General features: G+C 49.7%; 4 protein-coding genes, 1 long non-coding RNA gene and 1 pseudogene across 11 annotated transcripts in view; 4 read left to right on the top strand and 2 right to left on the bottom strand.

The window, feature by feature from the left end:
• Positions 1-14,441: 14,441 nt before the first annotated feature.
• On the bottom strand, positions 14,442-21,770 carry LOC112270784. 6 transcript variants are annotated; one of them, XR_002963130.1, is made up of 6 exons: positions 21,629-21,770; positions 21,391-21,521; positions 20,373-20,541; positions 20,239-20,293; positions 15,472-17,166; positions 14,442-15,269 (listed from the first exon to the last, which is right to left on the bottom strand). It is a non-coding gene; the product is annotated as an uncharacterized LOC112270784 (long non-coding RNA). The 6 variants fall into 6 exon arrangements; XR_002963132.1 differs by lacking the exon at positions 14,442-15,269 and having other exon boundaries at positions 16,719-16,878; positions 16,973-17,166; XR_002963131.1 differs by lacking the exon at positions 14,442-15,269 and having other exon boundaries at positions 16,719-16,897; positions 16,973-17,166.
• LOC100821108 (polygalacturonase At1g48100) lies at positions 17,646-22,066 on the top strand. 2 transcript variants are annotated; one of them, XM_003569374.3, is made up of 7 exons: positions 17,646-18,228; positions 19,362-19,493; positions 19,997-20,173; positions 20,254-20,298; positions 20,383-20,590; positions 21,086-21,276; positions 21,421-22,066. In XM_003569374.3, exons 1-7 carry the CDS (start codon positions 17,743-17,745, stop codon positions 21,814-21,816), a joined length of 1,635 nt encoding a protein of 544 aa, XP_003569422.1. In that variant the 5' UTR covers positions 17,646-17,742; the 3' UTR covers positions 21,817-22,066. The 2 variants fall into 2 exon arrangements, with proteins under 2 accessions (XP_003569422.1, XP_010232068.1); XM_010233766.2 differs by having other exon boundaries at positions 20,257-20,298; positions 21,421-21,998.
• Positions 22,067-24,097: 2,031 nt separating this feature from the next.
• On the bottom strand, positions 24,098-30,047 carry LOC100821406 (peptide deformylase 1B, chloroplastic). Its single transcript, XM_024458974.1, has 7 exons — positions 29,772-30,047; positions 29,535-29,673; positions 26,627-26,819; positions 25,281-25,391; positions 24,920-24,982; positions 24,449-24,556; positions 24,098-24,355 (listed from the first exon to the last, which is right to left on the bottom strand). The coding sequence occupies exons 1-6, from the start codon at positions 29,974-29,976 to the stop codon at positions 24,458-24,460; spliced, it is 810 nt and encodes a 269-aa protein (XP_024314742.1). The 5' UTR covers positions 29,977-30,047; the 3' UTR covers positions 24,098-24,355; positions 24,449-24,457.
• A 1,011-nt stretch (positions 30,048-31,058) lies between these two features.
• On the top strand, positions 31,059-32,358 carry LOC100832441 (myb-related protein 340). Its single transcript, XM_003566878.3, has 2 exons — positions 31,059-31,348; positions 31,457-32,358. The coding sequence occupies exons 1-2, from the start codon at positions 31,210-31,212 to the stop codon at positions 31,969-31,971; spliced, it is 654 nt and encodes a 217-aa protein (XP_003566926.2). The 5' UTR covers positions 31,059-31,209; the 3' UTR covers positions 31,972-32,358.
• Positions 32,359-41,966: 9,608 nt separating this feature from the next.
• On the top strand, positions 41,967-43,664 carry LOC100832758 (annotated as a pseudogene).
• Positions 43,665-68,984: 25,320 nt separating this feature from the next.
• The window catches only part of LOC100821712 (cinnamoyl-CoA reductase-like SNL6), a 4,875-nt gene continuing 3,577 nt past the window's right edge, over positions 68,985-70,282 (top strand). Inside the window, exon 1 of the mRNA XM_003569376.4 lies at positions 68,985-69,381. Within this exon, the coding sequence (XP_003569424.1) occupies positions 69,138-69,381 (244 nt within the window). The 5' untranslated portion in view covers positions 68,985-69,137. The remainder of the gene's footprint in view (positions 69,382-70,282) is intronic.

Consider the following 70,282-nt stretch of genomic DNA (forward strand, 5'->3'; position numbering starts at 1 on the left):
ATTTTAATTTTTCACCGAACCAGTACGCACCAATCAGGAGCAGCCACGTGTCACTTCGTAAATAAAATGATAATGTAATTTTTAATTCCCCGGATAAATTAAATGGCACTTTGCAGATAGGCCCCTGTAACTTCAAATGATCATAACTTTAAATCTGTTTGGCCAAATTTAATGATCCCCACTTTTTTGGAATCCTTAGGAAGTGTACAATCTTTTGGCACTGTCCAAATTCAAATTTGAATATTTGAATCACATTCAAATTACAGATTAGGGTTTATGCCATTTAAATCATAACTAATTATTTAGAAGTCCTTTTTGAATGAAACCAGTGCGCAAAATTTTGTTTTAATGTCCTCTGTCCAATGGGACAGAGAAATAAATATTTTGAATTAAGTTGCTTTGCAGATGCAAATAAAACCTCATTTTAGGGTTTAGACCCTAACTTTTGCTTTTATTTAAAAACCCTAATTGCATGTGCTTAATTCTCAAGGCCTTGGATCAGTAGATCACCCAAATAAAATAAACCAAACTCATGTCACATGTTTTGCATTGCATCATGGCATACATATTTTTTTGCTTGTATGGTGTGTTTATGTATGTCTATGTTTGCTTGATTGTATAGTTTTCTCGGAGAGCGAACTGTGTGACTGTGAAGAGTGTCTGGATACCAACTACTATCAAGGCAAGTTCACTTTGACCATCATCACATTATTTTATTATGCACTAGATTTTATTAGCTGCATTGTTAGGATTATTATTGTATCTATGCTAGCTATGATCTGTCCTAGTAGTATAGAATACCTTTGCCATGACTTCACCACCATTGCCATCGTAGTAGTAAAATGCTATGCTATGATAATATACGAGGGTGGTATTCTTACAATGTGATACTATTGAATTACAATATGATTTTCCTAGTGTATGACAAAGCAAGTAATTCAATGAACCGTCCTGGGTGGGCTGCTTTGAGTTTTCGGATGTCATGACGTTAGGTCCATTTCTTTGGGGCCCGTTGAGTCGTCTCTCCATGTGATTCGGGAGCGTCCATGGTCGTCTCCCCGTGCGATTCGTGGAGCGCCTGCGTCACAATGTGGGATGCCACCCGGGATAACCAGAGACTGAACTAGTTTCCTGTTTAGTAGCTTCCAGTACAACCACATGGTATTATGAGCTCTGCCAAGATGGATGTAAGAAATATGAACCTGGATCCGAGGTGATATCGGTATGTAGCAGTGTAGGTTGGAACGCGTCCCTCAGGTGGTTAGGGGGAATATGTTCTGAAAATTCCTGTAATCGATACCGTTGCTACTCTACCCTGAGGACAGCAAGGGATTAACACGTCGATTTCTTGTGGGTAAAGTGTACCACCTCTCGAGAGTGTCAAACTAACTACTTAGGCGTGTCCCGGGTTACGGACAATTATGAGCAACTAGATATTCGGGCTGTAAGGAAAGTCTCACTCATTCCAATTTCCTAATAAAATGAATGGTTTGAACTGGGCTTGCTGAAAAATTATTTGAGTATGCTCTCTGTCCATTGGGACCAGAGGGAAAATTATTTTGCAAATGATAATGCCACACAAATTTAACCTTGCTCTATGCTTGAAAAAAATCAAATAAGCTTTTAATTAAAGCCCATCCTTGTTTCATGCATAGTAATTACCTCCTTATTATTGTATTAATCTGTCCAAATCTTTTGAGAAGCCTTCCAAAACAGAAACTAAACAAGTTACATTTAGAAGTAACCTAAGTGTGCATCGTCATGGCATATGCATCATAGCATGATTTTGTATTGAATGGCATGTTTATTGTGTGTGTGTTTTCTTTTATTTTAGATTGTGTGGATTGTGAACCTTGTTCTTGCGAAGAGTGCGAGAACTACCACAACCTTGGACAAGGAAAGTTCACTTTGATCATCTCCTAAATATTGTTACTATGCACTAGTTGTTTTATTAGATGCATTAGGAATATTACTCGTACCTCTATGCTAGCTATAAATCTCAGGTAGTATAGTTTACCCTTGCCATTACCTTGCTACCGAATTGCCATCGATTGTAGTTGAATGCTAGGCTATGGTAGTATCGTGGGGAAATTACTACATTATGATATTGTTATGCCTTTGGAGAAATGAAATGTTTTATTAGAGTAAGGCAAAATAATTAATTCAATGAACCATCCTGGGTGGACTGCTTTGGGGATTTTGAGGATTAGCGGCGCCAGGTCCATTTCTATGGGTCCATTTCTATGAGTCGTCTCTCCATGTCTATGGGAGCGCCTGCGTTGCAAATGTGGAATGCCACCTAGGGTAACCGAGAATGGACTAGTTTCCTATTTAGTAGCTTCCAGTACAACCACAATGCTATATGGGCTCTGGCGAGACAAGACTAAGTTGTATGAACCTAGACCCGAGAAATTGTACAGAGGTAGAATGTGTAGGGGGAGCGTGATTCTCTCGTGGTTTAGGGAATTACCTTTGAAAATCTCGTAATCGATGCCGTTGCTACTCTACCCTGAGGACAGCATGGGATTAACCTGTCGTTTTCTTGTGGGGAATGTGTGCAAACTCTCGAGAGCGTCAAAACTGAGTACTTAGCCGTGTCCCCCGGAATGGACAACTATGAGCAACTGAATGTGAAGCTGTAAGGAAAGTCTCACTCACTCTAATTTCTTAATAAAATGAATGGTTTGAACTTGGGTTTAGGAGCATTGATGTGTCTACTCAATGTCCTTAGTTTAATAGGAGCATGGGTGTGTCTACCCCATGTCCAATAGTGATAAAATTCTATTTGATTAAAAGATAGGACTAAAACAACTAAGCTTTTATGCAAATAGCCTTGAACCCCACTTTGCCACATTATGCATATACTTGGTAGGTTCTGATATAACTTCTAGTGATCTTGCCAATACATTCAATATATTGACCCTAGTGGCTGCATCGTTTAATGATGGAGGAAACTCCGACAAAGAGTAAGAATACGTTCTGCTTCTTTGGGTTACGGGCCTATATTCCAACACGCTCTCACCGTGGTGTTGATGTAGCCCTTGTATTTTCCGTTTTCCGCTGCTAAATAGTTGTTTTATTTCCAGCTAACCCATGGGGTTATGCGAATTTGTAAGTACTTTTAAATTCTAGATGATGCGTTGTAATATTGAGACCTTTGTTCTATGATATTACATCTCGAAACTGTGTGTGCTAGTGAGTCGATCCAGATACTAGCACTAAAGCACAGAGATCGAACCCGTGTATGGGGGCGGTCGCTTCAGCACGTACAGCGACAAGAGCCAACACACGCAGAGGATTGATGACCTTACCTTCATCGAGGAGATTCGATGTCGGGCTGCCGTACGAGCTACAAGCTACTAGCAGGGACTCCGTCGTTATCACGACAGGCGAGTCCGTCCCCGGGGACTCGAGGTTGGAGACCTTGTCCTGCGCCGAATACAAGGAACAAAGGCCGGGAACAAGTTGACTCCAATCTGGGAAGGCCCGTTCCAGGTAGTGCAGGTGACTAGACCGAGGGTTGTGGTTGGAAACCGAAGAAGGCTTGTCGGTGCCCAATAGTTGGAACATTGAGCACCTACGCAAGTTCTACCCATGAAACGGTGGTGCCTTACCCACGGGTGACGCTGCGGCAGCGTGCCTCTTTAAGCTAGTGTAGCCGGGCAAGGCCCGATTGTAATCCGCTAGCCCAAAGTTAAATAAAGATAAGTGTTGCATTGGTAAATATTGTGCTTTGCTGATTCTGGATGCTTCTGTCTCCTGCTCTAGGTGCACAGAATTGTCTCCTCGTCCTTGGCTGTGAGCAGGGGGCTGCCGGAACCCCGAAAACCAAGCTCATTGTCGAGACGCTCCGGAACGAGGCCTAGCAGTTGCCGGACCCGTCCGCAACGTGCTACGTGCTAGCTAGGCACCATGGAAATGTAAAGATACTCACACCCAGGTCTGAGGTCGAATCTTCTGTGCCCGGGAGCTGGGAGGCAGGAGGTTACCTAGTTTATACCGTTTTTCATGCATTTCGAATTTTTTTCCTATGTACCTTGGGCACTGCAGGAATTTGACATATAGGATAGAGATAAGGCGAAGGCACACTGTGATGCTCGTGGGGTTGTCACGGGTGTCGTCGTCTTGCAAGTAAGTTGTACATATACAACAATTACTTCGAGGATTGATGCAGGAAACTGAGACAAGGCCAGTGCCTCCACGCGGCGACTGGTGGTCCCGGGCGTGTGGAGACAAGAGCAGCGCTTTGGCTATTTAAGGAAACCAGAGCAAGTGCAACACTGGCAACGGGCAAGAAGGCAAGGGATGTCGCAGAGAGGCGATGGTGGTGCATCCCTCTGCGCTTGTCTCTGAGAGTGTTCCCACTATCGCGGCCATACCACATCTCTTACGAAACGACACCAGAAATGGTGATGCGGCAGGCGAGGGGCGTCGCGAAGACGCTGAGGTGGTGCATGCCTCCGTGCATGCCGCTGGAGGGTGCACTGCCACAGCATCCTTGCCACAGCTCTCAACAAGGTGCTTCAAGACCAAAAAGAACGGGAAGCTAAGTATCTCATTTTGGGTCCCTTGTTTTTCTGTTGGTAACACTGGCTTGCTGAGGTAAGCTCGGTCCTCATGTTGCCGGAGCGTGGGAAGGACGCTTGCAGGGTGAGTACGGCCCCCACATGTGGCTCGTGGGTCCGTCCCGGAGGCGTGCGCACTGGGGTAGTTAACCCGCAAGCGGGGTGACCAGCCGCTGCTGTTTGGTCCTACATCGGCACCGCAGGTCCGTCCCGGGTCCCTAGTCTGGCCAAGCATGTAGTTGGTGAGTCCCCGGATATGCAATGCTAAAGCACGAGAAGGACCGAGCCCCTCCCCGGCAAGCTAGTCTTAGGCAAAGAAGCAAGTAAAAATAGCATCGGATATATATATTGAAGCCTGAGCCAAACGAGTTGCCGTGTAACACTGATAATGACAAGGGAAAGTTAACATAAAAAAAACTCTAAGGCGCCACGCGCCGCTTGTAGGAAAATAAAAAGGAAGGAAGGAAGCTATGTGGGAGGTGCTCCCGGGGCGGCTGCGTCGGTATCAGGGGCATCCTCGGCATCGGGGGCTTCCCCGGCAGCCTCCTCAGCAGCGGCTTTGTCTTCATCGACCTTGCCCTGCATCCGCGCCACCATCTCGTCCACGCCGCCCTGCACCGCCTCCCGGTGGGTCCTGGCCTCTTCCTCGTCCGACCAGGCGTCGAACCGACTCGAACGGGAAGTCGGAGTGGGCGGAGTGGACCCGGGTGAGAATCTGCCCGGCAACCTGCTCCGCCGCAAGGCCGACTTGCCGGTCCCCGAAGGCCATCACACAGCTTTGTAGGCCGCCCAGCCGGCCGACGAAATCTGCGAAGAACGAAGTGAAGCTCCCCATGTCTGCCCCGTCGAAGGAAGCCACAGGGATGTCGAACCCCTGCAGCGCCTCCACCGCCGAGTCGGCCAGTTTCTTCAGCCTGGCCACCTCCCCTGTCCTGTGGGTCCGCAGCTCGGTGCACGCACCCCGAGCCTCCTAGGCCTGCAGCTTGTGCTCGCGGCACTCGGACTGCAGCCTACCGATCTCCGACGCCTTCTTGGTGTTGTCATCGTCGCCAGCCGGAGTTCCTGCCGCACCGTGTCTAGTTCGCCCTGAAGGGACGAGCTGGCATCTTGGGCGGCGTTGAGCGGCCCCGCAAGCTCGCGCTCCCGGGAGTGGGACTGGTCCTGCAGCTGCTCCTTCTCCGGCACGCGTAGGCTTCGGTTGCTGTTGCAGCCGCTATCTCCAGCTCTCCGACCTTGCGGCGGAGACGCTGGATCTCCAAGGAGTAGCCGGACAGTAAGTCCGTCTTCTGCCGGAGACGCCCTTGGAACGAGTCCAGGGTCGCCTGGTGCTCCTCCTTGCTCTTGGCGTGTGTGGCCTTTACCAGCTCGAGCTCCCGCTGGTGCTCTTGCTGGAGATCCCACAGCTGCTGGAGGACCTGCGCCTCTGGCACCCCTTGCACAGCAGGCGCTGCCGTGCCTGCTGGAGCTGCTATCGGAGCCGCTGCAGCTCGGTACGCTGCTCCTCCGCCTCCCGTCGCGCTGCGCCCCATTCCGCCACTACGCGGGCGTGGTGCTGCTGCGCGTCGTTGAAGAAATCGACGAACATCCGCTGCTGTTGCTAGATGTTGTCGATCACTTGGTGTCCCTTCTGGAACATGCTGGGGTCGAAGGTGATCCAACCCCAAGTCCGCCCGGTGGAGGAGGAAGACCCCGCCGCGACCGTCTGCGAACCTGAGGGCGCGTCGGGATTTGATGGCGCGCGCCCAGCCTGGCTGAGCCCGGCCGCTCCTTGCTCGTCTGAAGGGGCGAGCTGGGGGCTCGGGGGCTTCTCCAGGGCACCGCCGCCCACCCCGGCTGGCGGAGGCTGCTCCGTGTCTCCCTCCTTAGACGGTGCCCCCTGCGTGGCGTCACCTGTGGCAGCAGTCACGGCCCTGGCAGGCGCCGTGACCGATTGCTGAAGAGCTCCGACGGAGGCAACCTCTGCTGGAGCTTCGTCGTCGACCTCGCCAGTGAGGTCGATCACCCGCACCTCTGTAGGCGCGGTCGCAGCCGAAACCCCCTCGGCAGCTGCACGAACGGCACCTGCGTCAGGAGTGGGGATTGGCGCGAATAGGTAAAGGAAGTGTTCGAACTTGCACGTACCTGCCGCCGGGCCAGTACCCTGCGAGCTCGAATCGGGGATCCTTGGGTCCCTAGCGGCCGCTGCTGCCATCATAGCCGCTACATCAACAGCGTCTTGGTCACCGCCGCCCAATGTCGGGCGAGGCTTCTTGGTTGGGGCTACTGGCGACGCGCTGGTCTGCCCCCTCTTCCTTGACGAACAGGAAAATGCAAAAATAGATTAGTCAGGCACAAAATAATTTCATGGAATCAAAGTTGTTCTGGACAACATTGGACTTACCCCGCCGGCTTGAGCTTGAGCACCCTGTCCGCCAGGATGCTCCTCCCCGGAGGGCCGCTTCGCGCAGGGGAGCTGTCGGAGTTGCCGGGGTAGTCAGGGCGGCTGTTGCAGCCGTGCCACTGCCGCCGAAGGCCCCAGCCCCCACGACGCCGTGAGGCTCCGGGAGCTGCGGGCTGGCCTCCCGCCTACCCGCCCGCTTTGCCACGGACCGTCTCACCAGGGGGACGTCATCTTCCTTGTCGTCCTCCTCTGGCACGACTTCGCCGGCTGCCGGGGGAACGTCGTCGTTGCTGAGGTCTCCTCCGACGCCCAGTGAGGAGTCGTCAGAGTCTGAGCCCTCTGCCCTGGCGGAGGCTTGGCCTTGGCCCCCTTTCCCTGAGTCCGCAGCCGGCTCCTTGCCCTTCTGGGGCCTGGGCGGGGGGGGGGGGGGTTGCGCCAAGGGGTCCTCCACGATCCCCCACTTGTCGCAGAGTGGGAGATCCCGGGCTTCTGGGTTCGGGATCCCGGTGTGGAGCGGGTGCACTCCAAGTGGGGGCAGCCGGTAAGGTTCGTCCTCGCCGGTGATACCCTTCACCCAGAACTGCACTTCCACGCCGGATGCGAGAGCCGCTGCAAGGGAGCCACGCGCCTCCCGATGAAGTGACGCGCCACATCCGTGCCCGTGAGCCCAGCCTCACGGAGCGCCTTGATCTTCGCACAGATTGGGGCCAGCTCCTCATCCTTCTGGTCGCGGAGCGTCCAGTCGTCAGAACCCTTTGGAGGCCCGAGGGCCTCCTCATGAAACTCCTGAAACTTGTCGGTGTGCACCCAGCACCAGTCGCGGCGCCATTCGTGATCGATCTTTTTCTTCCCCAGCTCGATGAATTCTGATTTGATCCTGTCGCGAAATCGGAACACTACCCCCGAGGACAGGGGAGCCTTCTTCTCCACCCTCGGGTAGTAGTAGTGGCGGAATAGCGCCACCGACGGCATCACCCCCACGAACACTTCACAGAGCTGTTGGCAAACAGCCAATGTGAAGAACGACATGGGGTGAAGCTGTGCCATGATGAGCCCGTAGGTCTCCATGATGGCCGAAAGGAAGTAGGAGTGCGGCGGCACGAACCCAGCAAGGATGAACCTCCTGAAGATCCGGAAATAGTGCCCGTCGCGCTCGGCACCAACGGGAAGGACCCGCGTCGGCCCGTGCTCATTGTGCTTGGTGGCCAGCGCCAAGTCCAGCTTGTCGACCCCCTCGCCGTTCTACCCGAGGGGGAAGAAGGCGAATTTAGCTCGCATTTCCTCCTCCTTCCGGGCCCTGTCCAACAGCTCCTTCTTGCCGGCCTTATCCCCTTTGCTGGTGCTCCCCTTGGGACGTTTTTGGTCCTTGGAAGACATCGGCGGAGGTGGAGAGGTGGTTCGGTTGGAGTTGGGAAGCGGGGAGCTTGGGAGGAGGTGATGGCAGGAGCAACAGACAATGGGGGGTGCCCCGCCGCCGGCCTTGGGTATTTATCCGGGCTGGCGGACTGCAACGGACACCCCCACGATCGGCAATAAAGAGCCCTAAAGAATCGGAGATTAAGAGGGGGGTGTGCGACGTGGCCTTAACTCTCTGGTGATTAAGGGGGATAAGGCACGAAATCATGCGCCCGACCATTTCGCTCGCAGAAGTGGAACTATAAATGCGGCCCGCAAGGCCAGGTGCTAGGGGTTTTTTCCTTTGGGACCCATGCGTCGGGTAGGGCCTAGCCCGGCAACCGACCAAGGATAGCACTTGCAGGGAGCTTCAAGGCTGCCGGCCCACGCCCGGGGGCTACTGTCGTACCAGTGGCACGCGGGGTCCCACTGATACGGGACGCTTGGTTCGCCAGTGACGAAGCCCCGTCAGAAAGGCTACCCGGGAAGCGGTGAATCTGGGAAGCCTGCCTCAAGGAGACGGCGTTTGGCGAAGTTAAAGCCAAGGGCCGAGTACAAGGTGCTCCCGGGAACCCCGGTCCCGGGAAGCCGAAGGAACGCCTCCCAGCAACTAGCAGGTGCGCTAGCCGGGAGGGTGCACCCCGGCAACCCACGCTCGGGCATGCAGGCGGGACCCGCAGAACAGTGGAGACAGGACAAGACGGCGGGCGCAGTGCATTTAATGCACCGACGGGAGTCTTGTCGGCAGGCCTATTCTTGCTGAGCAAGGATAGGGCGACTACCCTACTAACCATTTCTTTTCTACCGTGTAAAGTGGACATGGCGCTGCATGGCGTCCAGCATGGATGAGTAAAAATGTATTCCATGCGGCCGTGACACGCGTCTAGGAAACGTGTCACCCTGCACGCATAGGCACCTGTGGTATCCCCTTGTCTATAAAAGGAGGACCAATGCCACCGGTCAAAGGCTTGAGTTCAGCTCGGTTCCAACCCAAGTGATTAGAACATAGCACAGCGTTCACCTAAGTCGCCAGCCCGAGAACTCCCCGGGTGACCTGTACGCACTCAAACTTGTGAATACAACTCAAAGCAGGACGTAGGGTATTACACCTTGGGGTGGCCCGAACTCTTGTTTCTACACCTCGTGCCTATCACCACGCCGGCGATCGCTGGAGCGATCACCTAGCCCTCCACCGAACCAAAAAGGGGGTGCTCGGCATCCCCGGTGCCGGAGACCGTGCTACGACAACATGCGAGGATGAACAAGACATGTGGAACCAGGACCATCGGGTAAAGCATAACACTTTCCCAACATGTATGTACTTGTCCAAAAGTGCAAAGGAATGGTGCAATGCCTAAATGTTCTCCTCGCAGGGTGGTGGCGGTAGTCAACAAGACACCAAGAAAATCAACCTCCTCAAAAGCTGTCAAGCTCCGAGAACAAATCCACATCCAAAAATCAAGTCCAACCATTTTAGGTCGGCTCCTCGAACTGCAGGTTCGTGATTCATCTCATTAATGCGAATTTTTACGATATTACAACATATAATCTCGAGGTAACCTCATGTAACCCATCACATAAATGTGATAAAATGATATAGTTCTTCATAACAACGTTCCAATATTTAAAACATGCGAGTTCATGTCTTACTTAATTATTTAAAGCAATAAAGCATATTTACAATTAATCAACAACCCTAAAACATGGTAATACAAGCATCTGCATAGAGATGGCAAGTTAAGCGTTTCCTAAACATGAAAATTAGCCCCAAAACACATTCCCGAAGCCATTTTGAGCATAAATGTGCAGTTTCCGCAAAAACTGACACTTCCAAGGACTTGCGCGCAAAAACGCAGCACATCAAACATGTGTGCGTAATTACGGTAAAATCCAGGGGCTAAAACGCAAACCCTTGAGCTCAGGCCGAATCCGGCCTACCCACGCGCCTATTGGACCGGCGCCCCAATTCTCTGCCTTGCCTGGCCCCGCCCAGCCGCGCCAACCCTCATTAGGGTTTCCCCTTTAGGTGGCAGTGGCTCCACACCGGCAGCAGCGTCGCTCACGGCAAGGGCGGCGGCGTCCCGAGCCGGTGACCTAGGCGGCGTCCGCGGCGGCTCGCTCCCGTGGCACGGCGCCAGCGCTCGTGCCTGCGAACGGAGCGACGGCAGCGGCGGCTAGGGCGTGGGGCGGCTGCGGAAAGCGCACCAAGCGGGGGGCGGCATCGCGCGCGCGCTCGGCAGAGGGCGCGCCCCCATGCGGCGTTCACAGCAGCACGTATGACCGGAGGCGCACCACCGGCGCTCACACGAAAGGCGTCGTTGGCGGCAGCGCGCGCGTCCAGGAGGCGGCGACAGCGTGCGCACGGAGGGGCGGCAACAAGAGGGCTAGCGGCGGCGGCCAAGGTGCCCGCGCGACGCACTCGGCAGCGGCGATGTTGATCCACACCCAAGGCCGCGGATGCGGGTGCGCGAGCGGCTGTGGCGACATCCGCGCTGGCGCACACGCCCGAGGCTGCGCACGCCCAAGATGGTGGCGTTTGTGCCCGGACGGTGTGCGCACGTCCGACGTCAACGGCTCTCACGGTCGATGGCCGCGTTCAGCGACGCGTGAGGTCAGTCCGTGGCGGCGCTCTCTAGCGGCTCGAACATGGCGGCGCTCTCCAGCAGCTCGCTCATGGCGGCGGATCGCATGTTGCAGCACCCAAAAGGCAGCTCGCGCGTGGCGGCACCAGGCTGCGTGCTCGTGGCGCTCAACAGTGGCTTGGGACGGGTCGTGGCTTGAAGCCTGCGGTGGCCGGCGGTGAAGCACGGTGGTGTGACACCGTCTCCCCATGGTGATGGTCAACAAGTCTCTCGTGCGGCGAGGATGATCGACATTGGCCGGCGACTTGGTCGTCAATATCTCGTGAGGAAAATCCATACCATGGGTAGAAAAATTTGAAAAATAATGTAATCGCAAAAACGGAATCGTAACACAAAAAGAAATCCATTTTTGCAATAAAATTTCGGATCCAATACTTCCGTGATTTATGTCGAGAGCCTGCTTGGAGTAGGCTCGATGAAGGCTCGGGGTAGACACTCGTGCTGATAACGTGTTGTGCAATCTCTGCCGGCTGGCCGGTCCCGGGGTTGCACACCAAGATCGTAGTCGAAGGAGTCGATCACACACACAGTCACGAAGTACAATAAAGTAGATGATCACCAAGAAGTAGAGAGGAACGAGAACTCTTTATTAATTTCTGATCTCAACAGTACGTACAAGGTTAGCATACTCTTTTTTATATAGACTAGATGGCCCAACTGAATAAAAAAATAAAACCCAAAACTTAACGGCAGTGGTGAACGATTTTTCAGGTGGTGAAGGAGGACGCATGCTTCGGTGTCCCTCCCACCTCCAACGATCGGTTCCCGAACGGTGCCATGGTGCGCTCGGGCTCCACTTTTCAGACTGAAGCCTGCTCGAAAACACTCCAAGGTATAGAATCAAAGGTAAATAAAAACAAGGAAAAAACAATTTAACTTTTATTCTCTGCAGTCTGCAGACGGCACGAGAGGTAAAAAGGATTCAATCGTCCTCGATCTGTACGTGCCTCCCCTGTAGAATGAAACGTCACCATGAATCAAAGCTAACCCACAAAACAGCGCAAGCGATGCGCATCACATCACGTGCAGCAATACCAGCCACGGGCGTGCAGCCATACTGCCCAACAAAACCAACGTGCCGAGCCGAGAGAACCAGGACCTGACAGACATGTACTACAGCACAGGGACGCCAACCGGCCGGCTGCTCTTCGGCGCGCGGATCGTGATTCACGAGCGAGTTGGAAACTTGGAACCTTTCAACAGACGCGCGCAAGATGACACAGCGGTCGGTGGAGACTTGACGCCTGTCTTAGGGCCCGCGCGTGCATCTTCCCCGATCGATCTCGTGTACCGATCACCCGTATCATATCGGCGTTCCCTTGGAATCGTGTGCCACCAACTGCAGTACGCAGGCGGCTAGACCCCACAAGATCCAAGCTTGGACAGCCTACGCCCTACCCTACGTCCAGTGTCCAGTGTTTCTTGGGGATGGGGCCGTATGGATCGGAGGGATTCTACTTGCCAGTGTGCAGTGACTGTATATATGTGCGCCCAGAGGTGGTGTTTCTAAATCTTGAAATATTTTTCTATTTGGTTGAATTTTGATTTACGACAAAGTTATGATTTTTTATATTTAGGAACTGAGACATAAGGTTCTCTGAATGCGAATTCGAGCGATAAGCATGTACATAGCACGGCAGGCGCCTGTGTGGTAGGTCACACAGCTGAAGTTCCAGACAATGGTTGATAGAGATTTTCTTCCTTGTTCTAGCTATTTTCCTCTCACCATAGCCAAACATTAAGATCTCACCCCCGTTACATCCAAGTCATTAAGGTGCCTAAAATGTCCACATTTTATTTGATTCTGCATGCAGTATGGTGAATTGAATTGATCTCAAATAAATAAAAAAATTATAAAGTTCTTGAAAAAACATAAGTATCGTGAGATATATATAATTCATTAATTAAACCTTTTGAATTTTTATTCAATTCGTTTTAAATTTCTAAGTGGAGTATGAATTCGGAATTTAAAATTAACTACTAATTTGAATTAGGCATGTGTTGGGTCCCCCCCACACACACAAACCTCGTAGAAAATTAAACGGACCTGACCATAATATCATGCTTGGAAACATAAACGTGCATTTTATAACATTTCTTTAGTAAACCACTCTCTCAATTTTCTATAAAATGTTTTAGTTTTTTGCTGAGTCAATAGAAAACTCTATCAACATTTATAATTCTGAACAATTTTTATTTTGTATATCATGATATATAACTTCGTTGTATACTTATTTGATATTATAAATATTAGTATATTTTTCTATAAATTAGATTAAATCCTAGTTTTCTATTTAGGACAAGTTAAAACATCTTATAAAAAAAACTAAGGCAGACCATTTGCATGCTGCATTACTGTCAGATGATGCGATGGTACACGCCTATGCAAATGGACAGACTAACGTGGTTGTCATCTGACGATTTGGGCAATAAGTCACATGTAAGAAAGTGTCACATATTGCCAAAGCTGATTCGAGACGCTCAAGGGTCTACTCCTACTAGCTAGCACTAATTTACTAGGCGAGTAGCGCGACGATCGATCTCCCCCCGCCTCCGGACAGACACAAAAACGGAGCCGCATCTGGAGTATATATGCAATTCTATTGCTTAGTTGTATGTCAAGACTGTCAGACCGACAGGGTTGGAGCTACTCGTGACTTCGTGAGCATTGGCAGGTTGCGAAACTACGCCTGTAACGACTTGGTATTGATACATAATTCCAGCGTAATTTGTAGTTTTGCTAGCAAGTTGTAAGGTGTATTTATCTGCATGCAGTATGTTGGCCATTAGGATATATTAACCAGACGTCAGACAACTTGTGTTTGTCTTTCACCGAGCAGCTGCTGCTAATTAAATGTCGGCTCATCGTCAAAGCTGCAGGTTCAGTCCTTTCTACAATTTGCCGCTAGATGCTCAGCCGTTGTCCGTCGTTCCTGTAAACCACGCCTCATGTCCCCATTTGTAATTGATGGAGTGATTGTTATTACTATTACTACTACTCGTGGTTTTAAATAGCCCGCTATGACATTTAACGTCGGTCTCCTCCAGATGTTATAGACACGAATCAAATATAACCCGAATTAAAGGTTTCAGTATAACAACGTACTAAAAAGTTCTCCAATCATTTACAAGACCAAGTCAATGAGATAAACATAGATTTGAAGTATAATTGAAGCACCGGAGGTGCCGCCGTTGGTGGCGAGCTGGAGGAAAGGCGGCATGTTGCAAGCTGGAGGAAGGTGATAAGGATCAACGTGATCCAAAAAGGTCTTAGGCCCAATCTTTCACGACGATCGACGAACAAACAGATCAGCAACCGAGCGAAGTCAATTTGAAGTAATCCGGATCAAATCCCTTCAATTCCTCACGTTGGAACCGATTAGAATCAATTCCACCACAGGGCATAACATCAGATCTTTAAGATCAGCAAGCAAACACGACGATATGCGCCCTCAGACATTGGACTTTTCTGGTACATTCATAATCTCAAAAATTCAACTCCTCCTTACAACAACGGCTACCAAAAACCCTTTATAGGACGATTCTAACCCTAATCGGGTGGGACAGGCCCCACACCACAACTACGGCCCAAAAGGCTGACTCAAAGTGGTTTTGGACAGGCCCAAAAACCATCAAACGAAAAACAAACTCTAAATCGGAGTACACTTCAAAATCGGTGGTGTTCTGAAATTGGGCTTCACCTCCTCTTTAGCGGAAACTTCAACGCAAAAAGATTCAAACCTCAGAATATATGGAGTTGGTGAAATAGCAGGGGTAGTCGATATCCTCCCCTCATCAGTCAACCCGCTGCCGGTCACGAGCTGTAGGATCTGTCGCCTCCGTCCTCATGGTTTTAGGTCTGAGAGACTAATACGAGAGATTTTGAACCTGATATTTAGGCCGGCATGGTACTATTTGTATTTTGGACGCTAAATTATTAAGCGATGCTATAGCAAATATCGTTTAGCGCCATTTAGCGTGCTAATAACGAGAATAGCGGCATAGTGTTAAAAATTGCTTAAACGTAACGTCGGTTCTTCGTATATGTTACAGCGAGCTGTAGCGAGGAAATAGCGTGTTATTTAAAATCATGCTACCATGCTACTACTGCATACTACGTGTACAGGAGGAAGCAGTTTGTCCCTCGCAGCGCAGGGCGTGGCGTTGTATACGCCATGTTTATATCAACCGCATTGAATTGAAGTAGCACGTTGATATTACCGATGACAGCACGATCACGACATGAGATTATCAATGCTGCTGTCTTGAGTGTTGACCAGGACACACCTGCGTGTAAGCATACACCTGTCAAGTGCAAGTGTATAGTAGTAGAACGTACGTGGATCGGCGCCAAGATAATCATAGCGTAGATCCTTGCAATGGATTGATTCCGGCAGGTGTGCAATAAAAGAGAACGGATAGGACCATTGAAAAAAAAAGAATTTAAGGAAAGCCTGACGTGCAGGCGACAGTACGTAGCTGACCGTACCAGACACGGCAGAAGATGAAGAAAAGCCAGACGTGGTAGCTAGCCACATGTACATATATGCTCCTCCTACGTGTTAGCCAACCTCTGTGTCTCCGCGACAGCGCAGTACGGCAGCGTCGGATGCAGGGGGCGGTGATGGTTTCCCAGCGTGGCATGTGGAACATGAGCAGGCGAGTTGGATTCAGAGCCCACTTTATTGGCCGCTCTATGTGGATTTCATTCCAAGATAATTTTCCCTGCGGCGTGCTCTATCTAAAGAGGGCTGGGAAACGTGAGGCCACCACCATGCATGCGCTTTTCGATCTGCGTCGCCTGACCCGGCCCGCTCATTGTCCTACGGGTCACGGCTGATGGAAGTCACCGACCGAGCGGCCATGAGCGGCAGGGCGGAGATTATTGATAGATGAATGATTGGACAAGGAGTGCACGGGAGAATCGGCGATGGGGACGCCGTCGTCCGCGTGCAGGCAGGGATGCGGCAGTTCGCTCGCTGGCCCCCCGGCTGAGGCGCGGACAAAAGCATCACGTACGCTGCGCTTCCGCCCGTGACCGTTGCCCATGTGAGCGAGGGCGGAGGCGCATGTGCGCGCCGCGGAAGCGCCAGGGCACCACGCACCCACACCCCAGTCCGCGTCCTCGTCTTTCTCTCAACCGGGGAAGTGGTTGCTCGTTTCGGGCAAAATCACTGCCGGGACCGACGGAGGTCTGTGCACGTATCTACGTTGCCTGCGGTCGTTCCTGGCCACACGTAGATTCGTCCCCGTCATCTCGGTTATTCGTAGCCGCGAATCATGCCAATTCCCTGCCCGTTGTTTTTTCCTTCCAAGTCTTCCTTCCGAGTGTGCCACGCACGTACGGAGCCCTAATCTCAAAGAACGGATCCGGAACATCACTGTTACACTAGGTAGATTTACGCACGGCCGCGGCACTGATTAGTACCGATTTCGTGGCCGCTACTGAATAAGATATAGACTTGCTACAAGCCTACGACGTGCAATTGCCTGTGTAACGCTGTGAAACGGCAGTTCTAAGCTGAGGTTCCGGAGACATGCAAGGATTGTAAAGATTGACGTGCGTGAGCTCCAAACAGTAAGGCCTTGGTCGTGCTTGACGTGTCGCACACTCGCCTGAGCAGTATGACCGTATGCTTCCGGAACGGCCCAGATGGCTTAGCTGCTAGCTCGCCCGGTCAGTGATCACATGACCGCCTTTGGCTTTTGGAACCGAGGAGTGGGCACACAAATACATAACTTCACTGCATGCACAGCCATTGCAGAGCCGCATAAAACGCCGAAAATAAAAGGCAGGAATGACCTGTCTCAAGATGTATCATCAACACGAGCACAACACAAACAAGATGCCTGGTCAGCCGTCATTTGACTCGAGTTAGGTGCGTGCCGTGTTAATCTGGGTAAATGATTAAACTCTTCAAAGCAAGTTAGTTGCAATTTGTGTAAGACGGCGATTGTGCTTATTCGTATGATTCGTAGATTTCACTAACCTTCCGTCCGTGGCCAAACCTGTACCGTACAACCTCCATATAGATTTCTGTATTGCGCACTCTTCCGTGCATCCGTATTCTGTAAGGCGGCCTTCTGCGTCCTCTTTGGATTATCTTCCAAAAAAACATCTTCTTTGGATTAGCTGCCAAATTGGACAGACTCTTGCTCTAATTACACGTGATGTCTTGGACCACTACAGGAAAGCATAAATAAAGGATAATGGTCATTTTGTTTCACCAAGAAAAACAGTAGTGCAGAAAATTTCCCTCCATTTATACAATTTGATCCGCTGTCTTTGACACTTGTGTACTGAAACAGGAACCAAGCTTGCTATTTATTCACTGGTTCATTGCCAACAAGCTCTCACCGAGTGGCCACTGCGAAGGAAATTGCAAAGTATATATATAGTACTTCCTCCGAACCATATTAATTGTCTCAAATTTGCCTAAATATGGATGTATTTATGTAAAAAACGTCTAGATATTTAATATGGATCGAAGGGAGTAGATTATTATGGAGAAAAACAAAAGCAACAAGAAGACGCTACCCATTCCCTGTGCAGTTACAAGGACCTTTGCATGCACGTGAATGGAGGCCCCAATTTCATTTTCATCTAATCCTGGGAGGCGCAAGCATGGCCACTCTTGAAGCTTGTTATTTAAACCCCCTCTATTTCCTCCTCACAAACCTCACCTCAGTGTGTTCTCTACGTACCTCCCAAGCACATACAAACACTTTCCACGCAGCAAACAGGTACCAAGACAGAAGGATGAAGCTCAGAGTAAAAGGCTTCGGCCTCCTGCTTCTCCTTGTCCTGCTTGCTCTTTGCTCCACCATTGATGTCTGTGATGCAAGGAGAGGCCAGCATTGGAGGCCAAGGAGCTCACCAGGCTCCTCTCTTTTCAAGAGAAAAGGCAAACCAAAGAAGGGTAGCTCACACCGGCAGCACGGAGTCAACCGGCCGAGCCCGAAGCAGCCTGTCACCCCGCCAGCAGGCCCTGGTGTTGGCAAAGGATACCAGACGCCATATCAGCCAACTCCAAGTCCAAATCCAAGCCCCATTTCACCTGTCAGTCCAAGCCCGAAGCCGAGCCCTGCCAATGGCAATGCGCATTCGAGCCCCAAACCTCCATCTCCAAGCTGTGGAAAGGGTAATCAGCCACCGGCACCGCCACCAGTAGCAGCCTCACAGGGCGCGGTCTTCAACGTGGTTGACTTCGGAGCTAAGGGTGACGGAGTTTCAGATGATACAAAGGTCTGCATTGTTGCCTTTCAAATGCTATTTTTTCCCCCAAAATGAAATCATAAATTTGTGAAGCATGATGCATTCTCCGACTCAAAAATTCTCAGTAGCAATTCATCTTTGCACCTGCTCGCTTCTTTGTGATTCTTAATAGGCATGTCATTCATGATGGAGCCATACTGATTCTTTAGTGGAAAATATGTACCACAGGGAAGAATAGAGTTTAGCGTGCATTTAGTATTCGGTCCTTTAGTATTTGGAACTCTGGGTGGCGCTTCAGATTATTCCATTACCTTCAGATTGGGTGGATATCTGGAGTCAGCATTGATGCAAACAAGGATTGATTTGCCCGACATCACAGCATGTTTACGACGGTTGATGGACATTTAATTGTTGCCTATGATTCAATGATCATCGACTCCAACACATGGTTTCCGGTGCAAAGCACCAGGAAATTATCATACTTTTCTGTAGTCAGTATTTGCATGAGAGCGTGTGTTTTGCAGGCAATTTTATTTATTCCCTTTTTGGATATACGATTACCGCTTCTTTCTTTTTTTCCTTTTCCATTTTGAGAAGTCATGGCCTCTTGGAGCATAAAGTGGGCACGAGACCATGGCTTACAACCTGACAAGAAGCAGATCAATGTTTTTTTTAATAATGTTTTCTCTCTCCTAACCAATGGTTGAATTGTCTTCGAAAAAAAACAATGGTTGAATTGTACATGCATCAAGAACAACCTTTTAAAAAACTAGTTATTTAAATTTCCTTAAATCCAAAGAATCTAGTTTTCATCAAATAAAAATCCAAGAAACCAGAAAAAAAAAAAGTTCAATGGTAGTCAAACATTGGAAAAAAAATGTACTGCGGATTAGCGTCAATTTAGCTCCGGTCAGCATTCTAGAGCTAAATGGCTTTGTTTTCAGCAAAGAAAATCCTTTCCTTTTATGTTATTGTAATGATTCATAGATTGCTTTTCATCAGGCACCGGAACCATAAAGATGCCTAGTCGAACTGAGCTATAATATGCTTAGGGATCTGTGCTTTGTGAATGCATTTTGTTACTTGGTCATTTTATGAGTAGAGTTTAGAGGACATGTCTTTTTTCAGAACAAGCGGAAGCTAATAAATCAGTATGCATGCAGGCTTTCCAAGCAGCATGGGCTGCTGCGTGCAAGCAGGGGTCATCTACAGTCCTCGTACCATCAGAACTAGAGTTTCTTGTTGGGCCAATATCGTTTTCTGGTCCTTACTGCAAACCAAACATTCTGTTCCAGGTAATTCTGCACCTAGTCCCAAATAGACACCTGAAAATGGCCGTGTGCATGCCGAGGCCGGGGACTGTTCCCTTTTTCGAAAAAAATAGACACCTGAAAATGCTTTTCCCCACCCCGAAAATGAGGATAACCCCGAGCCCCTGATAACTGCATAGCCTGAATCGAACTACACAACTCTGAACTCTCCCTTCATAAAGAGCAACTATATTTTTGTAGCATGTGCAACGCCCACTTTATTCTAAAGATAAAAGTTTGTATTTGGTAGTTTATTCACCATGCAATATACTCTTATAGTGCAGGGAAAAAAAATCTCTTGATGTTTAGCTTAAACAGTTGTGGGCATGTAAAAATTCCAAGAAAAAGTTTCAAGCAGCAGGATATTTGAAGAAAAACGAAAAATATTTTTTCATCCAATTTACCAGTGTACAAAGAGCAACCTGCAAATTTGGCTAAGTGATGAGGCATAAAACATAATGGTGTTAAATGATGTGCTCATTTTGCAGCTGGAAGGAACGATCTTAGCCCCAACAAATGCTAAAGCCTGGGGTTCTGGTTTGCTTCAATGGCTCGAATTCACCAAACTAAATGGGCTATCAATTCAAGGAAGTGGCGTCATAAATGGTAGAGGGCAACAGTGGTGGACCTACTCGGACCCAAATGACGACGAGGATGATGACACGGTAAGGCCTGACCATCTGGTACACTTACATCATACAATTCAAAAGTTGAGCTGCTAATCACTAACCTTGATACATTCCAGCAGTACAATCAGGAGCTTGAGAGGATGCCGCAGGTTAAACCTACAGTAAGATCACTATCTTATTCGCACAAGTTCAATATTGCATACCGAACAAAGTTCTGGCAATTTTGATCCCGTACTCTGATGCAGGCATTGAGGTTCTATGGTAGTTTCAACGTTGTAGTGGCTGGTATCACTATTGTCAACAGCTCACAGTGCCATCTCAAGTTTGACAATTGTCAGGGTGTGCTGGTTCACGACTTGACAATATCCTCCCCTGAGAACAGTCTCAACACTGATGGAATACACCTGCAGAACTCCAAAGATGTCAGCATTCATCATACCAACTTGGCTTGTGGTAAATTCTATTTGACTAAATTCAAGAAATTGAAGCCTAGGCATCTAGCATAATGTTCAATGATTTTGTTTTTCTTACTCTTGGGGCACGCAAAACGAATCTTCAAAAGAATTTGAGAACAAGAGACGACATACAGATTATGTAGATACTGTATAAAATAAGGCCTATGGTGAACTGAAAGCCTGTCCATTGTTCTGTAAATTTTCGCACCACCCTTTGCAGTTACTCCAAAATAGTATTCCCTCCGTTCCATAATTCTTGTCGAAATATTACATGTATCTAGACACCTTTTAGGAATAGATACATCCATTTTTGTGAAAATTTGAGACAAGAATTATGGAAAGGAGGTAGTACTACCTCTGTTGCAAAATATAAGATCTTATGGTAGGCTATTTTGTCCTAACAAAGTGTCTTATATTTAGGAACAGAGTAATCAGTATAAGTGTATAAAACAGGCCACATAGCATTTTTATCTCATTCCAATACTCCATGCAGGTGACGATTGTATCTCCATCCAGACAGGATGTAGCAACATATATATACACAATGTGAATTGTGGACCAGGGCATGGAATCAGCATTGGTGGACTAGGCCGGGACAACACCAAAGCATGTGTTTCTAATGTTACAGTAAGAGATGTCAATATGTTCAGAACAATGACTGGTGTCAGAATCAAGACCTGGCAGGTAAGATCAATAATTCAACCACGTACATACAAACATAATCCTAGTTCAACACTGAAACACCAGACATTAGATTGTCAAAAGAAAGAGAATGCCAGGTAAATTTGTAACTCTTACTGAGCTAAACAAATTGAATTCTCCTTGCAGGGTGGTATAGGGCTAGTTCAAGACGTAAGATTCTCAAACATACAAGTCTCCGAAGTTCAAACACCTATTATGATAGACCAGTTTTATTGTGACAAAAGAACCTGCACAAATCAAACATCAGCAGTGGCAGTATCAGGCGTTCAGTATGAGAACATCAGAGGGACATTTACAATCAAGCCTGTCCATTTTGCATGCAGTGACAGCTCACCTTGTTCAGGGATCACACTTACTGGAGTACAACTTAGACCTGTGCAAATACCCCACTACCACCTAAACAACCCATTCTGCTGGCAAGCTTTTGGGGAACTCTACACACCAACCATCCCTCCCGTAGCTTGTTTGCAGATTGGAAAACCTGCTGGGAACAACTTGCAGTCATACAATGACATATGCTGAAACACAGAAAGTACCCTCACCCATTAGTTGGTGCTTATCCATGAGTGGTCGTTGTGATGCTTCCGACCCCTTTGCACCATTTATTGGTCATGTGCATATACAGTGTTATTTTTTAATGTTTTGTTATTACAGCATGTATGCCACCTTTCCATGAAAGCAAACATAGATATTTTCACATGGAATGGTCAGGCAGTAAGCTTATGTGTATGGTTTGAAAAAATATCAAATACTCCTAAATTTTTGACTCAAATTTGTCCAAATATGGATGTATCTATTCTTAAAAAGCGTCTAGATACATGTAATATTTTGACAACAATTTAGGATCAGAGAGAGTATATTATTGTAATCTCTTGCAGTATGTAAGCGTTAGAAACAATATAACACAACATGTTTGCTACATGGTACTACTGGGTAAACATAGTGCCAACAAATCACTGGGTGAAGATAATTATTGTTGACATAGGCAAAGGATGCTAAAGACAATGTTCAATACTGAAGAACTGAATTAATATTCAGAAATAGATTGTCAAAATATATAGGTCTGCATGACCAACAGAGTATTCTGATTGATCGATGGAAAAAGTTTGTTTTCGCACTTGGACAAAAGGAACATAGAACTGTTATCAAGGCAAACTGAAAATAAAGAGCGACAATGCAGCCAGCTTCTAGGCAACAAATGCTAATAGCAATGCAACCTACAACTTTTATATTCAGTACATATATCAGTGAGGTGCAAAAGGAAAATGTGGTTTTGATAGGTTCAGCTCGAAAGATTTTGACAAATGGTAAAAAACTGTCCCAAATTGATCAACATAATTATAGAAGAGTGGTGTACAAAAATAGGATAAGTGAACTACTCGTAAGAACATCAAAAAGAAGTGACCTTGCTAATTTGAACTAAACCCGACAAGAATTTAGGATTGGAGGGAGTAGTTATGTAGGTTTATAATAACATTTGAGGCATCAGAATTTGTATGATCTTTCTAGCATTAGAACTAAGCAATAATTGGCTATTTTCGAACAAAAAGGGAACTGGTGATAAGTTATAATAGTAGATACGCGGATTAGTGCAACAGGTATCACTTCTATGCTGAGAACAAAGCTCAGACTTGATGAGCTACTAAATGGCCTTGAATAAGCAAAACAACAGGAAATTTACATACCATGCTTTGGAAATGATAAACGAACTACAAATGATATAGTGACACCAATGGCCCTAGATAAGCAAATAGGTAACGGAAATATTAAGAAGCATCAGAACTAAAAGACCAGAAGCAGCACATACATTGCTGGTCCTTTCAACGTTATCATGATACCATATAGGGGAAGAATACAAGTAATGAACATAGACATTATAGCAAAACATACATAAATATGAAACAAAAATTAGATAAAAGATGTTGTCATGCAAAAACAATTGTGTTTCTCCAAATCTGTCAACCATGCACATGGAAGTGTGTCCACTATCAGAAAACCCATATGTGGGGAGTATTTATTTTACATTAACTGTAAATATCGGTCCCTCTGGTGTTAATTACCTATCATTTTCATGTGCGCGGAACAAGGAATGAGATAAGCCCTTAGTTTTGGCTTATATATACCCATCTCTATCATCACTACCAACACTAACTAAACAAAATGTTGCCTAAAAAATCAAAATTACAAGCATTTGCAGAGCAAAACTAATTTACTAAACATCTATTTTCGGATCTTACTACCATTTACCACATTTTAAGTACTCCCTCCGACCGGTATTACTTGTCTCAAATTTGCCCAAATACAGATGTATCTATGTGTAAAAAGCGTCTAGATACATGTAATATTTCGACAAGTAATTCCGGCCGGAGGGAGTATAAAAATATTATTTTAAAATAAAGCTATGTACAAAGGTCACATGAAACCATATTATTAGGGAATTTACATCAAATATGAAAAGAGTAAACACCCATACTCACAGTGAGTCATTTGATCAACAAGACAATGGACCACATCCACCAATTTCATTGAGAAACTACTACCAATGTGCAGAGAACATTCTTGTTGCTAGCCACCAATGATAAAACACACAATGTTCCTTATTATGTTGGTCAAACAGCACGCATGAAGTTTCAAGTTTGCATGGGGTTTTTGGCACCAGATTTGCCACAAATGAAAGATTATGACGTCTTAGTGATTTGTTAGATAAACAAACATCAGTGGTATACACTAAAATGAGGGCGGGACTTTTTATTTGTAATGTACTTTTAAATTTGATAAAAGAGGTCATGAACAATCTCGTGGATAAAGAGAAAGTACGGTATTTCCTAAATATCATGATATGCAAACAAAAATCCTTTCAGACATTAATCCTTTGAAATAATACTTCATTCATAAATAGTAACTATTCTGTTTGTCATTTCACTGACATTGCACGATAGCTAGACATAGCGGAACTACCAAAACTAGAATGACAGCAGTATGTGTTAACGGGCATAACCAACTGTTCTACAAACTCTTCAATGTGAAGCTTGGCTTGAAGCATTTGGTAAATTTGCAGAACCTGTTTGTACAGTAGCAGACAAAGTTTATAGCATTTCCTAATAGAACATGAAAAATACACGAACTAGATAGGTATAAAATGAAGGAGACCTACCAAAAGTCATCATCTTGAAAAACTAATGACATCCTTTGTCCCTCTGTAGTTTTCAATAGTTTCAGGGCTTGCTTGTCCTGTTGTTTCCTCGTATTTGTCCTCCAGCTTCTATTGTAAAAGAGAGAGAGTTTGACTTCATGTACGCAAAAATTTGTAAAATAAGAACTTGTAAATACACGCAAGTAGGCTTAAAGATATCTTTCTGAACAGGTTATTCACAATTACATGGAAGGTGCCTTAGCTGATAGGATGCTGAGATGAGAAAGTTACATAAGCAAATATACCAAACCTTGATCAACGAAAAAAAAATGTGAGTTCAGCACTGACCCACTATTCCATTACTAACAACAACTCTTTAGATTTTTGCTATTTTGTTTTAAGAGAGCATATAAGCAAGACAACTAATATCAAATGATATTGCCAATGCAAGTTCCCTGTTTAGTGTTTTGTATTAGAATCACATTCACTAACCTTCAGCTCCTCACGTATGCTATCAACAACATCCACAGTCATTCGGTCGAAGAAAAGAACCCCCTGCAAATCCACAACTAAATGGTCAGTGATCAAATCATATGTTATGCAATGTGCTTCTATCCCAATATAAACCCTTCATTACAAAAAAGAAGAAGGATATCCTTAGGCCCAGTTTGTTTGTTGGATCAAAACTAACACGGACAGGGAAAAATAAAATGCAATCTTGAATTCTTGATTAGTTAAGCATTGAATATTTGAATATGACGTCCACACGAACAAACTCAGGTGAAAAGAGTTGCTTCAAAACTCTTGCGAACAGAAATGGCAAATTTAAGTTTGATCATGCTTAAGCACGTACCTGCAAATGATCGAACTCATGCTGGAAAACTCTTGCAGCCAGAGCTGACAATCTAACTTTGATCTTTGCCCCGGTAACATCTTGAGCAGCAATTTTAACGGTGTCTGGTCTCTGCATGAGCACAGTAGTAATCAATCATTCACCTGCAGGTCATACCGCATATTTTGCAGAGTGGTGGTATCTTTTTCCTCCATCTACTTGTAATTTACAGTTTTGTGTGCAAGTGCCAAAGATTTTTTTTATCATCTATTCTTCTTAATCATACAACAGTGAAAAGGAGAAACAATCTCAAATTCCATAAATCAGGAAGATTCGTCCTTTTTTGCAAGCATGCGGAATATAAGAAAACACAAAAATAACCAAAACTAGAAGCAAAAAAGAAGGGTATTATGTTGCATCTAGTCTACCACTTGTTACATATTTCATACTTTTGTTCTATATAAATATTTAGTCCACACTGCATAGATAGTTACAATAATAAGTATGCGAATGTTAGCAAACTTTGAACATAACTCCCAAATCTCAAATTGTTTCGGTCGGCATGTGAAGCATTATCTACCTGCAGTAAGTGGACACAAACTGAAATTCTAGTTTGACAGTTGATACCTGATTGATTAATTATTATTATTTTACGAGAAAACTGTAGGGGAGGCCCAGGCAGTAAAAAAATTGATATATAAAAAAATTACAAGAGACCTGTACAAGGGAAGGGAACAGTTGGCTAGGTATGGTTTCAGCTAAATGAGAGAAGATCCAGATCTTCTTTGAAGAGCCGACCCCAAGAACCAAGGCTAGGACTAATTCCATAAAAGATTGTCCTATTACGCTGCTTCCAAATGTGCCAAGCCGCCATGATAAAAGCCTCTCTGAAGAAAGGCCAAAAGCATCCAGAATGCCTTTAAGGCAAAGTAGTTGTCTAGAACAAGCTTGCATGATGATTAATGTCAACTTGATCTTTTCTAAGCGTAAAGAAATATAAAATCACTTATGCTGTCAGATGCATATGTAATAATGCAGAATGAGAAATTTTAACCACAAACATGACAGATGAAACACATGCCATACTTGCTTTAAAGTGAACACAAATTGAAATTCTAGTTAGACAGTTGGTACATGTTTGGTTTCAGCTGGCTACTTGGTTGATTAATATAAACTAAGATTTTCTAAGCATAAGAGGTTATACAAATGACTTATGCTGTTGAATGCATATATAAATATGCAAAATTAGGAATTCAGCAACAGCACATGAGAAATGAAACACACACTAACTTCGACAATCATGGCAGATGTAACCTCGCCACAGTCAAACATTGATAGAACTGGTATTGTATGGAAACTATTCTCACCAGCACGTTGCCATGTATCCCAGGGAACGACAAACACCCTTCTTCATACACTAATAATCGCTTTGAAAACTTGTAGACAACCGGGTTGACAAGGATAATCTCCTCTCCTTCCCCCTCCACCCCAGCAGGGTTAAATACCATGAGCTGCACGTTCACTCCAACTTGCGGTGCCGAGAGACCAATGCCATCAGTCCTGTAGCAAGAAACCAAAAATTTAATTGAAGCAATACCTTGTCTGATAGCTCTGGTATAACAATCCTATCAGAAAACAGCGGAGAGGCTATGAGGCTATGCTTGGATATTTGCCCCCACTAGAACATACCTAGGTGTCGCGTGTCGAAAGTCGAAACGCGGACAGCGATGTGAACACCCCCGCTTTGTTTGGTGTTGGGGCGCGAGAGTGAGGCAAACACCTTCGTCAACCTCGAGACACAGATTTTACCCAGGTTCGGGCCGCTCGGAGGCGTAAAACCCTACGTCCTACTTGTTTGTATTATGAGTGTGGGTGTATTACAAGGAGGAACATGAGCTCTAGATGAAACCCTGGCACTTGAGGGCTCAGAATCAGAACCGGATTCGAACAGAGAACCCTTTGCTAGGAAGCCATGGACCTCCTTTTATAGTGGTGAGGGGTTACCGCAGTGGCTACAAGGCTTACCCCCTTCTGCGTGTCGCTACAAGAGTTTTCCGCGATACAGACGAATCGGCCCTGGTCGCCTGTCCACTGCTGTTCTGTACATGGGTACAGTAAGGCGCAGGTCTTGTCAGGGCTGGGTTGGTGAAACCCTGCGCGGAAGGCGCTTCGCACGGTCAAAACCAGGGGCGTGGGCTGTCGCATCCAGCCTGTAGCCCTACAGGACGAGGTGTCACGCCACAGCACATGCCGCCCTGCAGAGGGGTTCGTCACGCCTGTGAACAGTGGACCCAGGTGACATCCTCGGGATCACGGGTGCGGAGTGGCCCGGTCGCGGGGCACTAAAGTGCCCGCCCGTGACCGGCTGACGTCACTGCTGACGAGCCCTTCCCAAGAACAAGGGCGCGCGTTCCCAGAGTTGAGAACATGCATCGCTGCCAATACACCCATTCCCAGGGGTGATGGTCTTGGCAGGGTAAAGCATACCCCCACTTGTGGGACGGGCCCACAGGCTGTCGTGGTTCTTCGGATGCTTCTACGTAGAAGAGAGAGTACCAGCAGCCCGCACTCCGTGGACATGGGATACCCTGGTATTCCCAGGGCCGACACTAGGACATGTAGGGTCCACCTGTAAATAAATTAGTACGCCACATAGCCCTGATACTTGAATAAACCAGTCAAGACTCAAGAACGCATTTCGTTAGTCTCAGGTACACTCATGAAAGGGCCAGGCATCCTCATATGCACAAATGACATCTCAATTTGCTGACTTGACAAAAGCAATGCCTATAATATACGGTGTGCCACCCAGATTCACACCCCTAGGATTGACATGGTGTTATGTACCTAATCGGGGTATATGGACATGTCGGGTTAAGTGAGGCACGGGGAGCCTCAAATATTTATCTAGCATGTGTAGTAGATGGGCAAGAGTGTGTGGGCGTGCAGTTAGTGTGTCTAGACACCTTGTACTCCCGCAAAAAGAAAGTGTGTCAATCCTACGTGTACCAGCTTCTAACCACTTATAAACCCTCCAAATTTATAGAACATGGTGCTCATACATTTGCTTAAGACAAGTGAAAACAAGCTCGCTTGGAGAGTCACTTGTGCATTTCTCTCTCTTTCTCAAAACGAGGCAAAAACTTGCCTAATTCATTGATAAAGCACGAGAAAAAACAAACATAAGTACAACCCAGTGCCAGAGCCACTCTGAAGAACACACATGCCATTCAACAATCGTTACGGACAGATGCCGCACGTAGCGAACCCAGACCACCGCCCCGAAGCAAGGCCGCTCAACGAGAGCGCCGCCCAGGGTTCTGAATGCCATTGAAACACTGACCACACAACAATCTGCTTAGAGCACCGAGGCCTTCAAGATGACGACTCCAACGAGCTCACGACGCCGAAGCGCTGCCGTCGCCGGGCCAAAGCGGACCTAAGGCTTTCACCTAAGAACCGACACGGTGGGGGAAGAGGACCAAGACAGACGCCTCCAAGGAGAAAACACGACACCCACAAGCGTCGACGTCGTCACAGCCGACGAACGCCAGCCGAATGTCTTTCGCCAGGTTCCTAACACCAGTGCACGAATACGAGAAAGAAATGGTCAGGGACAGCGGAGCCACCGCCAACCACCCACTCGCTATCCACACAGCCGAGCCGAGCCTCCAGGATCCACAGCCGTCGCCGACAAAGCGACGCTACGAGCACCGCCTGAGGCCACCGCCCCGGCTTCCATGAAGGAGAGCCGCACTCCCAGGGAGGAACCAGACATACGTGCATGCCAACTCGCAGCCATGCCGCCCTAGCTGCCACCACCAGATCACGAGGAAGGCCACCGCCAGGACTGACACCATCCCAGACCACGGCGGTCACTGCACTGGGACCGCTAGATCTCAGCGCAACCGCTGGAGACGTCGCCGCCATGGCCGCTAACGACGCACACGAGCATGGGGAGGCCCAACCGCCAGGGCTTCGTGCAGGGCCTCCTCTGGTGGCGGCACAACTAGGCTTTCTCCTTGAGCCGCCAGAGGCAGGCGACACGGGTCGAGACATGTGTCCTCTAGTCGAGCATGTGCATTTCATGTATAAACAGAAACTACCAAAACACCAGCAGTGCATGGAACGCATCAAGCGAAGAGTGAAACTAACAATTTCATGCACATTCATTAAGAAAGTGCACAGAAACCTGATTCGCATTTCATCAAACAGTTCCAGTGCGCACAGAGAGGACGAAATTTAAAGGCAGCATGGCTCCTCGCCCAAACTCACTTGTACATGACATCGAACATCTCGTCCGCAAGGGTGCGGAGGTTGTTGTCGAAGGTGTTGATGCGCTTGTTGGGTGCCCGCAGGACGGGGTCGGGGTACTTCACGACCTTGAGCGGCGGCTCGAACTGGAGGTCCGCAGCTACACCGTGCAATAACAACAGAGTAAGCAGAGAAGTAAGATAGAGAAGTATAAGCTACGTCCGAGTGTAGAAAGGCTTGTGGAAGGTGGCTCCTAACCTGTGGCGAAGTCGTCGTCCTCGGCAGGCGGGCCAGCGGCGAGGGAGGAGCCGAACCCGCGGCGGGTGCGGGCAGCAAGCGGAATGGCCGGACCGGTCCGTGGTAGGGGCAGGGTCCTAGGGTGGGTCGCGAATAGGGGACGACACGAGGACGCGAAGGCGCGGAGGCGGGGGCAGAGGTGAAGGCGAAGGCGCGTGGCCGCCATGGAACGGCTTCTTCTGGCTTGGTTGGATTATTTTCCCCAATTGTGGACGAAGGCTATCACCGCCTCAACGCTCAACCGCATCCCGCACCATCTTCATCGGACGGCAGTCCACACACATCGCAATAACTGAGGAAACATGGGTCGATCAAGGTCGTCCGTTGCCTTTGCGTAGACAATTTACCTTTTTCTTCTACGGCCCCGCAAAGCCTTCTTGGGCCTGACTAACTATAGCCCATTTGTTCATTTCATTTGCCTCGTGCCAGCCCAAATACCACCGCATTAGCAACGAACACGAAAACTCGTCCTTGTTGAGTTCACGCGACGTCTCTTTCGCTTCGCGCGCGATGCTCTCCATCTTTTCCCCTCTCCACCAGGAAAACGTGCCTACAGCCGATGGAGTAGCCTGGGGGACCCACGCTCATCATCGCATCAATCAATCCACCGTGATCCTTCTCCAAATCCGGCATGTCGCCTAACCAGTTCCGGGGCATGAGTCCAATCGGAATCACTTCCATTTTCAGGTAAGCTGCAGCGAGTGGCCAGCAGGCGATGCGAGAGCGAAAGCACGGATGCACCGCGCATCGGAGCTATGCACGTGCATGATGGAAACTACTCGACTCGTCGATCCATCGATCCATCGCCAGCTGAAAGCGAGAGCGCCCGTTCGCTCGGTCCTCTGAGGTTGCTGGAGACGACGGGATTACAGCTGTGTGTGGTGTTTGGTGTTCTTCACTGTCGAGAAAAGGAAAGAAAGAGGGATGATCCGGCCGCCTTGTGTCGCTCATTCGGCGAGAAGAGTGGTTACAGTCCTTGCCCAATGTTTGGTTACAGTCCTTGCCAATTCTCAGTTCAAATTCATCTAAAAAAATGTCATTTCAAATTTGTTCCAGTTAACCACCATATGTCATCTAAAAAATGTATTAATTTGGGGTTGGTTTAAACTTTCGCTCGCCCTCCCGAAATGGATGCACCTTAAAATAAAGCAGACTTTCCTTGTACCAAAACGAGGCGAGGTTGCAAGTGCCAAGCCAACCGCAAAACAGTGGCATGTGGCTCCAATATGTACACGTGCCATCTAGCACGTATTACCAATCCCGCCTTACGTGCGCCTACAAAAACACCGACGCCTCCCGATCAAAATTCAAGGATCACAGCAATCCATCGGTTTCGACTCCGGAGCACAACACTTCACGTACTACTCTTCAGTTCCAGAAAAGAAAAGAACTGACCACGATGGCCAGGATGATCTGCGGCCGCACGGGCGAGCCGGCGGTGCGCAAGGGCCCATGGACACTGGAGGAGGACCTCATCCTCGTCGGCTACATTTCCCAGCACGGGGAAGGCTCTTGGGACAACCTCGCACGCTCTGCTGGTAAGACTCTCAGTGGACAACTCACACTACTAGTACAAGTTGCTGCAAAGACATGATCGAAGCTCAGTTACAAGGATTTTTGTCTCTGATGTGTTTCGATTCGACCAGGTCTGAATCGCAATGGGAAGAGCTGCAGGCTGCGGTGGCTGAACTACCTGAGGCCGGGGCTGCGGCGCGGCAGCATCTCGCCAGAGGAGGACATGGTCATCCGGGAGCTCCACACGAGGCTGGGGAACAAGTGGTCCGAGATCGCCAAGCACCTGCCCGGCCGGACCGACAACGAGGTCAAGAACTACTGGAGGACCAGGATACACAAGAAGCCGCACCAGAGCAAGCTGCAGCTGCAAGCGCAGCAGCACCCAGGCCTGGACTCCGTGGCCACCAGCGAGTCGGCGTCGGCGTCGGCGTCGACGAGCCAGGCCAGCTCCACCGTCGGAGACGAGTACATGCAGGCGAGCTTCCCTTACCCCGAGCTCACCTGGGTCGCCGACCAGTCCGATGTGGGCGCGATAACGACGCGGTTCTTCTCCTCGTCCGACGACTTCGGCGACAACGTTTGGAACGTCGAGGACAGGTTCTGGGAGACTCTGCCGTTTGCAGACCCAGTGTACGAAGCACTATAGGATAGGGTGGGCACGCTGCTGTGAGCAAAGCAAACCCGCTAGGGATACACAGAATATAGAACGCGAGCTGTCATTCTGTACTACTTGGAGTTGGAGGCAGCCATTTCCCAGAGCTTGCTTGGTCTCGCTTCGTTTCGGTGATTCCATTTTTTTTCGCGAGGTGAAGGCTCTGCAGTCTTCACTTCCTGGACTACAGCATACTAGAGAACTGCTGGCAAAAGCAGAGTAGTACATGCCATGTCTTATCTTCTGAGGTATATATGCTGTAACAGTACTGAAAATTTTGGCGATAAAAAAAAACAGCGCGTGTGCTTTGTCAGATAAGCTAAGGAATGTAACGAGCAGTGCCGTAATTCAGAGTTTGACACCGTATTTTTAAGCATTTTAGATAGTGAATCATGGTCGCTCAAATGAATGAACAGCTTGGTTATTAATACATTTGCACTTTCAATTTCTGATCAGCTCGATCAGCAAGCGGTTTTTATGGCGTGCTCTGAAACTCGAAGTATGCTCCACGTTGCACCCTCGTGTCCCATTTCTCATTTCATGCTAGTATAAACACATGGATAACACATGACTCCGTGCTTGCATTGCACAGAAAGTAGAGGCAAATTAAAGAGTCTCCCTACTAACTTTCTTACGAGGATTGGTTGGATGACACTTGGATAGATTTTTCAAGGACTATTCATTTACTTCTTCTCTTTCGACCTGTCATCTACTCCTTCTGATCCTAAATTGTTGTCATTGTTTTAGTTCAAATTTACACTAAAATAAAGACAAGAATTATGGATCGGAGGGAGTATATTTCTATCTCATCCACCCCGCTCCTTTTCACATGTCTCCTTGCTACTAACTCAATGCAGATAGAGATAGCTCCAATTACTTGCTATAGGGTAACTTGGGGCCACCTACACATGGGTTATCCGACCTTGGGGTTCATATGTCAGTGGCCCACGTTACCTCTGCAGTATTTTAGGGGGCCCACTGCCACGCAAATCCATCTTTCCTCTAATTTGTTCTCTTCGTGGGTACCAAGATATTATTATTATCTTGAAATTTCTTACAAGATTCAAACTGAACTCATATTCTAACCAAATCTTGTAACGATTTGATGAAATTTCTTCTTCTAAATTCAGTTAAGGGTTGGGATATTTCTACTTTCGAATTTTAAACCATTTGCCTCACCGCCCTAGCCACTCGCCGCTAAGCCCCAGAGGCACGGATGAACTTTTCCAACAATGGTAAATGACACCGTACTTTCTTTCTTCCCCTTCTCCCATCCTCCACGAAGCTCTTGTGCTTTATTCTGGCCCTCACAACAATGCAATGCGACTGCATCGTTCATGAGATGTTCGCATGTTTGGATCACAAACCGAACATTCTTCATATACTTCCTCCGTCCCAAAATAACTATCGTGTATTTATACAAGATTTTATACAAATTCACGACACTTATTTTGGGACTGAGGGAGTAGATTTTTATCTCAGAAACATGCTTGCGTAGTTGCGTGAGAGAACTACATTTGTGTCTAAATGCACTCAGAACCTGCTTGCAGTACCGATTGAGTACAATTCTTTATACGAATATCCATGAACCCCAGTAACATCTCGATGATTCGGTTCTAAAAAACATTTTGGAGGGGAACCACGGAGAAGCAGGTCCCCTGACGTAGAGTTGATGACGTTGCAGTCACTCACATGTGGGGCCAGGTCCGCTTCAAAGTCACTGAATTTACGTCGGGAGAACCACCTTCGAAAACTAGACTGCACCTTTTTGTAATGATCTGTTTAGTTCAATTTAATAAAAAACATGTATAATGGCATTTACCGTCGTGCTCCAGGTCACTTCAAAGGTATTATTTTTCTACTAGAGCTGAATCATCAAGCTAATTAATAAGTCAACTATTTGTTATATTTTCTCCTTCAGAAAATTACTTCTTAAAGTACATCTCAAAGTATAAGAAAAAGTGTAGCTTTGGAAAGTGTCATTGTAGTCTGAGGTGGAGCCTTGGAGTATATAAAATGGATTGCATTATTATAGAGGAGCGTTGAGATTGAAAAAAAGTGTAAGAAAGAATAGCACAAAGACCAAAACTTTAACGAATTTGCTATTGATCAGGCGCCTGAGAAATAAGTATTTCTCAGTCAACGCGCACGGACTGTCCATCTCTTTGCTCGTGCAGAGATTGGTGCGTTTTCTTTTTTCTGTGTGTTGTTTCGCTGTGGGCTGTTGTTGGGGCGAAGTTTGTGGGCTGTTGTTTCGCTGTGGGCTGTTGTTCACGCGTGTGGGCTTTTGGGCTTTTTTTTCAGGGGGGCCTATCCGACAGGGTGATGGCAGCTATGCGTGTTCTTATGGAGAGAGTCATTCCACTGATCGGTTTTCTTCCCGAGAGACCAGGTCCGGAGGGGAGGCAGTGGGATGGGTGTCCGGTGCTGGGAAAGTTTTTTTTTTTGTGCTGTTAGATGCATCAGTTTTTGATACTCCATCCGTCCCATATTAAGTGAGTTTCTATTACATGTATCTAGACGCTTTTTAGACATAGATACATCCATATTTGTATAAATTTGAGTCACTTAATATGAGACGAAGGGAGTAGAATTTTGTATGCTGGTCATGTCACTGGGAGGGGGGCAGTGGTTTTATTGAATTTTTTTCTGGGGTGAATGCCTTGCATATTTGCTCTAGTCCACTCTCTACAAACTTTAGGAATTAACACATCAACTTACGTTGATTTTATTTTTCTATAACACCATGATAGCAGTGAGCATGTTTATTTTGTTTCCATCAATGTATAGTATTTCAAGATGGTCATTTACTGTATGATTTTTAGGTTTGTAGATAGGTTCAGCATGTTGTCATAGACCTAGCGACAGGGTGTCTCATTTTTGTATTGGGCTTTGCAAGCTTTTTCCATTAACTTTGTGTGTTTTCTGTATAGAGATCATGGCTCGTCGTTGCAATGAGTGCACGAGTTCGATGTACTGTGCAAATGCCCTGATGTTTGTCATTCAGCCTTCACAATCCCCATGGTTGAATGGATCGCCTGGACGATTTCGCTGAGAATTTCGTTGTTGTCATGGACTGCCATGGGTTCAAGTATGACTTGCACATCCAAATTGGGAACGACCACACTTTGCTATGCAGCGCTTAGCGGAAACTTTTTGCAAAGACCCACAATTTGAAGGCTGGCGATAGTGCGTACTTCTCAGCTGCGGAGTATGGCACTGTTTTTAGGGCTGCGTTAGCGGGCCAGCTCAATGATGTCGTGCACAACATGTATCAATATGTCCAACTTATCAAAAGGAGTTTTGGGGGTTTTGCATGTGCAAGTTCGTATGGTCGAAGAGGAGGCGAGTTGCACACCATGCATCAATATGTGCAAGTGGGCAAAGGATGTTTTCAAGGTGATTTTGCTATTTCTCGACATTATGGACCGTTGATTTTTGTGTTAAGATTCGTGAACCCAAGATGTTATTTATGTTGGTCTTTCTCGTGAATTTATCCTGGCGTGGCCGGTTGCAGTCATCCGAGCAGGCCATCCGGGATGGGCTGGCACGTGGCTTGTCCGTGTGGCTGGGGCCTTTTTGGTTGTTCGTTTTTTAGGTTCGTGGGCTTTTACCATCAATGTGCATCTGTCATGTTTTTTTTTCTTTTTTGATTGATAGTTATACTTACTTAAAAATAGTTTTGAACCGATTGGCACTGCGCGAGTGGGCCAGACCACTAAACCAAACACATCAGTGTTCCATGGTCCCACGCTAGTGCCTCTATCGGGCAAAGCTTTTCCCTTTGTATTCTTTTTGTGGACGGCAACTTGTTTAAGTTGCAGAAACCAATTTAGATAAGCCGTACTTCTTTTGTGTGTAACAATGGTTATAAATATGTTGAGCCTCACTAATTTCAATTGTTTTTAAAAAAAATATGAAAGAAGAAACAAGTTATTTTCCTAATTCTCCCTTTTTTGTGTTCTTGTTGTCTGTCATGTATATAAAATCTCTATGGGTTTTGCTAAATATACGTTGTCCAAGAAATAGGTATAGGATAAGTCGATTTGAGTTTTGATGCAAGTTGCACAAGACCACTCCTCATGTGTAATTCGGTTTTTTTGTTAGTTGGTCATGTCTCGTATTCATGTGCAACTAGTTTTTTCGAGTCAGCTGCACATCACCTCTCTTGTTGTGTAACTAATTACTCCCTCCGATCCTAAATTGTTGTCGAAATATTACATGTATCTAGACGCCTTTTAAGAATAGATACATCCATATTTGGGCAAATTTGAGTCAAGAATTTAGGATTAGAGGGAGTAGTTTTTTAGGGTGAGTTGCACATTACTGATATTTATTTTGTGAGTTGCACATCATCTCTCCTGATGTGCAATTTAGTTGTTTTAGGGGATGAATTGCACATTAAGACTCGTGATGCGCAACTGAGTTCTCTTTAATTTTAGTTGTGCATGATCTCTCATGATGTCCAATTTAGTTGTTTTAGGAGATGAGTTGCACATTAATACTTGTGATGTGCAATTGGCTTTTTTTAGTTGCGGATGATCTCTCGTGCTGTGGAGTTTAGTTGTTTTAGGAGATGAGTTGCACATTAAGACTCGTGATGTGCAATTGATTTTTTAATTTAGTTGCCCATGATCTCTCGTATTGTGCAATTTAGTTGTTTTAGGGGATGAGTTGCACATTAAGACTTGTGACGTGCAACTGATTTTTTTTTAATTTAGTTGCACATGACCTCTCATGTTGTACAATTTAGTTGTTTTAGAGATGAGTTGCCTATTAAGACTCGTGATGTGCAATTGTTTTTTTAGTGCAATTTTTTGTTCTTTTAGGAGACGAAGTGCACATTAAGACTCATGATGTGCAATTGGTTTCTAATGCGCAACTCATTTTTCTTTTCAAGGGCGGTGGCGGGGGGGGGGGGGGGGAGTATGGCAGTTTTTTTTTAATGTGTTAGACTCCACATAAAAAAAATTAGCGTGATTTTTGAGCTCAATATTTTTATGAAACCTAGCGCAATTGTCGGTGGGTGATGAGGCGCGGTCCTATTTTTGTGATGTGTTACACCACTCAATCATTTTGATGAAAAATGTGCAACTGGCGCTTTTTTTTGTGTAATATCGGCATTTTGTTCAATGTTCTTTTTGACAAATCGAAAGGGGTCATACACAATCCCATCCCATGAATATTTAAATAGTAAGCCGGTTGCACATTTGATTTCTAATGTGCAACCCATATTATTATTTTTCCAACAGGCGGTGGCATGGGGCATGGAGGCGGGTCTGTTTTTGCGATGTGTTACACTGCGCTTTAATGTTTTTAGCGTGATTTTTGAGGTCAATATTTTATGAAACCTAGCGCGGTTGCACATTTTGATGAACAATGTGCCACTCTTATTTTTCAATGGCCGCTGGTGACGGGAGGGCACGCGGGCCTATTTTGGGATGTGTTACACCCCTCTCAGTGCTTTTAGTGTGATTTTTTAGCTCAACAGTTTACAAAACTTAGATGCTTGCACATTTTGATTTCTTATATGCAACTCATAATTTTTTTTCAACGGTTGGTGTGGCGAGGGGCATGGCAGCTGCTCTGATCCTATGTTGTGTTACACCACACTTGATTTTTTGTAGTGTGCTCAATATTTTATGAAACCTAGCGGTGTACATTTTGATAAACAATGTGAAGCTTTTTGGAATAGGTTAACCTGTAGCATCATAGATGTCCTCTCGGTGCATGATGTTCTTGTTGGTTGCTTTTTCTTCAGGTTCTGCTACTCCCTCCAACTTATGTTACTTGTCTCAAATTTGTCCAAATATGTATGTATCTATGTTTAAAAAGCGTCTAGATACATGTAATATTTCGACAAGTATGGGCAAAGGGATTACGTGATTCTCCATATTACAGTCTAAAATCAAATACGGAGTACTTTTGACGGGGAGTGCGTGCGAGAGATGTGCAGGGAGAGGAGGGGTGGCTATCGCTCTGGGGTAAAGGAGCAAGAAGAGATCTAGAGCTTACGTAGTTTGGATTGATTTTGTTTTTCTTGATACTGACTGAGGTTACGAGCCCCGTCCAAACAAAAAAAAAAGACTGAGGTTACGAGCCCATACATAGAATGATATACAAGCGCATCTGTCCACAAGCCCACAGAAGACAAAAGCCCACACAAGGCAAAAGCCCATACAAGACACAACAGAACTACGTTCAGAAGGGCCAGATTGTTGCTTTCGGGAGCTTCTCAGGGGAACGACGCCGATGTGTATCGCACGGTGTACATGGATCGACTGAGATATAAGAGATTTCCTTATTTCTCAGGCGATTGATCAATAGTCAGACCCAAACTTTAATTGTTAGGCGAGCTGCTCCCTGCTCCTCGTGTTTCATTCTATCAAAACTTTTGCCCTTTGCTGAACGAACAACCAAATGTGGAAGGGAGCATCAATGATTTCTAGAGTAACCCTTGAAATGGGAAATTGGACACGAGGTATATATAAGGAAGCGTGATCAAGTACGGAGTACGTGCTAACTCCATCCACCTGTCGATTTCTGAGGGGGGGAAACTGGTGAGATAGAGAGATCGTGTGCATATGCATTTGCTATCCAAAGTATGCAGAAAACACAATGGTGCCTAATTGGCTGCAGTTGAGTTAGTAACCTGTCATGCTAAATCAAAGCAACAGCTGCGTAATCTGCGGAGTACTAATCTTCAAGAGTTCACCACAAAAATTTCGCATTGAGTTTAACTGCAGCACAATATTTGTACTTCATGCTTGGTTGCAGAAGCAGAACCACGGCAGCGCGCCTGGGCCGTGTGCCGAACTACCGGACTTGCCAGGCCGTTCTATCCAGCCCCACAATAAACACAGCCTGCCTGATGGCCCAGGAGAACTCAAACTTTGAGTTGCTTCTTCTGTGACTTTTTTTTTAGAAATACACTACAAACGCAGACGCTCACAACACGCGCATATACTCATCCCTATGAACGCACGCACGCACATTCTACCCCTGTGAGCACCTCCGAAAGACAGAGCCGACAGATCTCGAGGAATTGACGAAGTCACCGCAAACGTCTCGCTGTTGACGTACGTCACCTACCACTGAAAGAATAGCGCCGGTTAATTTTGGAATAATCCAGGAAAATATGACACCCATCTGATCCACCACAAGGAACCAAATCACCTGAGTTAGGCTCAGTTCACGCTTCTTCTATGACTTTGAAGTCATTCTCTGGTCGTTCTCGGGAAGATTTTGCGGTCCAAGTACGTTTAACGCTCACGGCTTCTCATCTTTTTATATGGGCGATTCAAGTGGCTTTTTGAAACCTTTGAAGGTAGTCAAGTTCGTGCAGGGGTACGAGTGGCGATGCTGGCGCTCCAGCTAATTGCAGTTCTTTTGTTGAAGCTTGGAGAATATTTCGCGTTGCAAAGATTGATCATACCATGGAGAATATATTTTCGAGAGATTTCATTGTAATTCTTAGTCATAAGGGTTACTTTGTAATTCCTTGTGTCTATGATCCGAAGCATTTTACCTGTAATGACAGGTAATTCTAAAAAAAAATATAGGGTTAGACCTGGGCACCCTGGCTGCACAACCCCAAGCTCGGGCAGTAACATGGCGTAGGAATCTCATTCGTGGCGCTGGCATGCCCACAAGTGAATCTGAATTAGTCAATCCATGCATTTGCTCGTGCGATCTACCTTTGTACTCATGAGGTGGAATACCATTGATCTGGTCACGCTTAGGCGAAGTCTTGGAGGTAGCCCCCATGGTTTAATTCTGGAGGATACCATGGTGGTTTCAATCAGAGTCATGGTGACGCGATGGTGGCTTAACATCGTTTCGTTCATAGTCACTGGTTGGATCTGGAAACGACACATGTCTCCTCTTGTTGGTGAGGTGTCTCTGTGCTGATATTTGGTCTTAATTAGCTTTCAAGATGAAAATCCATAACCTAGTCTTTAGTCAGATAGTTCTAACAATTTTGGTGTGCATGTAGTCTACTTCTTAAAGAGGTTTCTTCGGAACAACAGTGACTTAGACATAGCTGATTTTCTGTCATTACTGACCACGATGCAAGTACTCAATGGTCAACTCTCAGGTCGAGAAACATCTCTTGATGTGGTTGTTGAGTTGTGGGTGCATGACTCCCTTCAGCAAGTTTCAAATTTTTGTCTCACAGTTTACTAAGGGGTTTCCATAAAAAAAAGTCAACTCCTAAGTCAATGTTTCAGCTTTGTTTGATGAAGTATCTTCTTTGTATACCCGAGAATAGAGAGACCGAGGTATTGAATTTCCTTAGGGAAAGAAATTCTAGCTAGATGAGCTGCGTGATTTCCAGTTTCAGAAAATAAAATAGTCTCCTGATTATCCACGAACATCCCGAGTGATGTTTACACGTAAGGTCTCATTTGGCAGCCCGGTATTTTGGCGAAAACACGTGTATGTTACCAGTCCAGTTTAAGACACTGAAATCCACTCGACGACTCATTTGGCAATTGGGTTTGTACTAGTGTCGGCCCGGGTAAAAAGTCAGAAAACACGTGGAATCAAGGGGTATTTGAGACGCGAGCCTACCTCGGGTTTTTTACTCTCCTCAGATCGCAGCCAAGGCGGGCTCGCCAACCACACAGCAGCACACGCAGCTCGCTCCTGCCGGCGACTCCGTGGAGAATATGGGGTCCATACTGTACGTCCGCTACTTCTCTGCTCCGCCGGGTCGCGTTTACTCTCATGTCCATACCAACTTCATTCTTTCCGGCCAGAGCACCGCCCTCTCCCTCGCCGGATCGCTGCCAAGGTTCATCAGAAAGCGTCAGCCCACCAAAGCTGTAGCTTGAATCATTTTTGTCCTGAAGCACTTATGTCTCACGTGAAAGCTTGTACATGCTCGTGTTGTGGGCATAAACCTTGATACAATCTTGTTGCGGACTCATGTGAGAGCTTCTACATGCTGGTACATGCTCGTGTTGTGGGCATTGCAACTAGCTTGCTTGCTGTCAGTTTGTGCTGAAGTTGCAACCAAATTAACCATGTGTGCCAAACGAGGGGATCGGATGAGACTATTAAAGTGGAGAGAGTATTGGGGCGGAAGAAAAATATTGGGTGAATGAAGTGTTTTCACCCAATTCCCCTGTGTATAATATCCAATAATACATTATAAATCACTACGACCAAACGAGGCCTAAGCGGTGAAGACGCGTCCATGTTCAGAGACTGCCGCAAGTGATGCATCTAGAGTTTTGGACCGACTGCTTGCTTCCAAGTTGCAACAGTCAAAGGGGGACCCGGACGCATGTACTGAACACTGATTGGGTTGGATCTCCGAATGCAAAGATCTCCGGTACGGAATAGTATTTAGTTTTTGATGAAAGAATAGCAGATGCAATGTCTTTGCATTACGACGAGGAAATGTTACGAAACAAGGAACGTGCTCCGAAAGAGAGACTCCGAAAGTGCGAGGACTAGAAGCTGGGAAAGAAAAATAGAAAAGGCTCCGAATCTGCCCTTGCAGTTCGGTTGTATAAAACCTCCTAAGGATGAATGTTGTTTCCTTACTCAGTTACCATTACGATGGCGTTGGTCAACATTACTCATCCGACAGTGACTTTGCAATAATTTAGTACTCCAGTCTACTACGGAGTACTTATCTGAAGTTCTGAGCCATTTGTCTGGGCAATTTCTTTTGAACACTAAGTCGTACTGTACAAGAAAACACAAGAGGACCATAGCAGATTGAGCAAATCAATTAGTCTACGTCTTACGAGAATGTTAGATGTAACTATATCCACCAAACAAATGAAACCAAACGTCGGTTCAGAATCTTGCATGTGAAGGTGCAAAAACTTGAACGGCACCCCAAGTAAATCTGGGTGACCGCGATCACCAAGTCAGGATAAGCTTTTGCCTGGTATCTTCCTAGGTGCATCCGACAGCGAGAGCTCAATTATTTTGGTCTACAAATACACGGCTCTCTTCTTGGTAACTCTGAAAGTTGCCGGGCGTGCCTCCTTGCCATTCTTGCTTTATACGGAGTCTCCACCATCCTCGTAAGATAACCACCCCAAAAAGGTAGCACGGCTACTGTTGTTGTCACAAGAAGATCAGCGTAAGGGGCGCATCAATGGCTATGAAAGACGAGCAGCAGCCGCCGCTGCACATCCTGTTCTTCCCGTTCCTCGCCCACGGCCACCTCATTCCGATCGCCGACATGGCCGCACTCTTTGCCGCTCGCGGCGTCCGGTGCACCATCCTTACCACGCCCGTCAACGCTGCCATCATCAGCTCAGTCATTGACCGGGCCAACGACGCTTCCCGGCAAGGCACCGGCTTCCCAGAGAGCGGTGAAGCTTCTCCGAGAGCCGTTCGACAGGTTCTTGGCTGTGCACTCCCACTTCGACGCCGTGGTCTCCGACAGCTTCTTCAGTTGGTCCGTCGATGCCGCCGCGGAGCACGGCATCCCGCGCCTGGGATTCCTCGGCACCAGCATGTTCGCGCGGTCCTGCAGCGACAGCATGCTTCGGAACAACCCGCTGGAGACTGCCCCCGACGAACCCGACGCCCTCGTTGCCCTGCCGGGGCTGCCGCACCGCGTCGAGCTCAGGCGGAGCCAGATGATGGACCCCAAAAAGCTGCCGGACCACTGGGAATTCTTCCAGAGCGTCAACGCCGCGGACTAGAGGAGCTTCGGCGAGCTGTTCAACAGCTTCCACGAGCTCGAGCCCGAGTATGTCGAGCACTACCACACGACCCTCGGTCGCCGCACGTGGCTCGTCGGGCCGGTCGGGCTAGCCAGCAAGGACATGGCCGCGAGAGGCACAAACACTCTCTCGCCAGACGCCGACAGTTGCCTGCGGTGGCTTGACACCAAGGACGCCAACTCCGTGGTGTACGTCTCGTTCGGCACGCTCACCAGTTTCTCTACAGGGGAGCTGCGAGAGCTCGCCCGCGGCCTCCATCTCTCCGGCAAGAATTTCGTGTGGGTGCTCCGTGGCGCGGGCGCCGAGTCCTCAGAATGGATGCCTGAAGACTTCGCCGAGCTGATGGAACGCGGCGAACGCGGCTTCATCGTCCGGGGATGGGCGCCGCAGATGCTCATCCTGAACCACGCCGCCCTCGGCGGCTTCGTGACGCACTGTGGATGGAACTCGACGCTGGAGGCCGTGAGCGCCGGCGTGCCGATGGTCACCTGGCCGCGGTACGCAGATCAGTTCAACAACGAGATGCTCATCGTGGAGGTGCTCAAGGTGGGTGTCAGCATCGGCGCCAAGGACTATGCGTCGTCTGTGGAGACACACGAGGTGATCGGCGGTGAGGTGATCGCTGAATCCATCAGCAGATTGATGGGTAACACCGAGGAGGGCGACGCGATACAGAAGAAGGCCAAGGACCTCGGTGTTAAGGCAAGATCCGCGGTGGAGAACGGTGGTTCCTCGTACAATGATGTTGGGCGGCTGATGGAGGAGTTAATGGCCCGCAGGAGTTCCGCCAAGGTGGAGAAGGTCCGGACGACTGATGGATTATGATCCGACGACTGATGGATTATGATAATTGCCGACATTATATCATGCGTTCCCAATATTAGATGTGGCTATTTCTCCCTCGACTGATTTTCAAGTAATAGGCCTTAAATACAAGTGGACAAATCAGATCCGTTGGTTTAAGATATAAGACATTCCCGCTCTCTACTCTCACACGGTTTAAGATCCGACGGTCAAACATATCAACTGTTCTCTAATTAAAATCAGTCAACTTCTCAATAGCGAACCAAATTTTATTTTAACCATTATATTTATGGTCACGATAAACAAACGATAATAACACACAAGCCCACAAGAAATCGGATCAGAGACATATATGACTTTGCAATCGGCCAAATCGGATCATGTGCAAGGCGATGAATCCGGGCAAAACCTCCGTTCAGTGCAAACTTGCAAACTATTATCGTAGACCAATGGATAAAAAAAGTGCATGTTGTAGTAAACTAAAACCCTTATATGGGCCGGGCCGTAAATTCTACGTGGTGACGACTAAGTCAACATTTCCCAGCGTGAGTCAAGATGCCCACGTGGCGTAGTCAATCCTACGTGGCAAAGGAAGACAAGTCAACAAGTCAAGCCTCTCATGACATGGTCAAAAGGTGAAATGAGCTAGAGCAGCGGGCAAGAAAGGTGTGGGGATGTGGCTTTTAGTCCATGGTGGATCATGGACCAACCCTCACTTCCCCACATGGTGCACACAAAAATTATGGACCAAGGAGCTACTTTTACCATTTTGCCCCACTTTTCTCTCTCCCTCAATGGTAGCCATGATCTTTTGTCATGTACCCCTAGGCTATAAATACCCCCCATGGGGGCATGTATCATTCATTCTCAACTTGAATAAACTCAAGAGGAGAGGGCTAGAGTGCTCCCTCTATGGTTCGCTCTCGTGCGCCGCTCTCGACTAAAAGTCGACCGGCCTCGAGAAAGTCTTCTAGAGGACTCTAGTTTCGAGGTTCCGAGCTAACCTTGGTTGGCACGGGCTCGAAGAAGAAGGGGTTGGGTTAGAGTTCCGAGGGTATCCTAACCTCGATACCTGGAAAGACGCGTTCGGTCCAAATACGAGGCGGCCCTAGCGAATCTCTCGCTAAAGGTGTCTTGGGAAGATCAGCTCGGCCCAAGCACTTGGCTAACAACCCCCTCGAAGCCTTTCCTAACATAGGATTAAGTCGCACCCGCAGAGTCGACCGAACCTATTAAAGAAATATCGACGTGTCAACTCGTCCAAGTGTACGGCGACCTTCCCTATAAGGGCGGCGTACACGCCCTAATTTTATACCCGCACTTGTGCCATCGAGCATTAGCACCCCTTACTCTAATTGTTGTCGTGAACAACAACAGTGGCGCTGTCCGTGGGGACCCTCCCCACAATTCAAGATTTAATGGCCCCGACGAAGCCTACTTCTTCGGGTGCCCAACTTGCCGCGAAGTCTACACGGTTGCAAACGAAGAAACCAAGTGCCTCGGGAGCTCCCGAGGAAGAAGGAATCCTCACTAATCCGGACGTTGCCGCAAGCATGGTCGCTACGACGGAAGTCGTGTTTGCCCCTTCTCTCCCGTCCGTCCCGGAAGGAACCGAGGTGCTCGAAACCGTCGTAGGCGGTCCCTCGACACTCACCAACGTGGTGGCAAGGATCGGCGAGCTGCCTACGGTTGCTGCTCCCGCAGGGGATACAGAACTCGCCATGCCTCGCTCGATGGGCTTCGCGCCACCTTCCCTACAACTGGTAGTGACCTTGCCCTCGGAACCTACAAGAGGAAACAATGTGGCGTCAGGAGGATCCGCGCCGGAAAACCAAGGAGTCCCAGCCTACGACCCCTCCAACCCGGGATTGCCTCCGCTGGTGCTCGCCGCGATCGCCCATGGAGCTCCTTGGTATCATCCTTATTGGGTGCTTCCGTCGCAAGGCGCTCTCCAAGTCGCGCACGCTCAACACCAACCTCGCTTTGCAAGCGCCCCGCAAGTGCCCCTTGCTCCCCCTGTCGGGGTCGAGCAGGGTGGCAACCAGGTACCGCCTCAAGTTGCGCCTTGCGGGGAATGAGACCCCGACGTGCATGGGAACGAGCAAGTGGCGGAGTCCGGAGCCCGTGCCGGCAGCGAAAGGAATTCCCTTCGACACTCCGAGCCCCCAAGAAAACGCCGAGATCATTCTCCAAGCGACCCTTCTAACGACAAGAGTGACTCCGACGAGGGAGGACCTCGCCCCCGAAGAAACCGGAAGAACCGGCCGAGTTGCAACCCGCTCACGTGGGAGATCCAAGACGCACCTTTTCCGCCAAGGTTCAAGCCGCCTACAATATGGCCGTAGGACAGGGAGTCAAATCCTCTTCAATTCTTAGATGTCTACTCCACCGCCATACGGGCCGCCAGGGAGGTCCCGTCGATATGTGCAACCTCTTTCCACTTGCGCTCACCGGGATGGCGCAAACTTGGTTTTATAACCTGCGGAAGAACTCCGTGCACTCGTGGGAGAGCCTCCAAGAGGTCTTCATCGCCAACTTTCATGGAAACTTCAAAGAACCCGTGCAAGCTCACGAGCTATACGCCATGAAACAAAAGCCGAGGGAATCCCTCCGAAGCTTCTTCCATCGCTTTGCGAAGGTACGAAGCCAAATCGTCAACCCACCGTCAACCACCATGATCGACGCATGCATGCAAGGCCTTCTCCAAGGAGAAGTGAATCGAGCCCTAAGTCGCAACCCTCTGAAGACGACCGAGGAGTTCTATCGAATCTTGCAAGAATACGCCCGAGGCAAAGACGGGGACATTGCCAAAAAGGACGCGCCGCGCGCCGCTCTTGAAGGAATTCCCTCGTCGGACAAACCCCCTGCGCCTACTTCGTCTTCGAAGAAGAAGAGGAGGTGGGGGAAAAAGCCCCCCCCCCCCCGACCAAGCCCGAAAGATCTTCGCCGTCGAAGGATAAGCATCGTCCCAAAAGACTTGGCAACCACCTCGCCCTGCCGAGGGAGGAACTGGAAGATGCCTCATCCACAACTCGGCAAGCCACAACACCAAAGAGTGCAACACTCTCATCGTGGCTCGCGAAGAGTTACATGCACGAATGCAATGCCGGCGCAAGGATGAGAAGACAGCCGAGGCTCCACGCCCCGTCAACTTCCTTGTCGCTGACCCAGCACCTATGGAGGATAACCTCCCATTTCAGGAAACCGCGCATCACGTCGGAGTGATACTTGGGGGCTTCGCCACGGGACGTGGATCGAAGTGGCAACGCAAGGAGTATGCTCGCGAAGTCAACGTTGTGGGAACCTTCACCCTGACACCCCTGCCCAAGTGGGCGAGCATGCCAATTGCCTTCACCGAGGAAGACACCAAGGGGATACGTTGCCCACACGACGACGCCCTCTTCATGACAACGATCGTCGCCAATTGTGAGCTCAAGAAGATTCTTATGGACGGCGGAAGCTCCGCTGACATCCTATATCTGAGCACGTTGAAGAAGCTGATGGAACCACAAGGGGGATACAAGAATGACTCACTGCAGCCATCCCTTTATCCCCTCACCGGCTTCGTGCCAGGAAAGTACATTCAGCCGCTCGGACAAATTGAGCTCCTCACGACCTTCGGAGACGCCACAAATCATTGAACCGAGCTCGTGCGCTTCGACGTGGTGGATATGGAGGCTTCCTTTAACGCCATCCTCGGGAGGACGACGCTAAACCATCTTTGCATCGCCATTCACCACAACTTCTTGTGCATGAAGATCCTAGGCCCAAAGGACGTGATAAAGGTCCGCGGCGAGCAATCTTCCGATAGGAAGACACTCTACCTCCATGAAACCATGTGCGCCGAAAAGGGAGAATCATCCAAGAGTAAAACATGCTTTCGAACGCGGGAGCATCCGAAACCAATCACCCGGAGCGCTACATCCCTAAGCCCCTCCCCGAAAGAGAACTCAAGGAAGTACGTGTCTCCCAAAATGACGCCACGCGCACGGTGAAGATTGGAGCCGACCTCCCGAGTAAACTCGAGGAAGAACTCGTCGTCCTGCTTCGAAAGAATTCCGATCTTTTCTCTTGGTCACCTTCCGACATGGGAGGAGTCCCGTGCGACGTCATGGAGCATCGCCTCGCCGTGAGACCCGACAAAGCTCCCGTAAAGCAAAAGCTTCGGAAGCTCTCCACCGAGCGAAGCGAAGTCATCAAGCATGAAATCGCCAAACTCTCCCACCCCGGACTCATCCGAGAAGTTTGGCACCCCGAATGGCTAGCCAATCCGGTCTTAGTAAAGAAAACCAACGGCAAGTGGCGAATGTGTGTTGACTTTACCGACTTGAACAAGGCGTGCCCCAAGGACGACTACCCGTTCCCTCGGATCGACCAACTGGTTGACTCTATGGCAGGATGCGAAAGGTTGAGCTTCTTGGACGCCTATTCAGGATATCACCAAGTCCACATGGCCAAGGAAGACGAGGAAAAGACCAGCTTCATCACTCCCATCGGCACCTTCTGCTATCGCATAATGCCTTTTGGTTTGACCCCGGCACAACTTTCGAACGCCTCGTCAGCCTCATTCTCAAAGAACAATTGGGGAGAAACGCCGAAGTCTGCGTTGATGACGCCGTCATCAAAAGTCAAATTACGAAGACCCATACCAAGGACCTGGAAGAAACCTTCGACAATCTCCACAAGTATGGCGTAAAGCTGAATCCGGAGAAGTGCGCATTCGGAGTTCGAGGAGGAAAACTCTTGGGCTTCTTTGTCTCTCAACGAGGGATCGAGACCAATCCGGAGAAAATCCGGGCCATCCTAGAGATGGAGCCTACTCGTTCTGTCAAAGATGTGCAACGCCTAGCGGGAAGAATGGCGGCCTTGGGACGATTCGTTGCCCGGTCAGTCGAGAAGGGTCTTCCTTGTTTCAAATCCTTGAGAAGCCTCGACAACTTTGAGTGGACCAACGAAGCTCAAAAGGCCTTCGAAGAGCTCAAGACCTATTTGTCGACCCCTCCACTTCTCACTAGCCCAAAGCAGGAGGAGCTTTTGCTCCTGTACCTTGCCGCGACCCCGGTCGCCTTAAGTGCAACACTCGTGAAGGAAGAAGATGGGTCACAACGCCCCGTATATTACGTGAGCGAAGCTTTGCAAGGAGCAAAGGGTCGATACATCTAGATCGAGAAGATCGCATACGCCCTCCTCATGGCCTCTCGAAAACTCCGTCATTACTTCATGGGCCACACCATCATGGTGCCAACTACCTTCCAACTCAAGGAAGTCTTCGGCAACAAGGAGGCCACCGGAAGAATCGCCAAATGGGCAACGGAATTGGCTCCTTTCTCGTTGGAATTCACGGCGAGAACGGCCATAAAATCACAAGTCTTGGCTGACTTCGTGGCCGAGTGGCACGCTCCACTAGTCCCGCCCGAAGAAATCACATCCAAGACCGAGCCCCCCGAACCACATTGGATAATGAGGTTCAATGGCTCCAAGCACCTCGACGGTGCGGGGGCTGGAGTCGTACTCGTTAGCCCCGAAGGCGAGATCTTGGAGTATGCCGCCCATCTTGACTTTAATGCCACCAACAATATGGCAGAATATGAGGCGCTCCTTGTCGGACTTCGATTGGCCAAGGCCATGGGGGTTCGACGCCTCCTCATCCAAGGAGACTCCCAACTGGTGATAAACCAAATGGACAAGTCATATCAATGCCTTGATGAAAGGATGAAGAAGTATATCGAAGAGGTTCGCAAGATGAAACGGTATTTCCTAGGCATGGATGCGCGTCGCATTCCATGAGGAAAAAAATCACCTGGCCGACAGGTTAGCCCGAACGGCCGGTTCTAAAGAACCGCTGCCACCCGGTGCATTCTTCGAAGTAATTCGCGCCCCGTTCATAAAGGAAGAAGCCGATACCCTTGACGAAACTTCAATGACCAGCATGGTCATCGATAATCAACCTTCTTGGATGACTCCAATTATCCACGCCTGGAAAGACGAGGTGGACAAAGAAGCAGAAGGGCCAAACGCCAAAACTCTGCTTGCAAAAGCCGGGTTGTACGTCCTACTCGACGGCATCCCACACAAGAAGGGCGTCGCCGCTTTGCTTAAATGCATGGGCCTGCTCTCGAGTGCTCAGGTCGAGCCTAGTCTAGACACGACCTCGGGGACGCACCTTAGGAAGCCTAGTTTTGAGGTTCCGGGTCGTCTAGTACAGCCTCGACTCGAAGTAGAGGGATCGGGTTAGAGTCTTGAGGGTATCCTAACCTCGTTACTTGGGAAGACGAGTTCGGCCCAAGTCCGAGGCGGCCCCGAAAGATCTCTCGCTATAAGTGACTTGGGAAGACGAGCTCGGCCCAAGTACTTGGCTAACGACCCCCTCGAAGACTCTTCGAACATAGGATTAAGTTGCACCTGCAGGGTCGACCGAACCTATTAAAAAAATCCCGTGAAATGGCTATTTGCCCACAAGGGCACGGACCTTCTCGGGCCCTCCCCTCGCACGCAACGGGGGTTGGGAACATGTCATGGTAACCAATTGCCACTTCTCCAAGAAGATCAATGCATAAACACTTCCCTGAAGGATTTATGTCGCAAGGCATCCAAAAGTTCTGGGAAAAACGTCATTTCACCGAAATGATGTCCCGCAAGAATTAGACTCCAAGGAATTCATAAAATTCTGCGACCATCTTGAAGATGAAAGTACACTTCACCTCCGTGGCTTATCTGAAGACAAACGGCGTAGTCAAAAGAGTCAACAGACTCACCCTCTAGGGGGCTTCGCCAAGCAGTCAAAAGTATGATAAGCAAAGAGGAATGCGAGCCAATAGGCTCGTCAAAGCTGTGGTTTGAGGAATACACACATCTGCAAGCCACTCCACAGACCGGACACCTTCATTTTGGGTGCATAGGAGCAAAAGCAATGCTTTCGGTCGAAGTCGGGCGCCATGCGCTCACTTCAAGAGGAAAGGGCTCCAAGAAACCACCGCCCTCGCCTTCATGAAAAATGAAGAGCATCAAATCGAGGAAACTCCTGACGGAGACCTCATGAAGCGTGCACCTATAAGCAGAGTGCAACTCGCTTAAACAAAACAAGATCCGAGAGTGATTCTCCTCCGAGAAGATGAAGCGATCCTCCCCCTTACTAGGGTTCGATCTCTGTGCTTACTGTGCTAGCCCTGGATCGACTCACTAGCACAGATAGTTTCATGATGAAGTATACAGAAACAAAGGTCAAAAGTACTTTATTACATCGCGTCATCCAGAATTTAAATAGTACTTACAACCTCGCATGACCTCTTGGGCCAGCATAAAACAAATACTGTTTCATCATCATAAAAACAATGTTTCAAAATACCGCAGCGGAAAAGGGTAGAACATAAGGGCCACACTACTCCAAGGTGAGAGCATGTTGGAATGTAAGCACATGACCCATGACAAAATGACAAACCTCACTCATCGTCGGATCCACCTAAATTGTTAATTGCAGCCACTACGTAGTCAATACATTTGAATGTATTGTCAAGCTCACTAGAGTTATAAAGGACCTACCAAGTACATGCATAGTTTGGGTAAGTGGGGTTTGGCTATTTTGCATAAAAGCATCCTTATTCAAATCCTATCATTTTTAGACAAATAGTTTTGAATTCTATTGGACATAGGGTAGAAACACCCATGCTCCTATTAACCTAGGCACATTGAGTAGAAACATCAATGCTCCTACCCAGTTCAAACCATTCATTTTATTAGAAAATTGGAATGAGTGAGACTTTCCTTACAGCTCCAATATCTAGTTGCTCATAATTGTCCGTAACCGGGGACACGGCTAAGTACTTAGTTTGACACTCTCGAGAGGTGGTACACTTTACCCACAAGAAATCGACGTGTTAATCCTTTGCTGTCCTCAGGGTAGAGTAGCAACGGCATCGATTACAGGAATTTTCAGAACATATTCCCCCAAACCACCTGAGGGACGCATTCCAACCTACACTGCTACATACCGATGTCACCTCGGATCCAGGTTCATATTTCTTACATCCATCCTGGCAGAGCCCATAATACCATGTGGTTGTACTGGAAGCTACTAATACCATGCAGGCGCTCCCCGAATCGCACGGGGAGATGACCATGGACGCTCCCGAATCACACGGAGAGACGACTCAGCAGGCCCCATAGAAATGGACCTAACGTCACGACATCCGAAAACTCAAAGCAGCCCACCCAGGACGGTTCATTGAATTACTTGTTTTGCCATACACTAGGAAAAATCATATTGTAATTCAATAGTATCACATTGTAATAATACCACCCTCGTATATTATCATAGCATAGCATTTTACTACTACGATGGTAATTGGTGGTGAAGTCATGGAAAAAGTATCCTATACTACTAGGACAGATCATAGCTAGCATAGATACAATAATAATCCTGACAATGCAACTAATAAAATCTAGTGTACAATAAAATAATGGGTAAATGATCAAAGTGAAGTTGCCTTGATAGTAGTTGGCATTCAAACACTCTTCGCAATCACACAGTTCGCTCTTCGAGAAAACTATACAATCAAGCAAACATACACATACATAAACACACCATACAAAGAAAAGAATATGTATGTCATGATGCAATGCAAAACATGTGACATGAGTTTGGTTTATTTTATTTGGGTGATCTACTGATCCAATGCCTTAAGAATTAAACACATGTAATTAGGGTTTTAAACAAAAAGCAAAAGTTACGGTTTAAACCCTAAAATGAGGTTTTATTTGCATCTGCGAAATAATTTAATTCAAATTATTTATTTATCTGTCCCATTGGACAGAGGACAATAAAACAAAATTTTGGGCACTGGTTTCATTCAAAAATGACTTCTAGTTAATTAGTTATGATTTAAATGGCATAAAACCCTAATCTGTAAGTTGAATGTGATTCAAATATTCAAATTTGAATTTTGGACAGTGCCAAAAGATTCTAAACTTCCTAAGGATTCCAAAAAGGTGTGGATCATTAAATTTGGCCAAACAGATTTAAAGTATGATCATTTGAAGTTACAGGGGCCTATCTGCAAAAGTGCCTTTTAATTAATCCAGGGGATTAAAATTAGATTTTTATTTTATAAAAATAGATGCCACGTGGCGCATTCCTATTCGTCGGTACCGGTTCGGTTTAAGTGAATAAGGACGATCTAATGTACACCGTTGATCAACGATCGGACGGACGAGGGGCTAGGGATTTTACCGGGCGGCGGTAGCGGTCACCGGAGATGGAGGGGATGGCGGCGCGGGCACGGGCGTGGCGGCGCAGGGTCCTCCGGCGAAGCTGACATCGCGGGGGTGGCCGGGGACGGTGCGGTGCGGGACGGCGGAGCGGGGGCGCGGTCGGCGTGGGCTCGGGCGGTCGGGGTCGGCGCCGAGGACGAGACGGGCGGGCGGCGCGGCCTCGGGTGTCGTCGGCGGGGAGCTGCAGCACACGAAGAGGAAAAAGAAGTGCATCATCTTGACCGCGAGGGAGAGAGAAGAAGAGAGAGAGAGGGACGGCTTCGAGTTTTACTCACGGAGCTCGTCGGCGTGACGCGAAGACGGCGACGGCGCGGGTGCCGCTCCGGCGACAAATCGGGGCAGCCTGGCGGAGTGATAGCGAGGGGGAGCAGAGGGGAAGAAGAAAGGGGGTCGCGGGGCTTAAAAGGACACGCTCGGGCGTCCAAAAGGAAGGGCGGAGGAGGAGATTGCGGCGGCGAGCGCGCGGGGACGGCGGCCGGGAATCATGGCGGCGGCGCGGGCGCTTTCCTTCGGGAATGAAAGCCCTGACAGGTGGGCCCCACCTGTCAGCGGGTGCGGGCACGCGGGCGCTGGGCTAGCTGGGCTGTGGGCGAGCGCGAGGAGTTGGGCCAATTCGGCCCAATTCGGCCGGGCCGGTCCGTTTGCTCTTTTTTTTTTCTTTTACCCTTTTCTTTTTCTGTTTTTCTTATTCCTTTGATATCTTTTGATTTTGAACTCCAAATTGGTCCAGATAAATTCCAGAAAATTTGTAAAATCATGTTCTACCATCATACAACTTTTGGAAGTAGTTTCCCTAGAAAATAAAATATATAAAAATACATTTGCCCTATAAATGCCTCTAGGGCTATATATCTATTTAGATCAAATACTTTTTCAACTCCAAATAATTATCTAAAAATTATGGGATAGCTTATATATGCATTAAACCCATTTTATACATAAAACCTATTGGTTTGAAGATCCAAAGCTCAAATGGGTGTAAAACCCTAAGGTTCAAGTTGAAATAAACACTTTTAAAGACTTTTTGAAATTAACCCTAGGAGGCCTACGTTGGCTTAAAGCATCTCTCAAAATGTCTCCGGACATAATTGCCTCATTGGCAACCCGTTCCTTGGTGGATCTTAGTGTGCCCCGAGGCCATCCACCAAGCAGAACCAAGTCCCTCGAGGGCTGGAAGCTCCTTAAAACGCATTTAAGGGGAACCGTAAATAAGCGAGTTATGCATGAGCTTACTTACCTCGGAGAACCATGCTACCCATGTGCGAGACGTCGCGCACAAGCCTGTGTGATAGTAACCGAGTTAAGGCTCCAGAATAATCGTGGGAAAGCATAGCTTCCTGAAGTCCGAAGAGGGAAAATTCCGCATGAAATTTCCTGAATGGCAGGTTGAAATGTCCGGATCACTACCGGCATATCGATAGCGACCCTCGCAAGGGTACCAGGATCCATGGCTCGTAACCATGACCTAAGGCACCGAAGCCGAGTCGTATCTCAAAGGCGACAGCAATTGAAAGCACAATGTGCGAGTAATAGCGATCGATCGCGAGCTGTATAAAACCAAGGAAACATAATATTCCGCAAAGGAAGAAATGTAGTACTCACAAACACATGTTGAGCTTAGGTTGACATTTCCGTTAATGTTAACAACATAGTGATACATGGAATGAAACAAATGGATGCATTGCATGCATATGGCTAGCTATACACAAGTCATAAGGCTATGTCAAAAGGACAATGTGCAAAGCACATACGCAAGCATTAGAGGTGACTTGTCGACTCCAAGGACGACATAAGCTCATACCTCCCAAATACCCTATGGAAGGGTGAGGTCGGAAACTCATCACAAAGTGAGGAATTTTGGACCATTGAGTACCACGGTACTCCCGAGGAACTTCCTCGCTCAACAAGGTCATCACAACCTTAGGGCTCGAAAGTGCGACGAGGTTACAACCTCCAGCAAGCCTCGAACCTTCCAAAGGTCAAAAGCGCATGCTAAGACTTCATGGCTCAACAACAAGAGTTTGAAGCAAGAAAGCCGCTCACCAAGTCTTGATCTTGGAGTGGGTAGCCCATGGCACCCTACATGGCTTGGAGGGAGCCTGAGGCCTCCTCCTTTTTTCGTCAGCACCAATGCTAACTCCAGAAACACCGGATACAACTATCACAGTACCTGGAAAAGAAGACAAGTATGGTGTCAAAATATTCACCAAAGGTGGACGAATCAAGAAAATGCAGAAATGCTCACCAAAGATAGGCAAACGAGCTCGAGCTTTGTGCCCGAGAGCGTCAATAACTCGAACGCCACAAAGGGCATCGCCTTCTTGCAAAGGCTTCGGTGACATGGTTGAAACGCCATCTTTGACTGGATTGCCAAGCGCAAACAAAACTTGTCACATGGTGCCTAACCAAGTCGCGATGTCAACATACAAAACAAGGGAATCTCGCCTAGATTCGCTAGGGGTGGCTCACCTCCAAGGTTTCCAAACAATCAAGGTCCTTGCTTCGATGCGATTGGACTCCGTTGAACAAATACCTCGGCAAACAAGACCTCGATTCCTTTGGGGCGAGATACCACCAAGATTGTGGTCAACAAAAGTCTGCATCCTGAGAGGATTGGACTATATCGAGATGGTCCTTGAGCAAAAGGAAACCCTAACCCCCACCAAGTCAGGGTGCGATCATCTCGGTGATAAAAAATCCACACCTTCTATCTTACCTACAACATGGGTACCGAAGCGTGTGAGCAACACTGAAGAACCCAAGGTTCAAGGTTTGTTGCCGCAACAAAAATCTTAACTCCAAGAGTTAGGTTTGAAGGCTCAAGACTCAAAGGCCGTCACAAAGTATCATAGCTCCAAGAGCCATGGTTGCGGCAAAGAGCCTAAGGTACAAAAGTACCACTAAAAAGTCTAACTTCAAGAGTTAGCATTGCGAACCCAAGGTTTGGGGCCGTCGCGAAGCACCATCACTCCAAGAGCCATGGCCGCGGAAATGAGCCTACAGTATGAAAGTACCACTTATAGTCTAGCTCCAAGAGCTAGCACGGCGAACACAAGGTTCGAGGTTGTCGCGAATACCATCACTCTAAGGACCATGGTTGCGGTCAAGAGCCTAAGTTACGAATGTACCACTTAAAGTCTAGCGCCGAGAGCTAGCATGACGAACCCAAGTGTCGTCGCACGGGGCTCCGACACCGGGGATGCGCGGGCACCCCCTTTTTAGATTCGGCAGTGGGCTACGGGGATCGCTCCGGCGATCGCCGGCGGGGCCAAGGCAAAGCCTGTGAAGACACTAAAAACGCATGCACACTCTTTTTACCCAGGTTCGGGCCACCTTGCGGTGTAAAACCCTACGTCCTGCTTGTCTGAGCTTGTATTACTGTGAAACAGAGGGTTTACAAGTTCCCGGAGAAGGGTCCCCGGGTGCTCTTTTCGGCTAAGTGCTCCTTGCTACTTTTGGTTAAGGCTAGTGCTGAACTATGAGATGGTCGAACCCTTTGATCGTTGGCGGGGGTCCTCCTTTTATAGCCAAGGGGATACCACAGGTGCCACGGTGCATGGTTTACAAGTGGCGAGCAAGGAGCTCGGGCAGCTCCTCCTCGGTGTGCTGGCATGCGTGCATGAGCGCCAACCCCCCGGCTAGGGGTCTAAGGCCTAAAAAATAGGACTGGACAACCACTGTTCGTCCGACTAGATGGATAACGCCCCTTCTGTCGGCTCATTAAATGCATCGTGCGCTTCACTCCTTGCCCTGGCGAGACTGCACACTGGGCGCCTGCCGTGCGCCCACGTGGCGCCGCTGCTCTGCTCGCTCGGCCCCGCCCTCACGGTGGGAACCTGCGCCCCGGAACTCCTCCTCCTGGCAAGTGCCTTCCCGGGAGGTGCCCAGGAGGGAATATTCCCCGAAGCCCCGCTAGCCCTTCCGGGCTGGTAGCTTGCCGGGCAGCCTGCACGTTGCCGCCCTGGGCAAGATCCTCCCAGGAACTCAACGATGCGACCCACGCATCTTGCAGCGGTGGTACCCCGGGTGCCACTGGTGCGACACCAAGGTTCGAGGCCGCCGCGAAGTACCATCGCTCCAAGAGCCATGGTCGCGGCAAAGAGCCTATGGTACAAAAGTACCACTTAAAGTCTAGCTCCAAGAGCTAGCATCACGAACCCAAGGTTCGAGGCTGCCGCGAAGTACCATCGCTCCAAGAGCCATGGTCGCGGCAAAGAGCCTACAGTACAAAAGTACCACTTTAAGTTTATCTCCAAGAGCTAGCATCACGAACCCAAGGTTCGAGGCCGCCGCGAAGTACCATCGCTCCAAGAGCCATGGTCGCGGCAAAGAGCCTACAGTACGAAAGTACCACTTAAAGTCTAGCTCCAAGAGCTAGCACGGCGAACACAAGGTTCGAGGCTGTCGCGAAATACCATCGCTCCAACGGCCATGGTTGCGACGAAGAGCCTAAGGTACGAAAGTACCACTTAAAGTCTAGCTCCGAGAGCTAGCATGACGAACCCAAGATTCGAGGCCGCCGCAAAGTACCATCGCTCCAAGAGCCATGGTCACAGCAAAGAGCCTACGGTACAAAAGTACCACTTAAAATCTAGCTCCAAGAGCTAGCATCAAGAACCCAAGGTTCGAGGCCGCCGCGAAGTACCATCGCTCCAAGAGCCATCATCGCGGCAAAGAGCCTACGGTACGAAAGTACCCCTTAAAGTCTAGCTCGAGAGCTAGCGTGGCGAACCCAAGGTTTAGGGCCATCGCAAAGAACCATGGCTCCAAGAGCCATGGTCGCAGCAAAGAGCCTAAACTACAAAGGTACCACTTAAATCTAGCTCCAAGAGCTAGCATGGCGAACCCAAGGTTCGGGGATGTCGCAAAGTGCCTAACTCCAAGAGTTATGGTCACGACAACTCCGAAAGTTGTCGCAAAAGTATCCTGGCTCCAACGACTAAGGTCACTACTATAAGCCCAAAAGATCGGAGATTGTCGCTGGAAGTCCAGGGCCGCACGGCCAGGAACACAATTGTGCGGCAAAACGAAGAAAACCACACAAGAGCAGACAAAAAGGGAGAAGGCCACCTCCTGCGCCCAAAGGGTATTCGGGCAAATACCGCGCCACATCAACACCGGTGCCTGTGCCCACGCGCTCCTCGCCACACCAGCGGGGCCGCGCCCACATTGTGCCATGCGTGCCCACGCCCACTGTCGTAGCACGGGGCTCAGACACCAAGGATGCGCGAGCATCCCCTTTTAGGTTCGGCAGTGGGCGACGTCCTTCACCCTGCGGGGAGCCCCCATTTTCTTGATAGCTTCTATATTCTTTGGGTTGGATTGAATCCCCCTGTGTGAAACCAAGAAGCCCAGAAGCTGACTCGAGTCCACACCAAAGGTGCATTTCTTAGGGTTCAGCTTGAGCTTGATCCTGCGGAGGTTGTCAAATGTTTTCCACAGGTCATCAATCAGCGAGTCCCCGCGCTTCGATTTGATGACGATATCGTCCATGTAGGCCTGAATGTTTCGGCCTAGCTAGGATTCCAAACACTTGCGTAATGCACGCTTGAATGTTGAGCCCGCGTTCTTCAACCCATAAGGCATGCACGTGTAGCAGTAGCAGCCAACCGGGGTGATGAACGCCTTTTTTTCTTCGTCTTCGACTGCCATCTTAATTTGATGGTAGCCGGAAAAAGCATCCAACAAACACAGCAAATCACAACCGGCAATGAAATCTACTATTTCATCAATGCGAGGTACGGGGAAAGGATCTTTGGGACACGCACGGTTAAGATCAGTAAAATCTACATGCATGCGAAGCTTATCCTCCCCCTTGGGTACTACTACAGGGTTAGCTAACCAAGTGGGGTACAGTACTTCCCTGATAGCCCCAACAGCTTTAAGCTTGTCCACTTCTTGCTTGATGAAATCTTTGCGCTCCTGTGCTTGCCGGCGGATCTTCTGCTTGACAGGGTGGGCGTCCGGGCGCACCGCGAGTCGATGCTCGATCACCTCCCTAGGGACTCCAGGGAGGTCCGACGGTTCCCAAGCGAACACGTCGGCGTTCTCCCGGAGGAAAGTGATGAGGGCGCTTTCCTATTCGGCATTGAGGTTCGCACCGATGGTGACGGTGCGCTCCTCGTTGCCGGCTTGGAGGGGCAGCTTTTTCACCTTGGCGGCCCCCTCCTTGAGCTTCTCGCCCTTGCCGGGGCACGAGCTCGAGCTCGTGCCTCCCCCGGGAAGCTCTTGCGGGGTAGCGCGAGCCTTCATCGTTGCGGGGCGATCGCCGGGCAACGAGCCTTCGCTTCTGGCGACGTCCTCGTCACCGGAATCGGCAGTGGCAGCGGCCTTGACGACCTCGCCCACACACTAGGCTGTGTCCTTGAGATCGTACCTGACGGAGAGGACTCCATACGTGGACGGCATCTCCATCACACCGTAGGCGCAGTGAGTCACCGCCATGAACTTGATCAGCACCGGCCGACCAAGTATCCCGTTGAAGGGCAACGGGGTGTGCGCCACATCGAACACTAGGTGCTCGGTCCTGAACGCTTCCCGGGACCCGAAGGTAACCGGCAGCGTGATGCGCCCCAAGGGGCGCACGATCCTGGGCTTCACTCCCCGGAACGGCTCAGTGGGCTTCAACTGCCCCAGCGGCAGCTGAAGTTTCTCCACTAACCTGGCGGACAGGAGGTTCAACCCCGCTCCGTTGTCCACCAGCATCTTGGTCACCGTCATGCTGTTGATGATGAGACCACGAAGGGTAAAACCCCTCAACCCAGTTGCCGGGCTGGGTGATCATCTGCGCTGAAGGTGATGGGCACGTGCGACCACTTCAGCGGCTGTTGCGCCTCCGCGTTCGGCAACAGCGCACACACCTCCCGGGTGAGGCGCTTCACCGCGGCGTGGGATGAGAGAGCATAAGCTCCCCCATGGATGCAGACAACGCCGCCAGGCTCTTGGAAGCCGGGCTCGTCGCCCCCGCTGCAATCAGACTCCGCAGCTTCTCAGCGCGAGCCTTGTCTCGTCCTCGGGGAGAGCGCTCCCTGCCGACATGTCGTCGCTCGGTGCTCCGACACCGGGGGCGTGCAGCCACGTGCCCCTTTTATGTTCGGTAGGGGCGTCTGGGGCGGAGACCCGGTTATCGCCGGCATGGTCGATGAGGCCCTATGGGGCCGGTGAGACCAAGTGCCAAGAGGGCGCGCTAGTACCAGAAGAAATGCACACCTGTTTTTTACCCAGGTTCGGGCCACCCGGAGGTGTAAAACCCTACGTCCTGCCTGTCTGAACTGATATTGATTGCGGATCAAGCATTTACAAGTTCTCGCCGGGCCAGTTCCCGGGCTACCTCTCAATGTCTAAGTACTCCTTGCTATTCTCTGCTTGCTGTCTACCGGAACCAACTGATCAACTCACTATCCTCCCAACTGACTGACCCGTCAACCCTCTAACCCCCTCGACCGTTGGCATGGGTCCTCCTTTTATACACAAGGGGATGCCACATGTGCCACGGTGCATGGGCTACAAGTGTCCAACAGGGAGGCACGCAACTCTCCATGGTGGGCTGGTGGCATGCATGGGTGCCACCTCCGCTGCTAGGGGCCTAAGACCCTAGGGTAGGATTGGACAACCACTGTTCCTTGGATCGGACGGGTAACTACCCGTCGGTCGGCTCGTTTACTGAGCCGCGCGCTTTACTCCTTGCCTTGGTGGGACCGCGCGTTCCGCGCCCGTCACACGCCCGTGTGGCGCTGTCCAGTGGGCCCCAAGACCCGAGGCGGGGGCACGGGTCCGGGAACCCCCAGTCCCCGCAAGTCGGCCCGGGAAGCACCCGGGCCCAGCGCACCCGGGAACCTCCTCCCGGGAAGCAGCTTCCTGGGAGGTGCCTAAGCGGGAATATTCCCAGAAGCCCCGCTAGCCCCTTTCGGGCTGGTAGCTTGCCGGGAAGCTCGTCGGTGCTCCCCGGGATGAGACCTTCCCAGGAACCCGGGGGAGAGGGCCACGCGTCGCGCAGCGGTGGTACCCCGGGTGCCACTGGTGCGACACGACACAGGCCTGGCCACGTCCCCCCTGGACTTCTCCTCGGCCGGCATCCCCACCGGTAGGTTTCGGCCCCGCTCTGGGGTCCTTGGGGCAATCTCGGGAGAGATGCCCGATGTCGCCGCAGTTGAAGCAGGCGCCGGCCGCTCGGCGCTCTTCGTGACGCTGCTCGCGCCTCTGCTTGATGCCCTACAGGATGCGGCAATCATGCGCGTCGTGGGTAGCGTTGGCGTGGATGGAGCAGCGGGACGCGTCGCCCGGCTTGCCGCCAGACCCGCCACTGGGCGAGGCCTTCTTCGCAGGCCTCGCGGCAGCACCCGACTGTGCGGCAAGGACTTGCTTCCCGTTACGCTTTCGGGAACTCTTCTTCTGCGAGCCCTCAGCTGGGCTCGCAGCAGCCTTAGCTGCAAGCTCGGGCGCCAAGCGCCCTTCGTCGGCCATGGCACACTTGTGCGACAGGGCGTAGAGATCCTGCGTCGTCCGGATCCGATGCGTTCTCAGCTTCTCCCACATTTTGGGGTCGCGGACGTTGATGGCGAAGGTGTAGACGATGGCGGCAGCCTCCGCCTCCGGGATGGAGTAAGAGAGGCTGGAGAAGCGGTTGACGAAGCTCCGCAGCGTCTCTCCCGGCTTCTGCACCACGGTGTGCAGGTCCGTCATGGTTCCCGGGCGCTTGTAGCCGCCCTGGAACGCGCTCACAAACTGCTCACGCAGGTCCGCCAAAGTGGCTATTGGCTCGGCATGCAGGTTGAGCAGCCACGTTCTCGCTGATCCCTTGAGGACCATCGAGAGCGAGTTAGCCCTGATCTTGTCGTTGGTGCCGATGGCGTGCATCCCCAACGTGTAGGTCAGGAGGAAATCCTTCGGGTTCACGGTCCCGTCGTACGTCCCAAGCGCCGGCGCTCGGAACTTGTGGGACCATGACACCCTGCGCAGCTCGCGGGTGAACGCGGTGCAGCCGTCCTCGGCACCCATGGGAGCATCCTCCTGCTCCTCCGGGCGCGGGCGCTCTGCCTCGCGCCAGTGCCGGCGCTCCAAGCGCTGGCGGAGATCCTCCTGTTGGCGGGCGTTCAGGACGCCGTGTGTGTCACCCCGTGTGACGGTTGGTGACGAATCCGAGACCCCTCAGGATCCCCGCCTCCTTGCCCTCCCTGCAGGGGAGGGTTTTCTCCCTGCCCCGAGGCGCGGGGTGCGTCTCCGTGCCCTGGGTTCTGCCTGCGGCCTGAGCCAGCCGGGGCGCCCACGCCCTGCGGCTGCTGGGCGGCGAGTGCGAGGAGCGCGTCCAACTCCGCCCTCCACGCCTCGTGTGCCGGCGTGCCCTTCTCGTACCGCACCATGACTCGCACGGCAATGATGGCTTCTGCCAGGGTTTGGGCTCGGGGCAGTCGATTCTCCGACCGGCTGCCCTCTGCCCTATCCCCCGGCGCACCCGGGTGAGTAGGGTGCGATCCCGTCGGCGTCGCTCATGACGCGGTGTGCTCATGGCGTAGCTACCGCGGCGCGTCTCCGGCCCGCGATTGAACTTGCTGGCCGGCACGGGTGGCATCGTGGCCGCTCGCGCGACTGGCTCCGACGCTGGGAGCCGCTGGCCCCCTCAGCCGGTTGTCTGCCGACGGCCGAGGAGGCGGGGTGGCAACTGCAACTGCTGCGCCCGAGAGTGCGCAGAGTTCTCCTGAGCCTACGACGGGGGTTGCGCGTCGTGCGATCGCGTGTGCACCGCTGGGGTGTCACGCGGGTCGATCCGAGAGTTACCAGCCCAGTTGGGAGGCAGGGCGACTGGCTCTGCTGTCGGGGTAGACAAGGCCGATGCTGCTGTAGACGACGGCACCGGCGGTCACCGGCGAGCTCTCCTCACGCGCCCCCTACCTGGCGCGCCAGATGTCGTAGCACGGGGCTCAGACACCGGGGATGCGTGAGCGCCCCCTTTTAGGTTTGGCAGTGGGCGACGGGGATCGCTCCGGCGATCGTCGGCGAGGCCAATGTGAAACGTAAGAGCACAATGAACATGAGAATGCTTTTACTCAGGTTCGGGCCACCCTGAGGTGTAAAACCCTACGTTCTGCTTCCGAGTTTGTTATTAGCCAGTGAACTAGGGTTTACAGGTTGCTGGCGGGAGTCCCCGGGTGCTCTCTCTTTCTAGCTAAGTGGTACTTGCCACTTCTGGCTATTCCTAGTAGTGGACTGAAAACCCGATCCTCCAACCGAACTGGCCGAACCCTTTGACCGCTGGCGAGGGTCCTCCTTTTATACTGAAGGGGATACCACAGGTGCTTCGGTGCATGGGTGACAAATGGCAAACAAAGAGCTAGGGCAGCTCGGCCCCGCCGCGCTGGCTTGCATGCAGGTTCGATAGCCCTGCAACTAGGGCCCTAGGTGCCTAAAATTTACACCAGGGGCAGTCACTGTAGGCCGACTCGACGGGGAATCCCCTTTCTGTTGGGGCATTTAATGCTGGCGTGTGCTTCACTCCTTGTCCTGACGAACCCTACACGCAGGGAGCCCGCCGAGCGGCCACGTGGCGCCGCTGTCCTGCCCGCTCGGTCCCGCTCTTGTTCGCCGGCGCCTGCGCCCGGGAACGCTCTTCCCGGCAAGTAACCTCCCCGGGAAGCGCCCAGGCGGGATTTCTCTTGCTGCCCTCCGAGGCAACCCCCGCAGCCCTGCTAGCCCTGCGAGACTGGTGACTTGCCGGGCAGCTTGGGCGGCGCTGCCCGGGGAGCAAGCGAGGTGGCCCACGCGTCATGCAGCGGTGGTACCCCGAGTACCACTGGTGCGACACCCACGTTTGCCAATGCATTGTCACGCATGCTCGTGCCTGCTCCATGCCCGTGCCCGTGCCGTGCCGCCCGTGCCCGCGCTCGACGTGCCGCCCATGTCTGAGCGCGCCGTGCCGTGCGCCCGCCATGCGACGGTCACCGTGCCCGCGTGCCACACCTCGCTGAGCGTCGTGCCTCGCTGCACCATGCTGCGCATCCCCCGTGCCGCACATGCCCGAGCTCACGGCATCCTGCCACGCGTGCCCGCGCTCGCCGCGCCGAGCCGCGCGCCCGTCGTGCCTGAGCTTGCCTCGCCGTGCCGCCCCGTGCCGCACATGCCCGAGCTCGCTGCGTCGTGCCCCGTGTGCCCGAGCTCACCACGCGGTGCCGCACGCCCCTCGTGCCCGCCGTGCCGCGCGTGCCCGCGCTCTCCATGCCGTGCCGCGCGCCCCTCGTGCCCGCCGTGCCGCGCGTGCCCGCCCTCTCCATGCCGTGCCGCCCGCCCGTCGTGCCCGCATGCCGCACCTTGGTCCATAGCTTGGGGCCTCACTACACCATGCCGTGCCCACGCGCCACACCATTCCGAGCCATCGTGGCATGCACGCCCGTGCCTTCGCCGCGCCTCGCCCTGCTACTCACCATGCGTGTGCATGCCTTCGCCACGCCTTGCCACCGTGTGCATTCCCCAGTGCGCCAGTCACCCACGCCGAACTCCGCGTGCTCCCTCGCCGCACGCGCCTCGCCGTCGCGGGCACACTCTTGAGCACCGGTTGCCTCGCACCTCGAGTGGTCGACCAAATGCCCAACCGAGCCGACCACGTCCAAAACCGCCAAGGTCCAAGTCCGAGAAGCCCTTCTCGCTTCCACACAAGCAGTGAAGATCAATCGTCAATGAGGATCTCTCGGGAGGACTTGCAAGCACGATGGACGCCTTGACCCAAGCGGTCTCGGTTGCGCTGCACGTCCCAACGAAGCTTCAACAATGACGAGCTTCCGCCACTGCTCCTTGCGCACCGGCCTGGCCTCCTTCTTTGTCAAGGAAGTGTCTAACGCCCCTGTGGAGCACCCTACTACACCAAGCTCTCGAAGGAATGCCGGATGCCGCCGAACGCGTCTTCGGCACCGGGCAAGCCAAACGAGTATGGTGTGTAGCTCCAAGGAAGTTGGGAACCCCATTTTATAGGCCACCGGAGCCCCTAGGCATCCAGGCCGGACCAATGGTGCGGCGACACCCCGCCGTCCTTCTCACCAAGGAACAAGACAAGGGGAGGGGAGAAATGGGAAGGGGAAGCACCCCCCCTTTTCCCTAAAGGAGGCCGGCTTGGCCAAAGGAGGGCACCCTACACGCGGGCCCTGCGTCCTTGTCGCGCTGGCATCACCCCCGGTGACGACATGATCATCTGCAAAAGGAGAACGAAGACCGATGGTCCCTTCCCCGAACGAGGGAAGAAGACAACTGACGGCCGTCGGATCTAGGGCAAGCAGCCCCCATCCACCGTCCGATCTACTCACTTAAGCCACAAGCCCGTACCGGGCCAGCCGGGCCGTGGCCCCGGAATGACCCAAGAAACGGCTGGAATAAAAAAAAAGAGTGGCGCGCCCACGCGGCCGGCTGGGTTCCCAGATTTTGTAGAAAAGCCCAGGAATTTGGGAAAATTGCCAATAAGACCTCGGAAATTTCGGGGAGGCCTGCAGGGCCCCTGATTTTTGCAAAAAAAAGTTCTCCGGGACACCAGATTTCTCGCAGAGAGGCCCCTAGGGTCTCGGTTTTTGCTAATACCCCCCGAAACTCGATTTGTCGCAGAGAAAATCGCCGTAGGCATCGGATTTCCCCGAAACACCTCCAAGGCTCCTATTCTTTGCAGGAAAACTGCCAAGTACCTCTGTTTCTCACAAGGAAGCTCGCTAGGGAATTCATCGAATACACCATCATAAATACAAGAACAAGAAAACGTATCAAGAGTCGTGCATCGAAGGTTGACCCGAAGGCATTCTCAATGCCTCCAGCTCAAGGGGGCTACTGTTGTAGTAAAATAAAACCCTTATATGGGCCGGGCCGTAAATCCTACGTGGCGACGACTAAGTCAACATTTTTCAGCGTGAGTCAAGATGCGTCTAAATATTATGGCTGGTAGTAATATATTTTGATAGGCTAGATTTTTTTGATGCCGTACTGTTTAGTATTTGACGCGTCTTAATATTTTTCATATGTTATATTGCTTAGTATTTGACGTGTCTAAATATTATGGCCGGTAGTAATATGTTTTGATAGGCTAGATTTTTTGTGATGCCGTACTGTTTAGTATTTGACGCATATTAATATTTTTAATATGTCGTACTGATTAGTATTTGACGTGTCTAAACATTTTTTTAGGCATCAGAGATGTCCGGTGTAGTGAAGTTTGTTTTTTACTAAGGTTCCTGTACTGTCTTAACTCTTAACAACTGCAACCAGTCGGCCTGGGTGAAACCAACGGGGCTTCAGTCGGCTTGGGCCAGGCCGAGTGCCTCCCGTACGTGGGACCCAGGCTCTGAGCAGCCGGCCTCCAGTCGGCTGGCCCAGGCCGACTGGGCCTAATCAGCTTCGGTCAGGCCGATTGGGCCTAATCGGCCTAGGCCAGGCCGAGACCGTATTATTTTTGAAATTTTTGAAAAACACGTATTATTTTAAAAAATGATTAAAAAATCGTATTATTTTAAAAAAACTAGCTACTTCCTCTGGGGCCGAGAGGAACCAGGGCTTGACTGCTTGGCTTCAAAAGTGATTTTGGTTGTTAAATAGCAGAGCCATTTAAAAGCAACATGCCATGTTTCCTAAAAAATATTTCCAAGCACTAGAGGATAGTGCAAATGAACTTCGAAATTTGAATCCAGAAAAATATGCAATGTGTCAAAGCTAATGTATAGTAAAAAAAGAATATGAGAAAGAAATATCCAAGAGCAATTATAACAGAATGAGCTATCAGATAAGAACAATAGAAACATATGAGATAATTTGGAACACCGCAACACCGTTCGTACCAACAGATAAAAAAATCCATGGAAAATGCACTAAGAAAATCCTTGACAACAAAGAAAATGACAAATAAAAAATGTATTTCATTAGCTAATTTGACACTATCAAACTACAATTCCAATGCTAATTATAGGATTTATAGGTTTTACCATGACGGCTGTAGCCTACAGTAAATGAGCAACATAACAAGTTCAGAATTCACAGTAAGAAATAAACCATGACCGATGATTGGTATTTTAGGCCGAAAAATGTTCTTAATTTACCTCGGGCTTCGATTCTGATCCCCTAGAGGTTCGTACCGATATTGCGGACGTAGTCGTAAAGGCATTTTCACATCAAAAACGTTGTTATCACGGGATTACAAGCGTTGCGGTTAATTCATCATTGAGTCACTGGTATAGGTGGCCAACGGGATGGGCCTTTTGGCCAAGCCCGAATGCTCAAAGGGCTTAGCTCCTTTGTGCTAGGGCCGGCACAAAAGTAATCGGGCCGGGCCGTCCCAAAGCCCCGTTGCTGGGCCTGGGCTTCATGCTCAGGCCCGGGCCGGTTTATCTCCAATATGGCCCATCGACACTAAGAAATATGGCCCAACCTGGCTTATTTTCACATTTTGGTCCATCATTTTAATTAGTTTTGGGCCATCAACTTCTCGGTTTTGGTCCAAATCGAAGGTTTTTTTATTTTTTTGCACATATGGGCTGAGGGGCTTTACTGGGCCTTGCTGCCCTGCCGGGCCTTAACGGGCCCAGGGACCGGCTTGGTGCCGCGCCTGGGCCTGGAGGAGGAGATTTCGGGCCGGGCCGGCCCCTCTATTCCCAGACTTCAACACGTTTATCTCGAACCGGACCTGTGTCAGCCGGACCGGCCCGTTGGCCACCTATAGTCTTGGGAGCTCTCCTCAGGCGCTCGAATAGCGGTAGATTTAAAATCTTGGTTACGAATTTGTGCGGGCCAACACTCTCCTTTGCCTTGGAAGGACCTGATTCAGATGCGGCAGCCAACAAACATTACAGATAACCGGTATGGGCACTGTGCCCTCCGGTTCGATGTTGCTCGTTGCCTATTGCAATGTTGAAACCTATACTATGTGGCAACTTCCCAATCACGCCGCAAATCCATAGTTGCTGCCTTGCAGGCTTGCAGCCAAAAGAGGTTAACTAAATGGCAGAACGCATGTCATGGAGCAAGTGACTTCCATTCGCTGTTTTCTCATGGTCATGGTACTCTTTCCTTGTGACTCGTCAGTCCTATTCCTCGTCGCAGGGCAGCCAGGTAAGTACACACATCGATCACTTGGACCGTGCTTCGGGCTCTGACTGGTTATTTGTTTATTTGGGTAGCGGTTTTACTTGGTCCACATGGAGAACTGGGTCTTGGACGTATCGGGTCCGGTGATTGTTCCACGGCCGCCACACGACTTGCTCAGCTCTCTGGCTATTTTAACCTGCTGGCCTGGCTTAGTTTCTAGCCACAAAGATAAAATAATGTTCGATCGCGTCACCTTTTTTGTTTTTGTATTTGTTGGGGAGTTCGATCGCGTCGCCTGTGTCGAACGTTCTAACCAGCGGGGCCATTGCCGAGCGGTCAGTATTTGTTGTTCACATCTCTGCACCTTGTCAATGCAGATGCTGTTTTCTTCAAAAAATAAAATAAAATACAGATACGGAGTACTGTTGTTGGTCGGGACTCGGGAGTGCCATAACAGCCGTCACTGGTAAACCTCTTTACAAACCAACCACGCCCGGCCGGTCCGTGCACCACCGACGCAGTAGGGATGCATTCCATTAGGACCATTACGTCCACCGAGAGCGTGCCAGAGGCAATTGAGCCTGCCATGCCCCGAATGATGCGCATGAGGCCGCTATCTCCTGCAGCTGCAAGCTGCAGACCACAAAGGGTTCCCATCGCCATCAAACATCCAGCTCCATTGGCTATTGCTCCCCGCACTTATATGGTATCCCCCGAATTTTTCTTGTTTTTCTGACACAACGGTATCACGAATTACGGGCACAGTGGGTGCTAACGGAAACACTCCATCCCCATCTATTTATCGGAGCTTTAATGTCCCTCGACAGGTTTTCCTCACCTCACCTTGCGCGAGGCTAGGACGTTGGATCAAAACGGCCAAGCGATCCCAGCCGCACAACGCAGCTACCCCCCTCGCCCTGCTGCGAGAAGAATCTGAAGGCGTGGCCACGATAGCAACAACAATTAAGGATACAGAATCAAGCCCAACTGCAAATCTGATTCCAGCTCCAAACCAGTAGCGCCCCACGAGTCTCCACGAGTGATCGCTCTGACCGCTCGGCCCAGCGATCCATATGGCCATACAGTAACACTATAACAGAGAAAGCAGATCGCACACATTCTAGCTACCTACCTAAAACGACACCGCGCGTGGCAAAACCCCGAGCGGCGCAAGCCCCTTTCTTTCCTATTTATCCACGTCTCGCGAGCCGCAGCCACCCCCGCACAGGTGACACTTGCAATTTTGCAAATCACACTCCACCACCAGGCACCACGCCACCGGGAGAGACCTCTTCGCTGCAGGAAGGGCGGGCGCCAGCAGGCGTAGCAGCTAGCAGCAGAGCGCGGGGCGGTATGGGCGTCCTGCGGAGCACGCAGAGCCTGCAGGCCGAGGTGGAGGAGATGCGCGCCGCGCTGCTGCTCCCCGGTGGCGCTGCGGCCGGGTGGAAGCCCTCGGGCGGCGACGCCGGCGGCGAGGAGGGGGCGGCGGGCCCGCGCACCGTGTGCGTCACCGGCGGCATATCGTTCGTCGGGTTCGCCATCGTCGACCGCCTCCTCCGCCAGGGGTACACCGTGCGCCTCGCCCTCGAGACACAAGGTAAATCCAACACAGCCGGCCTTCCCTTCTCTCTCTCTATCTTGCCGTTTCTCGTGGTTGGTTTCTTCGTTTTTTTGTGTATATCCATTCGCCATCATTTCTTTCCAATAATTTTCTGACGACGCACCTTCTTTGTTTGCCTGAGTTGAATACACTTCACGTCGTTTTCTGTCCACATAATCTGCGTTTACCAGACGTCCAGACCGGACCCGGATCCACGCGTGATTTGCAGTTGCGATATTTTACATGTGAGAGACGCGAATTCAGCTCACGTTCGGTATGGACCAGTCTGGTGCATCGTTATACACCCTAACGGTGCATATAAATACTTGCACCAGAAAAGAATTATGGCTATATATGTAGACATCTGCATTATAGTACTGGTACAGTAGTACATATCAGTCATTTTCTCCGTAAGCTAGTATACTTTCTACTGCGGGTTTAGCTCATATAAGTCATTAATTGGCCTATCCTGCCATTTTAAATGATCTCTTCTTAGCACGATACTCTCCGCCTCTGGTCGTGAAAGTTTGATGCCGATGGTACCCTGCTACCTACCGATGCACTGGGTTTGATCTGCTGCATCACATCAATGGCTAGTTCCTCGCACGATCGATCTCCTACCACTATCCAGCTACTAACTTGTGTATATTCAGCCTCATTTTGTTGACGTCCGGAATGACGACTTGCAGGACCGCAAGTCCAGTCGAGCTTAATTAGCAAGGGTTGTTATGATAGGGTAGGCGCCACCCTCGTGGTCATCATCTGAACCCGCGCGTGGTTTTCACTCACATACTCGCAAATAGCCTTTCTTTTCCACCGGACAAATCAACTTGCCTATCTACTACCGATCAAAAAAAAAAACTTGCCTTTCCAATACAAAAATTACGGGAAGAAAGCA

This window comes from Brachypodium distachyon, chromosome 2 (assembly GCF_000005505.3).
Source record: "Brachypodium distachyon strain Bd21 chromosome 2, Brachypodium_distachyon_v3.0, whole genome shotgun sequence".
NCBI lineage: Eukaryota > Viridiplantae > Streptophyta > Magnoliopsida > Poales > Poaceae > Brachypodium > Brachypodium distachyon.

Bases quoted from the DNA above. Each gene is read 5' to 3' on its own strand.
- LOC100821108 (XM_003569374.3), top strand. From the start codon at position 17,743: ATGAAGCTCAGAGTAAAAGGCTTCGGCCTCCTGCTTCTCCTTGTCCTG. The intron at 19,494-19,996 runs GTAATTCTGCAC...CTCATTTTGCAG, and splicing joins AACCAAACATTCTGTTCCAG to CTGGAAGGAACGATCTTAGC. The intron at 21,277-21,420 runs GTAAGATCAATA...TTCTCCTTGCAG, and splicing joins TCAGAATCAAGACCTGGCAG to GGTGGTATAGGGCTAGTTCA.
- LOC100821406 (XM_024458974.1), bottom strand. From the start codon at position 29,976: ATGGCGGCCACGCGCCTTCGCCTTCACCTCTGCCCCCGCCTCCGCGCC. The intron at 25,392-26,626 runs GTGAGAATAGTT...GTGCTCATGCAG, and splicing joins GGATACATGGCAACGTGCTG to AGACCAGACACCGTTAAAAT. The intron at 24,983-25,280 runs GTACGTGCTTAA...GTGGATTTGCAG, and splicing joins ATGAGTTCGATCATTTGCAG to GGGGTTCTTTTCTTCGACCG.
- LOC100832441 (XM_003566878.3), top strand. From the start codon at position 31,210: ATGGCCAGGATGATCTGCGGCCGCACGGGCGAGCCGGCGGTGCGCAAG. The intron at 31,349-31,456 runs GTAAGACTCTCA...CGATTCGACCAG, and splicing joins CAACCTCGCACGCTCTGCTG to GTCTGAATCGCAATGGGAAG.